Source organism: Gobius niger (assembly GCF_951799975.1).
Source record: "Gobius niger genome assembly, contig: SCAFFOLD_59, whole genome shotgun sequence".
Classification (NCBI taxonomy): domain Eukaryota; kingdom Metazoa; phylum Chordata; class Actinopteri; order Gobiiformes; family Gobiidae; genus Gobius; species Gobius niger.
Genome location: NW_027639207.1, coordinates 3,769 through 75,000, shown reverse-complemented (window position 1 = coordinate 75,000; position 71,232 = coordinate 3,769). Strand labels below are relative to the sequence as shown.

General features: G+C 45.1%; 2 protein-coding genes across 2 annotated transcripts in view; both read right to left on the bottom strand.

Annotated features, from left to right (window-relative positions):
- Positions 1-3,688, bottom strand: part of LOC306982762 (opsin-5-like) — a gene marked incomplete at both ends in the record, with an annotated part of 28,502 nt that extends 24,814 nt beyond the window's left edge. Inside the window, 2 exons of the mRNA XM_079583219.1 lie at positions 366-571; positions 3,601-3,688. Coding sequence (XP_079439345.1) covers positions 366-571; positions 3,601-3,688 — 294 coding nt within the window. The remainder of the gene's footprint in view (positions 1-365; positions 572-3,600) is intronic.
- Positions 3,689-10,555: 6,867 nt separating this feature from the next.
- alg13 (ALG13 UDP-N-acetylglucosaminyltransferase subunit) lies at positions 10,556-40,669 on the bottom strand (the record flags this gene model as incomplete). Its single annotated transcript, XM_079583218.1, has 24 exons — positions 10,556-10,788; positions 11,586-11,684; positions 13,896-14,025; positions 14,088-14,128; positions 14,199-14,318; positions 15,094-15,181; positions 15,277-15,345; positions 16,635-16,684; positions 17,607-17,642; positions 20,842-20,971; positions 21,259-21,352; positions 21,436-21,540; positions 22,321-22,570; positions 22,643-22,722; positions 23,251-23,351; positions 23,593-23,657; positions 25,092-25,255; positions 26,512-26,647; positions 26,797-26,878; positions 27,741-27,813; positions 28,387-28,433; positions 35,357-35,407; positions 40,345-40,428; positions 40,550-40,669. The coding sequence occupies 24 exons, from the start codon at positions 40,667-40,669 to the stop codon at positions 10,556-10,558; spliced, it is 2,448 nt and encodes an 815-aa protein (XP_079439344.1).
- Positions 40,670-71,232: the final 30,563 nt, after the last annotated feature.

The window sequence follows — 71,232 nt, the reverse complement described above, 5'->3', positions numbered from 1 at the left end:
ACCTGGATGTGGAGGGAGTACCTGGATGTGGAGGGAGTACCTGGATGTGGAGGGAGTACCTGGATGTGGAGGGAGTACCTGGATGTGGAGGGAGTACCTGGATGTGGAGGGAGTACCTGGATGTGGAGGGAGTACCTTGGATGTGGAGGGAGTACCTGGATGTGGAGGGAGTACCTTGGATGTGGAGGGAGCACCTGGATGTGGAGGGAGCACCTGGATGTGGAGGGAGTACCTGGATGTGGAGGGAGTACCTGGATGTGGAGGGAGTACCTGGATGTGGAGGGAGCACCTGGATGTGGAGGGAGTACCTGGATGTGGAGGGAGCACCTGGATGTGGAGGGAGCACCTGGATGTGGAGGGAGTACCTGGCAGGTCCAGATGTGGGAGATGAACAGCTGCGTCTGCTGGAACAGGTTGAAGACCTCGAGGATCCCTCTGGAGTACCCGAACACGGCGATGGAGGCGTCGGACACGGCCAGATTCAGGGTCAGGATCTCACTGGGTCCAAGAGTGGTTCTCTGACGCAGCAGCACGAAGAGTACCAGGCTGTTCCCGAACCACGAGAGCCACCCTGAGGACAACAGAGGGAGTAACACGAGAGGCTGTTCCCGAACCACGAGAGCCACCCTGAGGACAACAGAGGGAGTAACACGAGAGGCTGTTCCCGAACCACGAGAGCCACCCTGAGGACAACAGAGGGAGTAACACGAGAGGCTGTTCCAGAACCACGAGAGCCACCCTGAGGACAACAGAGGGAGTAACACGAGAGGCTGTTCCCGAACCACGAGAGCCACCCTGAGGACAACAGAGGGAGTAACACGAGAGGCTGTTCCAGAACCACGAGAGCCACCCTGAGGACAACAGAGGGAGTAACACGAGAGGCTGTTCCAGAACCACGAGAGCCACCCTGAGGACAACAGAGGGAGTAACACGAGAGGCTGTTCCCGAACCACGAGAGCCACCCTGAGGACAACAGAGGGAGTAACACGAGAGGCTGTTCCCGAACCACGAGAGCCACCCTGAGGACAACAGAGGGAGTAACACGAGAGGCTGTTCCCGAACCACGAGAGCCACCCTGAGGACAACAGAGGGAGTAACACGAGAGGCTGTTCCAGAACCACGAGAGCCACCCTGAGGACAACAGAGGGAGTAACACGAGAGGCTGTTCCCGAACCACGAGAGCCACCCTGAGGACAACAGAGGGAGTAACACGAGAGGCTGTTCCCGAACCACGAGAGCCACCCTGAGGACAACAGAGGGAGTAACACGAGAGGCTGTTCCCGAACCACGAGAGCCACCCTGAGGACAACAGAGGGAGTAACACGAGAGGCTGTTCCAGAACCACGAGAGCCACCCTGAGGACAACAGAGGGAGTAACACGAGAGGCTGTTCCAGAACCACGAGAGCCACCCTGAGGACAACAGAGGGAGTAACACGAGAGGCTGTTCCCGAACCACGAGAGCCACCCTGAGGACAACAGAGGGAGTAACACGAGAGGCTGTTCCCGAACCACGAGAGCCACCCTGAGGACAACAGAGGGAGTAACACGAGAGGCTGTTCCAGAACCACGAGAGCCACCCTGAGGACAACAGAGGGAGTAACACGAGAGGCTGTTCCCGAACCACGAGAGCCACCCTGAGGACAACAGAGGGAGTAACACGAGAGCGAACCACAGAGAGGGGAGGAGTTTACAGAGCCTCTCGAAAGTATTCATACACCTTGAACTTTTGCACATTTTGTCATGTTTACAACCCTAAACATAAAGATTTTATTTAGATTTTTTTACTGAACGTTCACACACAAGTAACAGACGACTGTGAAGTGAAAGCAAAATGATACATGATTCTGTTATTTTTCAAAAAATAGAAAAGTGAAAAGTGGGGCGTGCATAAGTATCATACAGCATTTTCTGAGTGCATTAAATCACCTTTAAAACATTCCTAATGACTCCAGAATGTTCACACCTTGGCCTAACGGTTAAATAGAGGCACCTGTGTGTGATCTACTCTCAGTATAATTACAGCTGTTCTTTCAGGCCCTCAGAGCTGTGGTCACTAAACAACATCATGAAGGTCCAGGAGCACCAGAGAGGTCAGGGATAAAGCTGTGGAGAAGTTTAAAGCAGCATTAAGTTATACAAAGATTTCCCAAGATTTAAACATCTCCCGGAGCAACTGTTCAATCCATCATTCAGAAATGGAAAGAGTAAAGCACCACTGAGAACTTACCAAGACACGGCTGTTCACCTAAACTAACAAACTGAACAAGGAGACACTGGTCAGAAATACAACCAAGTGCCCCAAGATAACTCTGGAGGAGCTGTGAAGTCCTGCCGCTGAGCTGGGGGAATCTGTACATGGGACAACTGTAAGTCGTATCTACACAAATCTGGCCTTCATGGACGAGTGGAAGAAGAAAGACATTATTGAAAGGAGAACATAAGAAATCCTGTTTGAAGTTTGTTAGAAGTCATATGGAGGACACAGCTCCATGTGGAAGAAGGAGCTTTGGTCAGATGAGAGAAACGTTATGTATGGAGCAAACCTGACACTGCTCATGGTCCTGAGTGCACCATCTCCAGTGTCAAATATACGGGGGGGAGCATCATGCTGTGGGGCTGCTTTTCCTCAGCGGGGACTGGGGAGACTGTAAGAATAGTTGTAAAGATGGATGGAGCCAAATATAGAGACATTTTGAAGGAAAACCTGCTGGAGTCACAAGAGAACTGAGGTTAGAATGGCCCAGTCAAAGTCCTGACCTAAATCCTATTGAAAATCTGTGGAAAGATCTGAAAACTGCTGTTCACAAACGTTCTCCTTCTAATGTGACAGAGCTTGAGTTGTTTTGTAAAGAGGAATGGGCTAAAATGTCAGTCTCTACATGAGCTAATCTTGTAGAGTCAGAACCCAAAAGACAAAAGGGGGTTCACAAAGTGTTCATTCATCTGTATGAATACTTATGCACGCCCCACTTTTCACTTTTCTATTTTTTGAAAAATAACAGAATCATGTATCATTTTGCTTTCACTTCACAGTCGTCTGTTACTTGTGTGTGAACGTTCAGTTAAAAAATCTAAATAAAATCTTTATGTTTAGGGTTGTAAACATGACAAAATGTGCACTGTATAAGCAGGAGTATATAGTGAGGAGTACATAGGGAGGAGTACATAGTGAGGAGTATATAGTGAGGAGTATATAGGGAGGAGTATATAGTGAGGAGTATATAGGGAGGAGTATATAGTGAGGAGTATATAGGGAGGAGTATATAGTGAGGAGTATATAGGGAGGAGTATATAAGCAGGAGTATATAGTGAGGAGTATATAGGGAGGAGTACATAGTGAGGAGTATATAGTGAGGAGTATATAGGGAGGAGTATATAGTGAGGAGTATATAGGGAGGAGTATATAGTGAGGAGTATATAGGGAGGAGTATATAGTGAGGAGTATATAGGGAGGAGTATATAAGCAGGAGTATATAGTGAGGAGTATATAGGGAGGAGTATATAGTGAGGAGTATATAGGGAGGAGTATATAGTGAGGAGTATATAGTGAGGAGTACATAGGGAGGAGTATATAGTGAGGAGTATATAGTGAGGAGTACCCAGCAGCAGCAGGTAGACCCCGATGATGGTCTCCCCCTGGTCGGACAGAGGGAGGTCACGGCTGAAGCTGTTGTTCCTCCAGGACATGGTGGAGGTCAGAGGTCAGAGGAGGATCATGGGAAGTGTAGTCCCCGCCGTGCTGCGATTGGCCGAGGACCTGCAGAGGGGGCGGAGCGTTAACGGTTTCCACGGCGACGGGAGAGTCATGTTTAATGTGATTATGTCTGTGAATGAAGCGCTAACGTGGTAACCATGGCAGCGGGACCTGAACCAGCTTTGTTTACCGTTTCTTTCTGCAGTTTTCCTCATTTCTCTCCTACGTTTTTAGAATGTATTTGTATATTTATGCACCTCTTCTGTTCTGGATGTTTCCTCATGTTTCCCCTCGATGTTTCGTGTCAGACTCTGATCCACATGAAACAAAAACTGTCCAAAGTCCAGCGTCTCCTCAGGTCACATGACTCACGGCTCAGAAAAGTGGAGACTCGTTTATCGGCTCACCTGGGTCTGAGAAGGACACGGCTCAGTCCATCCCCCTGGTCCTGGTCCTGGTCCTGGTCCTGGTCCTGGTCCTGGTCCTGGTCCTGGTCCTGGTCCTGGTCCTGGTCCTGGTTCTTGTCCTGGTCCTGGTCCTGGTCCTGGTCCTGGTCCTGGTTCTTGTCTGACGGTCTGATGATCTGATGATCTGAGGTGAAACGGCGTCTCCGTTTGCGGCGCCTAATCCTTTAAATCCACTCAGAGCAGATTAACAGCAGAGTTCACCTACAGAGCTCCTCAGAGTCAGGGCTCCACAGAGTCAGAGTCAGAGCTCCTCAGAGTCAGAGCTCCTCAGAGTCAGAGCTCCTCAGAGTCAGAGCTCCTCAGAGTCAGAGCTCCTCAGAGTCAGAGTCAGAGCTCCTCAGAGTCAGAGCTCCTCAGAGTCAGAGTCAGAGCTCCTCAGAGTCAGAGTCAGAGCTCCTCAGAGTCAGAGCTCCTCAGAGTCAGAGCTCCTCAGAGTCAGAGCTCCTCAGAGTCAGAGCTCCTCAGAGTCAGAGCTCCTCAGAGTCAGAGCTCCTCAGAGTCAGAGCTCCTCAGAGTCAGAGCTCCTCAGAGTCAGAGCTCCTCAGAGTCAGAGCTCCTCAGAGTCAGAGCTCCACAGAGTCAGAGCTCCACAGAGTCTGAGTCTGGGCTCCTCAGAGTCAGAGCTCCTCAGAGTGAGGAGCTCGAGGAGTTGGAGACTTGTCCACTAGGGGGCATCACGCGCATAAACATTGTGAACACTATAAAACAGAGAAGAAGAGCGGATGGTACAGGCTTTACCCTGCAGGGGTGCAGAATCATATCCGTCTCTAATGTTTTATATCTCATGTCCTGGTCAGACGAAACTCTGCTGAACCGTGTGTCCCCCTACACCCTTCCACTCAGGCCCCCCTACACCCTTCCACTCAGGCCCCCCTACACCCTTCCACTCAGGCCCCCCTACACCCTTCCACTCAGGCCCCCCTACACCCTTCCACTCAGGCCCCCATACACCCTTCCACTCAGGCCCCCCTACACCTTCCACTCAGGCCCCCCTACACCCTTCCACTCAGGCCCCCCTACACCCTTCCACTCAGGCCCCCTACACCCTTCCACTCAGGCCCCCCTACACCCTTCCACTCAGGCCCCCTACACCCTTCCACTCAGGCCCCCCTACACCCTTCCACTCAGGCCCCCCTACACCCTTCCACTCAGGCCCCCCTACACCCTTCCACTCAGGCCCCCTACACCCTTCCACTCAGGCCCCCCTACACCCTTCCACTCAGGCCCCCTACACCCTTCCACTCAGCCCCCCTACACCCTTCCACTCAGGCCCCCTACACCCTTCCACTCAGGCCTCAGTGAGGGACCTCCTGAGGTTCACTCAGAGAAATCCCTCCCTCGCCCCCCAACCCCCCCCCACAGCCCATAATGTGGCAAAAATCACAAGTTCTACTTATATTTTTAAATAAATAAAAGGTTGTTATGAGTTTACAAAGTTATTCAGATTCAAATATGTCGTATTTACATGATATAATTTAACTTCTTAACTCACAGTGAGAACTTTTCCTCATAATAAACTCATATAAGTCTCACTGACACTTTATTTCATTAATAAACGACTATGACGATAAAGTCGTTCAAATTAACTCTTAGGTCTAAGTGAAGGGAACTGTAGTTGTTTGGTGTGTTGCTCGTGGGACAGCTCTCAGTGTAACACACACCCGGAAGTGTGGTGTCGATGCAGAGGGGTCCCCCCCCCTCACCGAGGGGTCCCCCCCCCCTCACCGAGGGGTCCCCCCCCCCTCACCGAGGGGTCCCGAGCCCCTCACCGAGGGGTCCCGCCCCCCCCCTCACCGAGGGGTCCCGCCCCCCCTCACAGAGGGGTCCCCCCCCCCTCACCGAGGGGTCCCCCCCCCCTCACCGAGGGGTCCCGAGCCCCTCACCGAGGGGTCCCGCCCCCCCCTCACCGAGGGGTCCCGCCCCCCCTCACAGAGGGGTCCCCCCCCCTCACCGAGGGGTCCCGCCCCCCCCTCACAGAGGGGTCCCCCCCCCTCACCGAGGGGTCCCGCCCCCCCTCACAGAGGGGTCCCCCCCCCTCACCGAGGGGTCCCGCCCCCCCCTCACCGAGGGGTCCCGCCCCCCCTCACAGAGGGGTCCATTGCAGACAGAACTGTAGTGGAGTTGAGGACTGGAGTTCTGATAAAGTCAGAACTCCAGTCCAGGCACGAGCAGACTGAGGGAGGGGGTTCGGAAAGGCCCGAGGTCTGGGTCCAGACTCAGGTCTTGGTCCAGACTCTGGTCTTGGTCCAGACTCGGGTCTCGGTCCAGACTCGGGTCTCGGTCCAGACTCGGGTCTCGGTCCAGACTCAGGTCTCGGTCCAGACTCGGGTCTCGGTCCAGGTCTTGGTCCGGGTCCAGGTCAGAGACTTTGTGACGTTGTGATAAAGTCATTAAAGCCTTAGTTGAACCTCCTGCTGCTTCAGGGACTGAGGAGCAAAAGACTCTGCAGGCACTGCTTCACTAAACTACCACTACACTAAACTAAACTACAACTAAACTAACCTAAACTAAACTAACCTAAACTAACCTCTGTATGAAGCAGATGAAACTAAACTAAACTAAACTAAACTAACCTCTGTATGAAGCAGATGAAACTAAACTAAACTAAACTAAACTAAACTAAACTAAACTAACCTCTGTATGAAGCAGATTAAACTAAACTAAACTAAACTAAACTAACCTCTGTATGAAGCAGATGAAACTAAACTAACCTCTGTATGAAGCAGATGAAACTAAACTAACCTCTGTATGAAGCAGATGAAACTAAACTAACCTCTGTATGAAGCAGATGAAACTAAACTAAACTAAACTAACCTCCGTATGAAGCAGATGAAACTAAACTAACCTCTGTATGAAGCAGATGAAACTAAACTAACCTCTGTATGAAGCAGATGAAACTAAACTAAACTAAACTAACCTCCGTATGAAGCAGATGAAACTAAACTAACCTCTGTATGAAGCAGATGAAACTAAACTAAACTAAACTAACCTCCGTATGAAGCAGATGAAACTAAACTAAACTAAACTAAACTAACCTCTGTATGAAGCAGATGAAACTAAACTAAACTAAACTAACCTCTGTATGAAGCAGATGAAACTAAACTAACCTCTGTATGAAGCAGATGAAACTAAACTAACCTCTGTATGAAGCAGATGAAACTAAACTAAACTAAACTAAACTAACCTCCGTATGAAGCAGATGAAACTAAACTAAACTAACCTAAACTAAACTAACCTCTGTATGAAGCAGATGAAACTAAACTAAACTAAACTAACCTAAACTAAACTAACCTCTGTATGAAGCAGATGAAACTAAACTAACCTAAACTAAACTAACCTCTGTATGAAGCAGATGAAACTAAACTAAACTAACCTAAACTAACCTCTGTATGAAGCAGATGAAACTAAACTAACCTAAACTAACCTAAACTAACCTCTGTATGAAGCAGATGAAACTAAACTAACCTAAACTAACCTCTGTATGAAGCAGATGAAACTAAACTAACCTAAACTAACCTAAACTAAACTAACCTCCGTATGAAGCAGATGAAACTAAACTAACCTAAACTAAACTAAACTAACCTCTGTATGAAGCAGATGAAACTAAACTAACCTAAACTAAACTAACCTCTGTATGAAGCAGATGAAACTAAACTAACCTAAACTAAACTAACCTCCGTATGAAGCAGATGAAACTAAACTAAACTAACCTAAACTAAACTAACCTCTGTATGAAGCAGATGAAACTAAACTAACCTAAACTAAACTAAACTAACCTAAACTAAACTAAACTAACCTCTGTATGAAGCAGATGAAACTAAACTAAACTAACCTCTGTATGAAGCAGATGAAACTAAACTAAACTAAACTAACCTCCGTATGAAGCAGATGAAACTAAACTAAACTAACCTCTGTATGAAGCAGATGAAACTAAACTAAACTAAACTAAACTAAACTAAACTAAACTAAACTAAACTAAACTAAACTAAACTAAACTAAACTAAACTAAACTAAACTAAACTAAACTAAACTAAACTAAACTAAACTAAACTAACCTCAGTATGAAGCAGATGAAACTAAACTAAACTAAACTAAACTAAACTAACCTCCGTATGAAGCAGATGAAACTAACCTAAACTAACCTCCGTATGAAGCAGATGAAACTAAACTAACCTAAACTAAACTAACCTCTGTATGAAGCAGATGAAACTAAACTAACCTAAACTAAACTAACCTCCGTATGAAGCAGATGAAACTAAACTAACCTAAACTAAACTAACCTCTGTATGAAGCAGATGAAACTAAACTAACCTAAACTAAACTAACCTCTGTATGAAGCAGATGAAACTAAACTAACCTAAACTAAACTAACCTCCGTATGAAGCAGATGAAACTAAACTAAACTAAACTAAACTAACCTCCGTATGAAGCAGATGAAACTAAACTAAACTAACCTCCGTATGAAGCAGATGAAACTAAACTAAACTAAACTAACCTAAACTAAACTAACCTCTGTATGAAGCAGATGAAACTAAACTAACCTAAACTAAACTAACCTCCGTATGAAGCAGATGAAACTAAACTAAACTAAACTAAACTAACCTCCGTATGAAGCAGATGAAACTAAACTAAACTAACCTCCGTATGAAGCAGATGAAACTAAACTAAACTAACCTCCGTATGAAGCAGATGAAACTAAACTAAACTAAACTAAACTAACCTCCGTATGAAGCAGATGAAACTAAACTAAACTAACCTCCGTATGAAGCAGATGAAACTAAACTAAACTAACCTCCGTATGAAGCAGATGAAACTAAACTAAACTAAACTAAACTAACCTCTGTATGAAGCAGATGAAACTAAACTAAACTAAACTAAACTAACCTCTGTATGAAGCAGATGAAACTAAACTAAACTAAACTAAACTAAACTAACCTCCGTATGAAGCAGATGAAATGAAACTAAACTAAACTAAACTAAACTAAACTAAACTAAACTAAACTAAACTAAACTAAACTAAACTAAACTAAACTAAACTAAACTAAACTAACCTCTGTATGAAGCAGATGAAACTAAACTAAACTAACCTCCGTATGAAGCAGATGAAACTAAACTAAACTAAACTAACCTAACCTCTGTATGAAGCAGATGAAACTAACCTAAACTAACCTAAACTAACCTCTGTATGAAGCAGATGAAACTAACCTAAACTAACCTAAACTAACCTAAACTAACCTAAACTAACCTAAACTAACCTAAACTAACCTAAACTAACCTAAACTAACCTCCGTATGAAGCAGATGAAACCTGAAACGGGACACAGGCTTTATTCTGTTATTCTGAACACAAAGAGTCCACTCTCACACTCAGTGGATTTAACATTTACATCACTGGAAACAAACAAATAAATAATAAAGTCTTTACAAAAACTCAAGCCAGACTTTGACTCACACTCAATAAAATTAAATAAAAAACTGGTTCACAAAGAAACGTGAACAGAAAAATCAGATCCGCTTAATATACACAAAAAAACAACTTAAATTATCTTTATCAAAACACGAACCAAACACCAGAGTCACGTCATTACGGCTTCCAAAAGTGTGAAAGTATAACACCTTTACCTCAATGCTAACGGCTAAAGCTAATGATTGAAATAAGTACATCTTTACCTTAAAGCTAACGGCTAAAGCTAATGATTGAAATAAACATCTTTACCTCAAAGCTAAAGCTAATGGCTAAAGCTAACGACTAATGATTGAAATAAACATTTTTACCACAAAGCGAAAGCTAACGGCTAAAGCTAATGACTAATGACTGAAATAAGTACATCTTTACTTCAATGCTAACGGCTAAAGCTAACGGCTAAAGCTAAGGATTGAAATAAGTACATCTCTACCTCAAAGCAAAACCTAACGGCTAAAGCTAGCAACTAATGATTGAAATAAACATTTTTACCTCAAAGCTAAAGCTAACGGCTAAAGCTAGCAACTAATGCTTGAAATAAGTACATCTTTACCTCAAAGCTAACGGCTAAAGCTAACGGCTAGCGATTACAATAAGTAAAGCTGTTTTTAATTTGAGAAACTAATTTCAATAAATCTGTCCAGGCAGATTTTAAACTTAAGAAAAAAATATCTCCGTTTTAAAAATGTCACTTTTTTGTAACTTTTTTTCTTGAGTTCAGTGAAAAAATCTTTATCTATAATAATAAAGTCAAATGAAATGAAGAACAAAGAATAATTGCACTTTTGGCAGAGCTTTGGTTTGTGTGGGAAACTGTTAGCGTTTAGCGTTAGCGCCTCAGATTCCTCGTGTTTTCTCCGTTACTTAACACTTAACGGTGAAACTGTCCAAAGAAAAAATCACAAAACTCGTCTCAAACTGGTGAAGAGGTCACAGGGCGGGGGGGTAGTGGGGGGCGGGGATGTAGCTGACCAGGTGGGAGGGGCCGGGGGCGGGGCAGTAGACCCTGGCGGGCGGAGCCGGCTGCGGTGGCCAATGGCAGCCGTAGAAGGGGGCGTGGTGCAGGTGAGTGGGCGTGGCCTCGTAGCTCAAGTGCATCATGGGAGGGGCGGGGTCAGGGTAAACCGGGGCAGGGCTGGGCGTGTCCAGGGCGGAGCCAGGGGCTGCGGAGAGAGAAGAGGCGGGGCTTCAACAGAGGGCTTGACCAGACACTAAAAAACCTCCAAGATACACACACAAACACACAAAAACACACAAAATACACACACACACACACACACACACACAAAAACCTCCAAAAAACACACAAAAACACACTAAAAACCTCCAAAATACACACAAACACACAAAAACCTCCAATAAACACACAAAAACCTCGAAGATACACACAAAAACACACTAAAAAACCTACAAAATACACACAAAAACCTACAAAATACACACACAATCACACAAAAACCTCCAATCTACACAAAAACCTCCAAAAAACACACAAACACCTCAAAAATGCACACAATAACACACAAAAACCTCCAACAAACACACAAAAACACACAAAAACCTCCAACAAACACACAAAAACCTCCAAAAAACACACAAACACCTCAAAAATGCACACAATAACACACAAAAACCTCCAACAAACACACAAAAACACACAAAAACCTCCAACAAACACACAAAAACCTCCAAAATACACACAAAAACCTCCAAAAACCACACACATACACAGAGCGTACTCCCGTTCCCACCGCAGCCTCTGAGCAGGGGTTTTGCCAGATCCCGGTGATTGGCATCTTCAGCACCTGCTCTTGGTGAGAGAGGGAGGAGCTGCTGAGGCCGTGGGCAAAGGCAGCAGTGAGAGATGGCCATGTTTCTGTGTCCCTGCAGCGTTCTGAACAAGTGTGGTACCTGTGTGTGGTACCTGTGTGTGTGTGGTACCTGTGTGTGTGTGTGGTACCTGGGGCGTGGTCCTCGGGGCCCTCGGGGCGGGGACAGTCCTGATAGGGTCCTGGAGGGGGATGAGAGGCTCTGGGCTCTGGATACGACTGAGGGACGGCTGTGGGCGGAGTCAAGGTGATTATTAAGCATCACTGCCGTCACTATCGACACTATCGACACGATTGAGACTGACGCTGCCGACGCTGCCGACACTGATGACACGATTGTCTAATGAACACATCAGTGAAAAGGACTGAAGAGCAGATTCCAATATTTCTGTCAAAATGTATTTACTGACAAAGGACTAAAACACGACCTGATTCTGTTGGAAAGACTCTTCCCCTGTAACATATAGACGGCTACCTCCAGGCTAATCTAGCTCGTTTATGTGGCTAACTCCAAGCTAATTTAGCTCGTTTATGCGGCTAACTCCAGGCTAATTTAGCTAGTTTATGTGGCTAACTCCAAGCTAATTTAGCTCGTTTATGCGGCTACCTCCAGTGTAATTTGGCTCGTTTATGCGGCTACCTCCAAGCTAATTTAGCTCGTTTATGCGGCTAACTCCAAGCTAATTGAGCTCGTTTATGCGGCTACCCCCAAGCTAATTGAGCTCGTTTATGCGGCTAACTCCAAGCTAATTTAGCTTGTTTATGTGGCTAACTCCAAGCTAATTTAGCTTGTTTATGCGGCTACCTCCAGTGTAATTTGGCTCGTTTATGCGGCTACCTCCAAGCTAATTTAGCTCGTTTATGCGGCTAACTCCAAGCTAATTGAGCTCGTTTATGCGGCTACCCCCAAGCTAATTGAGCTCGTTTATGCGGCTAACTCCAAGCTAATTTAGCTCGTTTATGTGGCTAACTCCAAGCTAATTTAGCTTGTTTATGTGGCTAACTCCAAGCTAATTTAGCTCGTTTATGCAGCTAACTCCAAGCTAATTTAGCTCGTTTATGCGGCTACCCCCAAGCTAATTTAGCTCGTTTATGTGGCTAACTCCAAGCTAATTTAGCCCGTTTATGTGGCTAACTCCAAGCTAATTTAGCTTGTTTATGTGGCTAACTCCAAGCTAATTTAGCTTGTTTATGTGGCTAACTCCAAGCTAATTTAGCAGGTAGGGCTGGGTGTGACTCACCGTGAGGGGCCTCTGGGGGGGGGCAGGTAGGTCTGGGTGTGACTCACCGTGGGGGGCCTCTGGGGGGGGGCAGGTAGGTCTGGGTGTGACTCACCGTGGGGGGCCTCGGGGGGGGGCAGGTAGGTCTGGGTGTGACTCACCGTGGGGGGCCTCTGGGGGGGGGGCAGGTAGGTGTGGGTGTGACTCACCGTGGGGGGCCTCTGGGGGGGGCAGGTAGGTCTGGGTGTGACTCACCGTGGGGGGCCTCTGGGGGGGGCAGGTAGGTCTGGGTGTGACTCACCGTGGGGGGCCTCTGGGGGGGGGCAGGTAGGTCTGGGTGTGACTCACCGTGGGGGGCCTCGGGGGGGGGCAGGTAGGTCTGGGTGTGACTCACCGTGAGGGGCCTCTTAGGGGGGGCAGGTAGGTCTGGGTGTGACTCACCGTGGGGGGCCTCTGGGGGGGCCAGGTAGGTCTGGGTGTGACTCACCGTGAGGGGCCTCTGGGGGGGGGGCAGGTAGGTGTGGGTGTGACTCACCGTGGGGGGCCTCTGGGGGGGGGGCAGGTAGGTCTGGGTGTGACTCACCGTGAGGGGCCTCTTAGGGGGGGCAGGTAGGTCTGGGTGTGACTCACCGTGAGGGGCCTCTGGGGGGGGGGCAGGTAGGTCTGGGTGTGACTCACCGTGAGGGGCCTCTGGGGGGGCCAGGTAGGTCTGGGTGTGACTCACCGTGAGGGGCCTCTGGGGGGGGGGCAGGTAGGTCTGGGTGTGACTCACCGTGAGGGGCCTCTTAGGGGGGGCAGGTAGGTCTGGGTGTGACTCACCGTGAGGGGCCTCTGGGGGGGGCAGGTAGGTCTGGGTGTGACTCACCGTGAGGGGCCTCTGGGGGGGGCAGGTAGGTCTGGGTGTGACTCACCGTGAGGGGCCTCTGGGGGGGGCAGGTAGGTCTGGGTGTGACTCACCGTGAGGGGCCTCTGGGGGGGGCAGGTAGGTCTGGGTGTGACTCACCGTGGGGGGCAGGTAGGTCTGGGTGTGACTCACCGTGGGGGGCCTCTGGGGGGGGCAGGTAGGTCTGGGTGTGACTCACCGTGGGGGGCCTCTGGGGGGGGCAGGTAGGTCTGGGTGTGACTCACCGTGGGGGGCCTCTGGGGGGGGCAGGTAGGTCTGGGTGTGACTCACCGTGGGGGGCCTCGGGGGGGGGGCAGGTAGGTCTGGGTGTGACTCACCGTGGGGGGCCTCTGGGGGGGGCAGGTAGGTCTGGGTGTGGGGGCTGTAGTGTTGGTAGTAGCTCTGGTCGGGGGCCGAGTACGACGGCTGTTGCTGCTGTTGCTGCTGCCAGTAACTCTGATGGTACCACTGAGGACACAGTACAAGTACATGAAGTATATGAAGTACACAGTATAAAGACGTGGAGTTACCTGTACTCCGAGGTTGTAGTAGTACTGCAGTACTCTGTAATCTGAACAGAGGACACGTGAGAACACACAGGGCCGCAGTATTTGTGAGTATTTGTGAGTACTGGGACGTACCTCGCGGCAGGTCGGAGCCGTTGGGGTCGTAGGAGTAAGGGGGCGGAGCCACCACAGTACACACCGCTTCACCGAGTTCATTCATCAGCCAGGGGGCGCCAGAGGGCACTGCCACAGACGCTACAGACACAAGGAACGCTCACAGGAACGCTTCAACAATTACAGGAACGCTTACAGGAACACTTACAGGAACGCTCACAGGAACACTTACAGGAACACTTAAACAATTACAGGAACACTTACAGGAACACTTACAGGAACACTTACAGGAACACTTACAGGAACACTTACAGGAACACTTACAGGAACACTTACAGGAACACTTACAGGAACACTTACACACTTACAAGAACACTTAAAGACTTACAGGAACACTTACAGGACCACTTACACACTTACAGGAACACTTACACACTTACAGGAACACTTACAGGAACACTTACAGGAACACTTACAGGAACACTTACAGGAACACTTACAGGAACACTTACACACTTACAGGAACACTTACACACTTACAGGAACGCTCACAGGAACGCTTACACACTTACAGGAACGCTTAAAGACTTACAGGAACACTTACAGGAACACTTACAGGAACACTTACACACTTACAGGAACACTTACACACTTACAGGAACGCTCACAGGAACGCTTACACACTTACAGGAACGCTTAAAGACTTACAGGAACACTTACAGGAACACTTACACACTTACAGGAACACTTACAGGAACACTTACAGGAACACTTACAGGAATAAGCTCTTGGTCAAATGCTGTTTTATGTCTAAATTCGATAAATACTCTTATTGCCACAAAACCTTTAACACACACCTGGGGGCATGAGTGGGTGGGGCATGAGGGGGCGGGGCATGAGTGGGCGGAGCTCTTACCTGGCCTGGGCGGGACATGAGCAGCTGCAGGGGAGGAGCAAGACGAGGAGGATGAGGACGAAGGCGATGAGCCCAACATCGGTTTCACCTGCAACAAAACCGGGTCAGAACCAGGACTAAACCAGGACTAAACCGAGACTAAACCGGGTCAGAACCGGGACTAAACCGGGACTAAGGATGGACCTGCTGGGTGAAGCTGTAGTTTCCCTCTGGTCTTTGTGGAGACTCGGTGGGACCCGCCTCCGGCTCATCCTGAGAAACATTAAACTCATTAAACTGATTTGATGTTCTGAGATAATAATATAAGGATCCTCATGGAGGCTTTATATTATTACTACAGTATTACATTATTATTATATTATTATTACATTATTTATCATTACATTATCATATTATTATTAAATTATTGTATTACATTATTATATTACTACACCATTATATTATTATTATATTATTGTTACATTATTGTATTATTATATTACTACACTATTATATTATTATTATATTATTAAATTATTGTATTATTACATTATTATATTACTACACTATTCTATTATTATCATATTATTATTACATTATTGTATTATTACATTATTATATTATTATTATTATATTATTCAATTATTGTATTATTACATTATTATATTACTACACTATTATATTATTATATTATTATTACATTACTGTATTATTACATTATTATATTATTATTATTATATCTGGAAAGTTTACCAAATAATTTACAAAGCAGATTCAAAAAGAGAAAAAGCAGATATGAAATAAAAGGTACTGAGGTTTTTACAAAACCCAGGTTTCAATCGGCAGCAAAGGAAAGGAGTCTCTCTGTGGAACAGTCTCGATTGTAAAGTTAAAACTTCTAAGTCCATTGATGTGTTCAAGAAGTATGTAAAATGATCAATGTTACAAAAATATGACACTGCGGAGGAGCAGATCAACTTTATTTATATATTTTGTATTTTGTGTTTTGATGTCTTGGACAAGAAAAAAAAAAAGAAAGACGGCTGCATTAGACAGTTTAACATTTAATTGAACTGGAACTGTAAATGATTTTGTGTTGATTAGGGGCAGACATAAGTTTTTACTTCTTTCTGCTCCTTTTTATACATGCTAAATGCTGTTGTTGCATTTTTAAATGAATGAAATAAAAAAATAAAAAATGAAATATTATTAAATTATTGTATTATTATATTACTACATTATATTATTATATAATTATTACATTACATTATTATTACATTATTTTATTACATTATTATTATTATTATTATTATTATTACTACATTATTATTTTATTATATATTATTAGATTTTTATATTATATAATTATTACATTGCATTGTTATTACATTATTTTATTATCTAATTATTACATTGTTATGTTATATTATTACTACATTATTATATTATTATATCACTATTACATTACATTATTATTACATTATCATTACATTATATTATTATTATTATTATTATATTATTACATTATGACATTATGATATGATATAGTTTTGGATCAGGACCTGGTGAGCGCTGGGCTCGGTGTAAACCGCAGGAGTCTGGAAACCTTGGTCTGAAACAAAAGGTGAAGTCATTACTACATCAGGAACATCCCTGAGATCTGACTGTAGAGCCAGAGATCATCCGAATCCGAACATCTGGGACATCAGGAATAACATCAGGAACATCCCTGAGATCTGACTGTAGAGCCAGAGATCATCCGAATCTATCGTCAACATCTGGGACATCAGGAATAACATCAGGAACATCCCTGAGATCTGACTGTAGAGCCAGAGATCATCCCAATCCGAACATCTGGGACTTTCTCTATAACAATGATGACACCATTATATATTATATCAAACATCAGGAATATGTGTGATATAATATATATATATAATGTTATATCAAACATAGAACATTTTGATAAAGTTAAAATATTAAAATGTTATTTTAACATTTTAACTTTCAATCTGCTGAAGTGCTACTGCAAACATCTACATTCACATCACTATTCCTCTTTTTATTTTTTTAAATGTCCTCAGTTCCTGGCCCTCAGTTCCTGGTCCTCAGTTCCAGGTCCTCGGTTCCAGGCCCTCAGTTCCAGGTCCTCGGCTCCTGGTCCTCGGTTCCAGGTCCTCAGTTCCTGGTCCTCAGTTCCTGGTCCTCAGTTCCTGGTCCTCAGTTCCAGGTCCTCAGTTCCAGGTCCTCGGCTCCTGGTCCTCGGTTCCAGGTCCTCGGTTCCTGGCCCTCAGTTCCAGGTCCTCAGTTCCTGGCCCTCAGTTCCAGGTCCTCAGTTCCAGGTCCTCAGTTCCAGGTCCTCAGTTCCAGGTCCTCAGTTCCAGGTCCTCAGTTCCAGGTCCTCAGTTCCAGGTCCTCAGTTCCAGGTCCTCAGTTCCAGGTCCTCGGTTCCAGGTCCTCGGTTCCAGGTCCTCAGTTCCTGGCCCTCAGTTCTCTGAAAGTTTGAAAAGTCTGAAAGTGTTTGCATTTCTTACCTTGAGAGGCATAAATGAAGTCGTCCGTGAACTCTCCTGAAAACAAACACAGCGTTAATAATACGATAATAAAGCATTAATAACACGATATTAAAACATTAAAAACACAATAATAAAGCATTAATAACACAATAATAAAGCATTAAAAACACAATAATAAAGCATTAATAACACAATAATAAAGCATTAATAACACAATAATAAAGCGTTAATAACGCATTAATAACACAATAATAAAGCATTAAAAACACAATAATAAAGCATTAATAACACAATAATAAAGCGTTAATAACACAATAATAAAGCGTTAATAACACGTTAACACGATATTAAAGCATTAAAAACACGATAATAAAGCATTAATAACGCATTAATAACACAATAATAAAGCATTAATAACGCGTTAATAACACGATAATAAAGCATTAAAAACACAATAATAAAGCATTAATAACACAATAATAAAGCATTAATAATGCGTTAATAACACGATAATCAAGCGTTAATAACGCGTTAATAACACGTTAATAACACGTTAATAACGCGTTAAAAACACAATAATCAAGCGTTAATAACGCATTAATAACACAATAATAAAGCATTAAAAACACAATAATAAAGCATTAATAACACAATAATAAAGCGTTAATAACGCATTAATAACACAATAATAAAGCGTTAATAACACGATAATAAAGCGTTAATAACACAATAATCAAGCGTTAATAACGCGTTAACACAATAAAGCATTAATAACACGTTACTAACACAATAATAAAGCATTAATAACGCGTTAACACGATAAAGCATTAATAACGCGTTAATAACACGATAAAGCATTAATAACGTGTTAATAACACGATAATAAAGCGTTAATAACACAATAATCAAGCGTTAATAACGTGTTAATAACACAATAATAAAGCATTAATAACGCGTTAACACAATAAAGCATTAATAACGCGTTAACACAATAAAGCATTAATAACGCGTTAATAACACGATAAAGCATTAATAACGTGTTAATAACACGATAATAAAGCGTTAATAACGTGTTAATAACACAATAATCAAGCGTTAATAACGCGTTAATAACACAATAATAAAGCATTAATAACGCGTTAAAAACAATAATACAGCATTAATAACACAATAATAAAGCGTTAATAACACAATAATCAAGCGTTAATAACACGTTAATAACACAATAATCAAGCGTTAATAACGCGTTAATAACACAATAATAAAGCATTAATAACGCGTTAAAAACAATAATACAGCATTAATAACACAATAATAAAGCGTTAATAACACAATAATCAAGCGTTAATAACACGTTAATAACACGTTAATAACGCGTTAACACAATAATCAAGCGTTAATAACGCGTTAATAACACGTTAATAACGCGTTAATAACACGTTAATAACGCGTTAATAAAACGTTAATAACACGTTAATAACACGTTAATAACACGTTAATAACACGTTAATAAAACGTTAATAACACGTTAATAACACGTTAATAACACAATAATCAAGCGTTAATAACACGTTAATAACGCGTTAATAACACGTTAATAACGCGTTAATAACACGTTAATAACGCGTTAATAAAACGTTAATAACACGTTAATAACGCGTTAATAACACGTTAATAACGCGTTAATAAAACGTTAATAACACGTTAATAACACGTTAATAACACAATAATCAAGCGTTAATAACACGTTAATAACACGTTAATAACGCGTTAACACAATAATCAAGCGTTAATAACGCGTTAATAACACGTTAATAACGCGTTAATAACACGTTAATAACGCGTTAATAACACGTTAATAACGCGTTAACGTTTTATTAATAACAAGATAATCAAGCGTTAATAAGGCGTTAATAACACGTTAATAACACAATAATCAAGCATTAAAAACACAATAATAAAGCATTAATAACACAATAATAAAGCATTAATAACGCGTTAATAACACGATAATAAAGCATTGATAACACAATAATAAAGCATTAATAACACAATAATAAAGCGTTAATAAAGCGTTAATAACACGATATTAAAGCATTAAAAACACAATAATAAAGCATTAATAACACAATAATAAAGCATTAATAACGCGTTAATAACACGATAATAAAGCATTAACACAATAATAAAGCATTAAAAACACAATAATAAAGCATTAATAACACAATAATAAAGCGTTAATAACGCGTTAATAACACGATAATAAAGCGTTAATAACACGATATTAAAGCATTAAAAACACAATAATAAAGCATTAATAACACAATAATAAAGCGTTAATAACGCGTTAATAACACAATATTAAAGCATTAAAAACACAATAATAAAGCATTAATAACACAATAATAAAGCGTTAATAACACGATAATAAAGCGTTAATAACACAATATTAAAGCATTAAAAATACAATAATAAAGCATTAATAACACAATAATAAAGCGTTAATAACGCGTTAATAACACGATATTAAAGCATTAATAACAATAATAAAGCGTTGATAACGCATTAATAACACAATAATAAAGCATTAATAACGCGTTAATAACACGATAATAAAGCGTTAATAACACGATAATAAAGCGTTAATAACACAATAATAAAGCGTTAATAACACAATAATAAAGCGTTAATAACACATTAATAACACAATAATAAAGCATTAATAACGCGTTAATAACACGATAATAAAGCGTTAATAACACAATAATCAAGCGTTAATAACACGATAATAACGCGTTAATAACACAATAATCAAGCGTTAATAACAAGATAATAAAGCGTTAATAACACGATAATAAAGATTAACACGATAAAGCGCTAATAACACGATAACGAAGCGTTAATAACACGATAATAAAGCCTTAATAACACGATAATAAAGATTAACACGATAATGCGTTAATAACATGATAACGAAGCGTTAATAACACAATAATCAAGCGTTAATAACACGATAATAACGCGTTAATAACACAATAATCAAGCGTTAATAACAAGATAATAAAGCGTTAATAACACGATAATAAAGATTAACACGATAAAGCGCTAATAACACGATAACGAAGCGTTAATAACAAGATAATAAAGCGTTAATAACACGATAATAAAGATTAACACAATAATGCGTTAATAACATGATAACGAAGCGTTAATAACACGATAATAAAGCGTTAATAAAGGACTAAAGTCTGACCGTCTGCGGCGTTGGCGTCTCCGTCCTCCTCTGATGAAACTGGGCTGGCGTGTGGGGGCGGAGCCTGGGAGAGGGGTGGGGCCTGCGATGGTCTGTAGGAGGGGCCAGCGGGAGGGGGCGGAGCCTGTGGCTGAAAGGGGAGGGGAAACAAGAAAACCCTTTGTAAACACTTTTTGACTGTTTAAAAGGACATCATCTGTGGCCAATGTAAGGACACGCCCACTTCCTGTCCACATTTTTACGTCAATTACACATATAATAACAGGTCACTTCAGTCCAGCGTCTTCTCTCCCAGCTCATATTACACACTAAATATTACCACGTTTTTTCCGAAGTTTGTCAAATTTATCCCAAATCTTTTCCACATGTTTAAAGCCATTGACCCGCTGCCGTTGGTGTTTGTGTGGAGGTTCTGACCGGGATCTGGTCCAGAGGGAAGTACAGCTCCGAGTCGTCCACGGCGTCCGAGAATCCGAACGAGCCGTCCCGGGAAAACTGCCGGCGACTGCGACTGGTCACATGACACACAGAACAAAAGCCTGAATCAGAAACACAGAACCGTGCGGGCGCGGCGCGAGGCGGAGACTCCGGTACCGGGAGCGGAAGGCGTAGTTATCGTAGTCGTGGTAGTAGCGCCGTCCTGGGTGGTAATACGTCAGCTGTGGGCCAATCAGGTGCCGGTTCAGGAAACGGGCGGAGCTTCATGCAAACAGAGGGGGAAAAGGAGTCACATGGTCAGAGCTGGGCGGGGCTTACCTCTGTTCTCAGGTGATGTTGTGTACAGGTGTATTTGGTAATAGTTTGAATATGTACCTGTGCGGGGTGTGTGTACAGGTGTATTTACTCACCTGGGCGGGGCCTACCTCTGTTCTCAGGTGATGTGTACAGGTGTATTTGGAGTATTTGGTGGTAGTTTTGAGTACGTACCTGAGCGGGGTGTGTTCAGGTGTGTTACATACCTGGGTGGGGCGTACCTCTGTTCTCAGGTGATGTGTACAGGTGTATTTGGAGTATTTGGTGGTAGTTTTGAGTGCGTACCTGGGCGGGGCTTACCTCTGTTCTCAGGTGATGTGTGCAGGTGTATTTGGAGTATTTGGTGGTAGTTTTTGAGTACCTACCTGGGCGGGGCTTACCTGGGTGGGGCGTACCTCTATTCTCAGGTGATGTGTACAAATGTATTTGGTAATAGTTTGAATATGTACCTGTGTGTGTACAGGTGTATTTACTTACCTGGGCGGGGCTTACCTGGGCGGGGCTTGCCTCTGGTCTCAGGTGATGTGTGCAGGTGTATTTGGAGTATTTGGTGGTAGTTTTGAGTGCATACCTGGGCGGGGCTTACCTCTGTTCTCAGGTGACATGTGCAGGTGTTTTTGGAGTATTTGGTGGTAGTTTTGAGTACGTACCTGGGCGGGTGTGTTCAGGTGTATTACATACCTGGGCGGGGCTTACCTGGGCGGGGCTAACCTGGGCAGGGCTTACCTGGGCGGGGCGTACCTCTGGCCTCTCGGGTGGTGGTGGTGATGTGGCGGCGGAGGGGGTGGGGCATAGGGGTCGTAGGTCATGCCGGTCGCTGTGGGCGACGGTGGTGGGCGGGACGTGGGCTGGAAGCGCGGGGGCACCACCTGACCCGCAAACGTCGGGGGCGGGGCCAGCATCAGATCCGCCCCTTTCCCGCCGCGCACTTTCCGAAAGAAGCGCTGCCGGTGTCTCTGTCCGCGAGAGTCCGAGTCTGGAACCACAGACCCCGGTAAGAAAAGACCAGGAAACAACAGAAACAAAGGCCCCGCCCCTCAGGTCTTACCCAGGTCTTTCCGCATCGGCGCCACGTTCCAGGCCGGGACGGGGTTGACGGGCTTCAGGTCGGTCAGAGGGACCAGGTGCCTGTCCGGCAGAGACGGGACAGTTAGTTTCACAGTCGAGTCCAGTGACTGTGCTCGACTTTTATAATGGGAAGGCTCATTACTGGGACGGTGCATTTTATAGATACGATACTTGATTTCCGATACCGATACGATACTTTTTTCGATACCTGAACTAAAATCAGGAACAGATGTTAATTTATTCCTTTTCCTTCCATTTCATTTCTTCTACACTTGTATCATTTGTTTGAGGAGAAACGACCAAAAGAACTTCCTCAAACTACAAAAGTGCAGAAAAAACACTTAAGTTTTTCTTATCTTATTATTATTCTTATTATTATTTTTCCCAAAACGTCCCCAATTTTTGAATCCCCCCCATTTTACAACGTGTTTTCCAATTATATAAAAAAAAAAACATTTCCCCCCAATTCTTAAAAGATATTTTTCCATATTCCATATTTTTCCCAGCTTATGATCACGTTTTAGCAGTAGTATCAGTAGTAGTATCAGTAGTAGTATCAGTAGTAATAGTAGTAGTAATAGTACGCACTTCTCTCCCAGCTCCTCGATGAACACCGTGACTGCAGAGCTGTGGGTGCCGACCTCCTGGATGAAGGCGTTGTAGTATTTCCCTTTGGGCTCCAGTCGAACCTGAGACAGAAGCATATGTGCTGAGGCTAACCACTCTGCCACTGACATACAGCTGAGTGTTTTACCTGACACTTGTCTCTGTGGTTATCCTCAGAAGCATATGTGCTCCTGAGGCTAACCACTCTGCCACTGACGTACAGCTGAGTGTTGTACCTGACACTTGTCTCTGAGGTTATCCTCAGAAGCATATGTGCTCCTGAGGCTAACCACTCTGCCACTGACGTACACCTGCGGGTTGTACCTGACACTTGTCTCCGAGGAAGTACTGGCGGCCGGCGAACACCATGTAGTCCGTCTTCTGCAGCTCTGAGGAAACACAGGGTTCACTTTGTGATGAACGTTAGCATGTAGCACATGTAGCATGAAGCTAACGTCACTTCCTGGTTAGATACTTCGGCACTCGGATGCCTCGGCACTCGGATACTTCGGCACTCGGATACCTCAGTACTCGGATACTTCGGCACTCGGATACTTCGGCACTCGGATACTTCGGCACTCGGATGCCTCGGCACTCGGATGCCTCGGCACTCGGATGCCTCGGTACTCGGATACTTCGGTACTCGGATACCTCGGTACTCGGATACCTCGGCACTCGGATGCCTCGGCACTCGGATGCCTCGGCACTCGGATGCCTCGGCACTCGGATGCCTCGGCACTCGGATACCTCGGTACTCGGATACTTCGGTACCCGGATACTTCGGTACCCGGATACTTCGGTACTCGGATACTTCGGTACTCGGATACCTCAGTACTCGGATACTTCGGTACTCGGATACCTCGCTACTCGGATACCTCGGCACTCGGATGCCTCGGCACTCGGATGCCTCGGTACTCGGATACTTCGGTACCCGGATACTTCGGTACCCGGATACTTCGGTACTCGGATACCTCGGTACTCGGATACCTCGGCACTCGGATACCTCGGCACTCGGATACTTCGGTACTCGGATACCTCGGCACTCGGATACCTCGGTACTCGGATACCTCGGCACTCGGATACTTCGGTACCCGGATACTTCGGTACTCGGATACCTCGGCACTCGGATACCTCGGTACTCGGATACTTCGGTACTCGGATACTTCGGTACTCGGATACTTCGGTACTCGGATACCTCGGTACTCGGATACTTCGGTACTCGGATACTTCGGTACTCGGATACTTCGGTACTCGGATACTTCGGTACTCGGATACTTCGGTACTCGGATACCTCGCTACTCGGATACTTCGGTACTCGGATACTTCGGTACTCGGATACCTCGCTACTCGGATACTTCGGTACCCGGATACTTCGGTACTCGGATACTTCGGTACTCGGATACCTCAGTACTCGGATAATTCGGTACTCGGATAATTCGGTACTCGGATACCTCGGCACTCGGATACCTCGGTACTCGGATACTTCGGTACTCGGATACTTCGGTACTCGGATACCTCGGCACTCGGATACCTCGGTACTCGGATACTTCGGTACTCGGATACCTCGGCACTCGGATACCTCGGTACTCGGATACCTCGGTACTCGGATACCTCGGTACTCGGATACTTCGGTACTCGGATACCTCGGTACTCGGATACTTCGGTACTCGGATACCTCGGCACTCGGATGCCTCGGCACTCGGATGCCTCGGCACTCGGATACCTCGGTACTCGGATACTTCGGTACTCGGATACCTCGGCACTCGGATACCTCGGTACTCGGATACTTCGGTACTCGGATACCTCGGTACTCTGATACGTACCTTTGCAGGTTTCCTGCCACACGTCAAACTCCAGGTTCCTGTAAACGTCTCCGTCTAACGACTTCAACACCTTATATGGTAACGACAAGCGGCTGGGGGGCGGGGCCTCGTCCGACACTGGGCGGGGCTTATCCTCTGAGGTCACGCCCGGCTCCCCCTCCTCCCTGAAATACAGGAGTATTTGCAGTACCTTTACTCTAAGTCACTGCATTAGTAGTGGTAGTAGTATTTGCAGTAGTAGTAGGAGTATTTGCAGTAGTAGTAGTAATAGTAGTAGTAGTATTTGCAGTAGTAGTAGTAGTAGTAGTATTTGCAGTAGTAGTAGTAATAGTAGTAGTATTTGTAGTAGTAGTAGTAGTAGTATTTGCAGTAGTAGTAGTAATAGTAGTATTTGCAGTAGTAGTATTTGCAGTAGTAGTAGTAATAGTAGTATTTGCAGTAGTAGTATTTGCAGTAGTAGTATTTGCAGTAGTAGTAATATAGTAGTAGTAGTATTTGCAGTAGTATTTGCAGTAGTAGTAGTAGTAGTATTAGTAGTAGTAGTAGTATAGTAGTAGTAGTATTTGCAGTAGTAGCAGTAGCAGCAGCAGCAGCAGTAGTAGCAGTAGTATTTGTAGTAGTAGTAGTATAGTAGTAGTAGTAGTATTTGCAGTAGTAGTAGTAGTAATAGTAGTAGTAGTATTTGTAGTAGTAGTAGTATAGTAGTAGTAGTATTTGCAGTAGTAGTAGTAGTAATAGTAGTAGTAGTATTTGTAGTAGTAGTAGTATAGTAGTAGTAGTAGTATTTGCAGTAGTAGTAGTAGTAATAGTAGTAGTAGTATTTGTAGTAGTAGTAGTAATAGTAGTAGTAGTATTTGTAGTAGTAGTAGTATAGTAGTAGTAGTATTTGCAGTAGTATTTGCAGTAGTAGTAGTAGTAGTAGTAGTATTAGTAGTAGTAGTAGTAGTAGTATAGTAGTAGTAGTATTTGCAGTAGTAGTAGTAGTAGTAGCAGTAGTAGCAGTAGTAGTAGCAGTAGTATTTGTAGTAGTAGTAGTATAGTAGTAGTAGTATTTGCAGTAGTAGTAGTAGTAGTAGCAGTAGTAGTAGTAGCAGTAGTAGTAGCAGTAGCAGTAGTATTTGTAGTAGTAGTAGTATAGTAGTAGTAGTAGTATTTGCAGTAGTAGTAGTAGTAATAGTAGTAGTAGTATTTGTAGTAGTAGTAGTATAGTAGTAGTAGTATTTGCAGTAGTATTTGCAGTAGTAGTAGTAGTAGTAGTAGTATTAGTAGTAGTAGTAGTAGTAGTATAGTAGTAGTAGTATTTGCAGTAGTAGTAGTAGTAGTAGCAGTAGTAGCAGTAGTAGTAGCAGTAGTATTTGTAGTAGTAGTAGTATAGTAGTAGTAGTATTTGCAGTAGTAGTAGTAGTAATAGTAGTAGTACCTGTCCTCTAAGTCGCTGCAGACTGACAGGCTGTTCCTGAATCTTCTGCCTCCGACTCGAAACTGATCCAGGACCTGAACCAACTCCTGCTCCTCCAAACCAAACACTCCCACGTAGAGAACCTCGTACACCAGCGCTGAAGCAGAGAACCGGGTCAGAACCAGAGAACCGGGTCAGAACCAGAGAGCCGGGTCAGAACCAGAGAACCGGGTCAGAGTCGGGTCAGAGTCGGGTCAGAGACACGGGTCAGAGCCGGGTCAGAGAAGAATAAGATGAGGGACTCACACTGGCAGAGGGCGGCCGACACCGGGTAACTCCGCGGGTAAACGATGTCGTAGTGACCGTTTATGGAGCAGCAGAGAATCACCTGAACAAACACAAACAACTGTCAGACATCAAGGACTCTGGAGGACACAGACTCTGGAGGACACAGACTCTGGAGGACACAGACTCCGGATGACAGACCCTGGAGGACACAGACCCTGGAGGACACAGACCCTGGAGGACACAGACCCTGGAGGACACAGACTCTGGAGGACACAGACCCTGGAGGACACAGACTCTGGAGGACACAGACTTTGGAGGACAGACCCTGGAGGACACAGACTCTGGAGGACACAGACTCTGGAGGACACACACTCTGGAGGACACAGACTCTGGAGGACACAGACTCCGGAGGACACAGACTCTGGAGGACACAGACTCCGGAGGACACAGACTCTGGAGGACACAGACTCTGGAGGACACAGACTCTGGAGGACACACACTCTGGAGGACACACACTCTGGAGGACACACACTCTGGAGGACACACACTCTGGAGGACACACACTCTGGAGGACACAGACCCTGGAGGACACAGACCCTGGAGGACACACACTCTGGAGGACACACACTCTGGAGGACACACACTCTGGAGGACACAGACTCCGGAGGACACAGACTCTGGAGGAGGAGGACACAGACCCTGGAGGACAGACTCTGGAGGACACAGACCCTGGAGGAGGAGGACACAGACCCTGGAGGACAGACTCTGGAGGACACAGACTCTGGAGGACACAGACTCTGGAGGACACAGACCCTGGAGGACACAGACTCTGGAGGACACAGACTCTGGAGGACACAGACTCTGGAGGACACAGACTCTGGAGGACACAGACTCTGGAGGACACAGACTCTGGAGGACACAGACTCTGGAGGACACAGTCGTGTGGATACTCTGGCACTGACCTTCTCGGTGTAGTCCTCGTCAGCGATGACGGTGGCCGGTTTCCCGGGGTAACGGTAGATCAGGAAACAGCGTCTGTTCAGGGACAGGACTTTAGGACCAGGACGAGGCACATTTACAAGTATGAGCCGCGGTTAACCCTGATGCCCTTCCTATACCCTCAGCGTTTGTGCTGATGGACTTCCTCTGTTTAAACCTTGTTCTAACGTCAGACCTGGTGAAGTATTTACTACACTTTAGATCACTACAGGAGTACTACAGGAGTACTACAGGAGTACTACAGGAGAACTACAGGAGAACTACAGGAGTACTACAGGAGTACTACAGGAGTACTACAGGAGTACTACAGGAGAACTACAGGAGTACTACAGGAGAACTACAGGAGAACTACAGGAGTACTACAGGAGAACTACAGGAGAACTACAGGAGAACTACAGGAGAACTACAGGAGAACTACAGGAGAACTACAGGAGTACTACAGGAGAACTACAGGAGTACTACAGGAGAACTACAGGAGAACTACAGGAGTACTACAGGAGAACTACAGGAGTACTACAGGAGTACTACAGGAGAACTACATCCTTGTTAGAACCCATAATCCCATAATGAAGCTCTCGATCGTCCAGGGAAGTGAGTGATGTGTCTGACCTGTAGAGCTGAGACAGAGCCTTGATCTCCACCTGCCCCACGGTCTCCTGGAACACAACACCACCGTTATAGAGTACAACAGAGTACTACAGAGAACTACAGAGTACTACAGAGTACTACAGAGTTCTACAGAGTACTACAGAGTACTACAGAGTACTACAGAGTACTACAGAGTTCTACCGGAGTACTACAGAGTACTACCGGAGTACTACAGAGTTCTATTTCATCCCTCCTGACCATTCAGCCACACCCCCCTCACTCAGTGCTGTAAGCACTGAATGACTAGAACCAGCTACGCCACGAGGAATCCTGAGCACCCACCTCACTCAGGAGAGAGCGCCTGGAGAACCACAGGCAGATCCCAGGCAGGCGACCATGGGACCGTTGGTGGGCGCAACCTGTGAGTCCCACGCAGAAAACGAGCTCCACACAGTACAACCATCAATCTCAGCATGATGAGCAGAGATCGCTGCCACATAGACCTTAAGTGTGGAAGGAGAGCGACCCTCATCAAAGAGCGACTGCAGAAACTCCAGAATAGAGGCCACTGAACACAGAGCCGGGTCCTCATCACGACCAGAACACCACCGGGAAAACAGCCCCATCTGTTATCAGACTGCCGACGAGTAGAGGAGGCCCTGGCACTCAAAATGGACAGACGCCGGCAACCCAGTCAACTGTGACAAGGGCCCTGTAACGAACAGACCCACAGCCGAAGACGAGGAGGGTCGGGATGCCAAATCTGCCCTCCCGACTGAGACAGCAGATCCCTCCTGTTCGGGAGACACCACGGGTTGCCGCGAATCAGACTTCGCAGCAGGGGGAACCACGGCCGTGCTGGCCAGAACGGGGCCACCAGCAACAACCTGTGACCCTCCCTCAGAACCCGCTGAAGAGTGGGCCAAATCAGTGGAAGGGGCGGAAAAGCGAACAGCAGGACCTGAGGCCACGGATGAGCCAACGCATCCTGACCCAGTGCACCCGATGCCCCCGTAAGAGAAAACCACAGCGGGCACTGAGTCGACTCCTTCGAGGCGAACAGGTCTACCTCCGCTCGACCAAAGAGGTCCCAAATCATGTGCACCACTTCGCTGTGAAGGGTCCACTCCCCCGGAGCAGATGACTGACGAGAGAGAGCGTCCGCTACCCGGTTGTGTTCCCCAGGCAGATACACCGCCCGCAGAGTGGCCAATCGAGGGGCCGCCCACACCAAAAGAGCTCTGGACGCCTCCAGAAGCGGTGCAGATCTGGTGCCCCCTGATGGTTGATGTGGTAGACAGCTGCGGTGTTGTCTGTTCGGACGAGAACATGCCTGCCTACCAGGTGGGGCAGGAAACGCCGGAGAGCCAAGTGTACGCCGCTCCCTCGGACTCCAGCGCCCCTGGACGGCCCGGTGCTGCCACACAGCGCCCCAGGCGTCTGTGGTCACCACCTCCCTGCGACACACAACTACCCCCAAAGGGACACCCCTGGAGAGTTGGACCTGTCCCCCTACGGAGTCAGGGCACGGAGACATGTCCCTGTCACTGTGAGTCTGCAATGCCTGTGACGCCTGGGGTCCAGGCGAAACCCGTTGAGCCACCACTGTAGAGGACGCAGCGACAGCAGGCCCAAAGGTACAATGCGAGTGACAGATGTCAGCTTCCCTAACAACTGCAGGAAGGTGACGTAGGGGAACCGCCTGCCCAGCGCGAACTGACCGACCAACTGGAGGATGTCGTCTACTCTGCGAACCGATGGACGAGCCGCCATGGAAGTCGAGTCCAAAACCATCCCAAGAAAAGTTGTCGTCTGAGACGGGGACAGACAACTCTTCTCCAAGTTGACCTTGAGGCCCAACTGGGACACATGAGCCAGAAAGCACCTCGACCGCAATGGGCACATGGAAGTACGCATCGGAGAGGTCTATCGACGTGAACCAGTCGATATAGTCTCGCAATAGCCTGCAGAACCTCTGCCGTGGTCAGCATGTGAAAAGGCAGGACCTTCAGAAACCGATTGAGCCCCCTCAGATCCAAAATGGGACGGAACCCGCCTGTTTTCTTTGACACGAGGAAGTATGTTGAATAGTATCCCCTGGGTTGCAGCAGAGGATCCACTGCCTCGATTGCCCCCTTGGCCAGGAGGGCGGAAAGCTCCTGGTCCAGGAGCCTTCACCGGCTCGCGGCATCAGAACTGTAGTCTGTAGCCATGGGTCAAAGTGGCAAGGGGGGTCTACAGCATGAGCAGCCCAGTAACTGAGCTGCTGATGGGAAAAGTGTCCGACGGCCGGCCCGTTGGCTTCACTGTCTAGCCCCACGGCCCCTTTAGGCCCCGGGGGGGGGCGGCGGCCAGAACCCGACACTCGGGCCTGCCCTCCTGAGCGGCGGACCGTGCCACGAAAGTCCCCACTGGTCCTCCGTGAAACATCACGAGGAGAAGAACCACCAGCCCGGGACCGAGGCTGCGAGCGGTCAGCGGGTTCAGTAACGGCCGCCGAGGAGGGGGGGGGCTGCATAACCCTGAGACCTGAAAGCTGCTGTCTTGAACGGTTCGTTCCAATGCCTCCAGGGCAGCCGAACCAAACATCTCTCCCGGTTCCACAGGAACACTGTGCAGGGTCCTACGGCATGTCTCAGTCAGCGTAGACTGAGCCAAACCTGCCGACGAGCCTGAACGAGGAAAGACATTACACGGCCCAGCTCCCTGGTCATCAGAGCAAACGCCTGCAGTGCCGCATCACTAAACCCGGTAGCAACCGCCACACCCCCCTCAGAGAGGGCAAACATGAGGTGTGCCAGCGAGTTACCAAGACGACCAGCCCGTGCCCCAGCACTGTAGGCTCTACAGAGGAGGTCATCAGTAGCGCGACATTGTACCCGTGGGCAACGAACATCACGACGCAGAGCCTCATCCGGTGACACGATGAGTGAAGCTATGGCAGGTTCAACCGCTGGCATGCGCTCCAAGCCTGCCTTTGCCGCCTCATGCATAGCAGCCAACACCCGACCATCCGCGGAGAGGTGCGAAAAGGCTCCTGGGTCGCGCCAGCATGCATTTAACTCCCTCAGATATTCCGACGATTGTGGGACAATAAAAGGGGCAGGAGCCTGTACGCGCCTGAAGAAGGCGCTCCCAGGAGCAGATTCTCCCGGCTGCGGAATATCCACCCGCAGCCGCCTCAAAGCCATGCACAAGACCTCCTGCATGGAGCTGTCTGCCGCCTCACTAGCTGTACTCTGAGTCGAAGAGCGCGATCCGGCCACAGACAATGGAGCCTCTCCTTCATCCCTACAGCGAGAGGCTGAGGCCGCCAGAGACAAAACATCCTCCACCTCCTCAACAACCTCTAACTCCCTATTCAAAGCAGGCATGGGCGGGGAAGAGAACCCAGCCCCAGCCAAGGGAGGATCCAAGCGATGTGACTGAAACAGGGACTTCATCATCGCTAACTCTGCAGACAACTGCTCAAACCTCATGGACAGGCCTTCATAAGACCTCAACTGCTTCGACTCAGGCGCAGGCCCAATGGCTGTGGACTCACTCCGGCGTTTCGAACGTGCAGGGAGAACCACCTGCCCAGAAGGAGGAAGGTCAGCACCATCTTGAGTGCGCAACTGCGCCAACCTAGCCAGCCTCACGGCCCGGGACATGTAACCGCAGTTCATGCAAGGATGATCCGACAGCGCCTCCCGAAGGTGGTCAGGCCCAAGGCAGGCAGGGCACAGGTCATGACCGTCATCTGCCTGGAGCGCCGTCCCACAAGCCACACAGCAATGTGAACCATCCATCCTCACAACCGTCCCACAAGCCCCACAGCAACGTGAGCCATCCATCCTCACAACCGTCCCACAAGCCCCACAGCAACGTGAGCCATCCATCCTCACAACCGTCCCACAAGCCACACAGCAACGTGAGCCATCCATCCTCACAACCGTCCCACAAGCCACACAGCAACGTGAGCCATCCATCCTCACAACCGTCCCACAAGCCCCACAGCAACGTGAACCATCCATCCTCACAACCGTCCCACAAGCCACACAGCAACGTGAACCATCCATCCTCACAACCGTCCCACAAGCCACACAGCAATGTGAGCCATCAATCCTCACAACCGTCCCACAAGCCACACAGCAACGTGAGCCATCCATCCTCACAACCGTCCCACAAGCCACACAGCAACGTGAGCCATCAATCCTCACAACCGTCCCACAAGCCACACAGCAATGTGAGCCATCAATCCTCACAACCGTCCCACAAGCCCCACAGCAATGTGAGCCATCAATCCTCACAACCGTCCCACAAGCCACACAGCAATGTGAGCCATCCATCCTCACAACTGTCCCACAAGCCACACAGCAACGTGAGCCATCCATCCTCACAACCGTCCCACAAGCCACACAGCAATGTGAGCAATGTGAGCCATCCATCCTCACAACTGTCCCACAAGCCACACAGCAACGTGAACCATCCATCCTCACAACCGTCCCACAAGCCACACAGCAACGTGAACCATCCATCCTCACAACTGTCCCACAAGCCACACAGCAACGTGAGCCATCCATCCTCACAACTGTCCCACAAGCCACACAGCAACGTGAGCCATCCATCCTCACAACTGTCCCACAAGCCACACAGCAACGTGAGCCATCCATCCTCACAACCGTCCCACAAGCCACACAGCAACGTGAACCATCCATCCTCACAACTGTCCCACAAGCCACACAGCAACGTGAGCCATCCATCCTCACAACCGTCCCACAAGCCACACAGCAACGTGAACCATCCATCCTCACAACTGTCCCACAAGCCACACAGCAACGTGAACCATCCATCCTCACAACTGTCCCACAAGCCACACAGCAACGTGAACCATCCATCCTCACAACCGTCCCACAAGCCACACAGCAACGTGAACCATCCATCCTCGCAACCGTCCCACAAGCCACACAGCAACGTGAGCCATCAATCCTCACAACCGTCCCACAAGCCACACAGCAACGTGAGCCATCCATCCTCACAACTGTCCCACAAGCCACACAGCAACGTGAACCATCCATCCTCACAACTGTCCCACAAGCCACACAGCAACGTGAACCATCCATCCTCACAACTGTCCCACAAGCCACACAGCAACGTGAGCCATCCATCCTCACAACTGTCCCACAAGCCACACAGCAACGTGAGCCATCCATCCTCACAACTGTCCCACAAGCCACACAGCAACGTGAGCCATCCATCCTCACAACCGTCCCACAAGCCACACAGCAACGTGAGCCATCCATCCTCACAACCGTCCCACAAGCCACACAGCAACGTGAACCATCCATCCTCACAACCGTCCCACAAGCCACACAGCAACGTGAACCATCCATCCTCACAACCGTCTGCACCACACACGAGAGTGGGACGAGACGCCAAGCTCCAACTGGGAGAGGGGGCGCGAACGCTACCGCCACCAATTATAGCGAAACAACAAACCAACCCCACACTCCGGGAGCACAAAAGAACAACGACGGTGTGCACCAACACCAAACGCCGTGAGTTGGGAGAGGAGGCGCGAACGCCACCGTCACCAACAACACTCAAATATACCGACAGAAAACAGCGAAGATCCAACTGTCGCAGCCCAAGGAGGACGGTCCACCGCTACTCCAGCCAAAGTCGACAACAGGGCCTCCAGCGACAGGGCCTCCAGCGACAGGGCCTCCAGCGACAGGGCCTCCAACGACAGGGCCTCCAGCGACAGGGCCTCCAACGACAGGGCCTCCAGCGACAGAGCCTCCAACGACAGGGCCTCCAGCGACAGAGCCTCCAACGACAGGGCCTCCAGCGACAGGGCCTCCAGCGACAGGGCCTCCAACGACAGGGCCTCCAGCGACAGAGCCTCCAACGACAGGGCCTCCAGCGACAGAGCCTCCAACGACAGGGCCTCCAGCGACAGGGCCTCCAGCGACAGAGCCTCCAACGACAGGGCCTCCAGCGACAGGGCATCCAACGACAGGGCCTCCAGCGACAGGGCCTCCAGCGACAGGGCATCCAACGACAGGGCCTCCAGCGACAGGGCCTCCAGCGACAGGGCCTCCAGCGACAGGGCCTCCAACGACAGGGCCTCCAGCGACAGGGCCTCCAGCGACAGGGCCTCCAGCGACAGGGCCTCCAGCGACAGGGCCTCCAGCGACAGGGCCTCCAACGACAGGGCCTCCAGCGACAGGGCCTCCAACGACAGGGCCTCCAGCGACAGGGCCTCCAGCGACAGGGCATCCAGTGACAGGGCCTCCAGCGACAGGGCCTCCAACGACAGGGCCTCCAACGACAGAGCCTCCAGCGACAGGGCCTCCAGCGACAGGGCCTCCAGCGACAGGGCCTCCAGCGACAGGGCCTCCAGCGACAGGGCCTCCAACGACAGGGCCTCCAGCGACAGGGCCTCCAGCGACAGGGCCTCCAGCGACAGGGCCTCCGGCGACAGGGCCTCCAGCGACAGGGCCTCCAGCGACAGGGCCTCCAGCGACAGGGCCTCCAGCGACAGGGCCTCCAGCGACAGGGCCTCCAGCGACAGGGCCTCCAGCGACAGGGCCTCCAGCGACAGGGCCTCCGGCGACAGGGCCTCCAGCGACAGGGCCTCCAGCGACAGGGCCTCCAGCGACAGGGCCTCCAACGACAGGGCCTCCAGCGACAGGGCCTCCAGCGACAGGGCCTCCAGCGACAGGGCCTCCAGCGACAGGGCCTCCAGCGACAGGGCCTCCAGCGACAGCGGAAAACTCCAAAAACAAACGGCTAAAGTCACGTTGTTGGAACCACACGCGAGAAGAAAAAGGAGCAGAGGCTCGGATGACGGGGATTTATTTCCTCCGGGGCGTCGTCCAGGGTCACAGGTGTGACTCATTTGGTATTAACTACTCGAACTACGCATGCGCGAAGGAACATTCAGGAGGGAGGAAATAGAACTACGGTAGTACAACAGTAGTACTGCAGTAGTACTCGTACTGACCTTTGGATCCTCCAGGCGTTGCAGATACTTCTCAAACAAACCCTCCACGAACTGAAACAGAGACAGAACCAGGTCTGAGCTACTTAAAGACACAGTACAGCCTGACCTAAAGCTACTTAAAGAGACAGTACGGACTGACCTAAAGCTACTTAAAGAGACAGTACAGCCTGAGCTAAAGCTACTTAAAGACACAGTACAGCCTGACCTAAAGCTACTTAAAGAGACAGTACGGACTGACCTAAAGCTACTTAAAGAGACAGTACGGCCTGACCTAAAGCTAATTAAAGACACAGTACAGTCTGACCTAAAGCTAATTAAAGACACAGTACGGTCTGACCTAAAGCTAATTAAAGACACAGTACGGACTGACCTAAAGCTACTTAAAGAGACAGTACGGTCTGACCTAAAGCTAATTAAAGACACAGTACGGTCTGACCTAAAGCTAATTAAAGACACAGTACGGACTGACCTAAAGCTACTTAAAGAGACAGTACGGACTGACCTAAAGCTACTTAAAGAGACAGTACGGCCTGACCTAAAGCTAATTAAAGACACAGTACGGACTGACCTAAAGCTACTTAAAGAGACAGTACAGCCTGAGCTAAAGCTACTTAAAGAGACAGTACGGACTGACCTAAAGCTACTTAAAGAGACAGTACAGCCTGAGCTAAAGCTACTTAAAGAGACGGTACGGACTGAGCTAAAGCTACTTAAAGACACAGTACGGACTGAGCTAAAGCTACTTAAAGACACAGTACGGTCTGACCTAAAGCTAATTAAAGACACAGTACGGACTGACCTAAAGCTACTTAAAGAGACAGTACGGACTGACCTAAAGCTACTTAAAGAGACAGTACGGACTGACCTAAAGCTACTTAAAGACACAGTACGGACTGACCTAAAGCTACTTAAAGAGACAGTACGGACTGACCTAAAGCTACTTAAAGAGACAGTACAGACTGACCTAAAGCTACTTAAAGAGACAGTACGGACTGAGCTAAAGCTACTTAAAGAGACAGTACGGACTGAGCTAAAGCTACTTAAAGAGACAGTACGGACTGAGCTAAAGCTACTTAAAGAGACAGTACGGACTGACCTAAAGCTACTTAAAGACACAGTACGGACTGACCTAAAGCTACTTAAAGACACAGTACGGACTGAGCTAAAGCTACTTAAAGACACAGTACGGACTGACCTAAAGCTACTTAAAGACAGAGTACGGACTGACCTAAAGCTACTTAAAGAGACAGTACGGACTGACCTAAAGCTACTTAAAGACACAGTACGGACTGACCTAAAGCTACTTAAAGACACAGTACGGACTGACCTAAAGCTACTTAAAGACACAGTACGGACTGACCTAAAGCTACTTAAAGACACAGTACGGACTGACCTAAAGCTACTTAAAGACACAGTACGGACTGACCTAAAGCTACTTAAAGAGACAGTACAGCCTGACCTAAAGCTACTTAAAGAGACAGTACAGACTGACCTAAAGCTACTTAAAGAGACAGTACGGACTGAGCTAAAGCTACTTAAAGAGACAGTACGGACTGAGCTAAAGCTACTTAAAGACACAGTACGGACTGACCTAAAGCTACTTAAAGACACAGTACGGACTGACCTAAAGCTACTTAAAGACACAGTACGGACTGAGCTAAAGCTACTTAAAGAGACAGTACGGACTGACCTAAAGCTACTTAAAGACACAGTACAGCCTGAGCTAAAGCTACTTAAAGAGACAGTACGGACTGACCTAAAGCTACTTAAAGAGACAGTACGGACTGAGCTAAAGCTACTTAAAGAGACAGTACGGACTGACCTAAAGCTACTTAAAGAGACAGTACGGACTGACCTAAAGCTACTTAAAGAGACAGTACGGACTGACCTAAAGCTACTTAAAGAGACAGTACGGACTGAGCTAAAGCTACTTAAAGACACAGTACGGACTGACCTAAAGCTACTTAAAGAGACAGTACGGACTGACCTAAAGCTACTTAAAGACAGTACGGACTGACCTAAAGCTACTTAAAGAGACAGTACGGACTGAGCTAAAGCTACTTAAAGAGACAGTACGGACTGACCTAAAGCTACTTAAAGAGACAGTACGGACTGACCTAAAGCTACTTAAAGACACAGTACGGTCTGACCTAAAGCTACTTAAAGAGACAGTACAGTCTGACCTAAAGCTACTTAAAGAGACAGTACGGACTGACCTAAAGCTACTTAAAGACACAGTACGGACTGACCTAAAGCTACTTAAAGAGACAGTACGGACTGAGCTAAAGCTACTTAAAGACACAGTACGGACTGACCTAAAGCTACTTAAAGAGACAGTACGGACTGACCTAAAGCTACTTAAAGAGACAGTACAGCCTGAGCTAAAGCTACTTAAAGACACAGTACGGACTGAGCTAAAGCTACTTAAAGACACAGTACGGACTGACCTAAAGCTACTTAAAGAGACAGTACGGACTGACTTAAAGCTACTTAAAGAGACAGTACGGACTGACCTAAAGCTACTTAAAGAGACAGTACGGACTGAGCTAAAGCTACTTAAAGAGACAGTACGGACTGAGCTAAAGCTACTTAAAGACACAGTACAGCCTGAGCTAAAGCTACTTAAAGAGACAGTACGGACTGACCTAAAGCTACTTAAAGAGACAGTACGGACTGACCTAAAGCTACTTAAAGAGACAGTACGGACTGACCTAAAGCTACTTAAAGAGACAGTACGGACTGACCTAAAGCTACATAAAGAGACAGTACGGACTGACCTAAAGCTACTTAAAGAGACAGTACGGACTGACCTAAAGCTACTTAAAGAGACAGTACGGACTGAGCTAAAGCTACTTAAAGACACAGTACGGACTGACCTAAAGCTACTTAAAGAGACAGTACGGACTGAGCTAAAGCTACTTAAAGACACAGTACGGACTGACCTAAAGCTACTTAAAGAGACAGTACGGACTGACCTAAAGCTACTTAAAGAGACAGTACGGACTGACCTAAAGCTACTTAAAGACACAGTACGGACTGAGCTAAAGCTACTTAAAGAGACGGTACGGACTGACCTAAAGCTACTTAAAGACACAGTACGGACTGACCTAAAGCTACTTAAAGACACAGTACGGACTGAGCTAAAGCTACTTAAAGAGACAGTACAGCCTGAGCTAAAGCTACTTAAAGAGACAGTACAGCCTGAGCTAAAGCTACTTAAAGACACAGTACGGACTGACCTAAAGCTACTTAAAGACACAGTACGGACTGACCTAAAGCTACTTAAAGAGACAGTACGGACTGAGCTAAAGCTACTTAAAGAGACGGTACGGACTGACCTAAAGCTACTTAAAGAGACAGTACGGACTGAGCTAAAGCTACTTAAAGACACAGTACGGACTGACCTAAAGCTACTTAAAGAGACAGTACGGACTGACCTAAAGCTACTTAAAGACACAGTACGGACTGACCTAAAGCTACTTAAAGAGACAGTACGGACTGAGCTAAAGCTACTTAAAGACACAGTACGGACTGACCTAAAGCTACTTAAAGAGACAGTACGGACTGACCTAAAGCTACTTAAAGACACAGTACGGACTGACCTAAAGCTACTTAAAGACACAGTACGGTCTGAGCTAAAGCTACTTAAAGAGACAGTACGGACTGAGCTAAAGGTACTTAAAGACACAGTACAGCCTGAGCTAAAGCTACTTAAAGAGACGGTACGGACTGACCTAAAGCTACTTAAAGAGACAGTACGGACTGAGCTAAAGCTACTTAAAGACACAGTACGGACTGACCTAAAGCTACTTAAAGAGACAGTACGGACTGAGCTAAAGCTACTTAAAGAGACGGTACGGACTGACCTAAAGCTACTTAAAGAGACAGTACGGACTGAGCTAAAGCTACTTAAAGACACAGTACGGACTGACCTAAAGCTACTTAAAGAGACAGTACGGACTGACCTAAAGCTACTTAAAGACACAGTACGGACTGACCTAAAGCTACTTAAAGAGACAGTACGGACTGAGCTAAAGCTACTTAAAGACACAGTACGGACTGACCTAAAGCTACTTAAAGAGACAGTACGGACTGAGCTAAAGCTACTTAAAGAGACAGTACGGACTGACCTAAAGCTACTTAAAGAGACAGTACGGACTGAGCTAAAGCTACTTAAAGACACAGTACGGACTGACCTAAAGCTACTTAAAGACACAGTACGGACTGACCTAAAGCTACTTAAAGAGACAGTACAGTCTGACCTAAAGCTACTTAAAGAGACAGTACGGACTGACCTAAAGCTACTTAAAGACACAGTACGGACTGACCTAAAGCTACTTAAAGAGACAGTACGGACTGAGCTAAAGCTACTTAAAGAGACAGTACGGACTGACCTAAAGCTACTTAAAGAGACAGTACAGCCTGAGCTAAAGCTACTTAAAGAGACAGTACGGACTGACCTAAAGCTACTTAAAGAGACAGTACGGACTGACCTAAAGCTACTTAAAGAGACAGTACAGCCTGAGCTAAAGCTACTTAAAGAGACAGTACGGACTGACCTAAAGCTACTTAAAGAGACAGTACGGACTGACCTAAAGCTACTTAAAGACACAGTACGGACTGAGCTAAAGCTACTTAAAGAGACAGTACGGACTGACCTAAAGCTACTTAAAGAGACAGTACGGACTGACCTAAAGCTACTTAAAGGGACAGTACAGTCTGACCTAAAGCTACTTAAAGAGACAGTACGGACTGACCTAAAGCTACTTAAAGAGACAGTACGGACTGACCTAAAGCTACTTAAAGGGACAGTACAGTCTGACCTAAAGCTACTTAAAGAGACAGTACGGACTGACCTAAAGCTACTTAAAGAGACAGTACGGACTGACCTAAAGCTACTTAAAGAGACAGTACGGACTGACCTAAAGCTACTTAAAGAGACAGTACAGCCTGAGCTAAAGCTACTTAAAGACACAGTACGGACTGACCGGCTCGAAGCTGCTGCGGTGGCTCCTCATGTGGTTGGCACAGTCCTGGCGGATCTTCTGGTGGTAGTTCTGAGAGTAATACAGCTGCAGAGGACACACAGATAAAACAGATGTTTACACAGATGTACAAACACTTGGGGCTGGATCAGGGTTTAGGCCCTGGGGGGTCACAGGTGAATACGGGGGACGGTTTGAAGGTTCTGACCTGCTCGGACACGGCGCGGAACAGGCTGGACGCGTCTCGTGCCACCATCTTCCTGTAGAGGCCCAGGCTGCACAGATACTCGTCCATGTTCACAAAGTACTTCTTCAGACCCTTCTGCATCGTCCGCCCTCACGGTCTCTCTGAGAACACACGGGACAAGAGGTCAACTTCAGGAACATCTGCACTTCAGGAACATCTGCACTTCAGGAACATCTGCACTTCAGGAACATCTACACTTCAGGAACAACATCTACACTTCAGGAACATCTACACTTCAGGAACATCTGCACTTCAGGAACATCTGCACTTCAGGAACATCTGCACTTCAGGAACATCTGCACTTCAGGAACATCTACACTTCAGGAACATCTACACTTCAGGAACATCTGCACTTCAGGAACAACATCTGCACTTCAGGAACATCTGCACTTCAGGAACATCTGCACTTCAGGAACAACATCTGCACTTCAGGAACAACATCTACACTTCAGGAACATCTACACTTCAGGAACAACATCTACACTTCAGGAACATCTACACTTCAGGAACATCTGCACTTCAGGAACAACATCTGCACTTCAGGAACAACATCTACACTTCAGGAACATCTACACTTCAGGAACAACATCTACACTTCAGGAACAACATCTACACTTCAGGAGCAACATCTGCACTTCAGGAACATCTGCACTTCAGGAACATCTACACTTCAGGAACAACATCTGCACTTCAGGAACATCTGCACTTCAGGAACAACATCTACACTTCAGGAACATCTGCACTTCAGGAACAACATCTACACTTCAGGAACAACATCTGCACTTCAGGAACATCATCTACACTTCAGGAACATCTGCACTTCAGGAACAACATCTACACTTCAGGAACATCTACACTTCAGGAACAACATCTGCACTTCAGGAACATCTACACTTCAGGAACATCTACACTTCAGGAGCAACATCTGCACTTCAGGAACATCTGCACTTCAGGAACAACATCTGCACTTCAGGAACATCTGCACTTCAGGAACAACATCTACACTTCAGGAACAACATCTGCACTTCAGGAACAACATCTACACTTCAGGAACAACATCTGCACTTCAGGAACAACATCTACACTTCAGGAACATCTACACTTCAGGAACATCATCTACACTTCAGGAACAACATCTGCACTTCAGGAACAACATCTGCACTTCAGGAACAACATCTACACTTCAGGAACAACATCTGCACTTCAGGAACATCTACACTTCAGGAACAACATCTACACTTCAGGAACAACATCTGCACTTCAGGAACAACATCTACACTTCAGGAACATCTACACTTCAGGAACAACATCTGCACTTCAGGAACAACATCTGCACTTCAGGAACAACATCTGCACTTCAGGAACATCTGCACTTCAGGAACAACATCTACACTTCAGGAACAACATCTACACTTCAGGAACAACATCTGCACTTCAGGAACAACATCTACACTTCAGGAACAACATCTGCACTTCAGGAACAACATCTACACTTCAGGAACAACATCTGCACTTCAGGAACATCTGCACTTCAGGAACATCTGCACTTCAGGAACATCTGCACTTCAGGAACAACATCTACACTTCAGGAACAACATCTACACTTCAGGAACAACATCTACACTTCAGGAACAACATCTGCACTTCAGGAACAACATCTACACTTCAGGAACAACATCTACACTTCAGGAACAACATCTACACTTCAGGAACAACATCTGCACTTCAGGAACATCTACACTTCAGGAACAACATCTGCACTTCAGGAACAACATCTGCACTTCAGGAACAACATCTGCACTTCAGGAACAACATCTACACTTCAGGAACAACATCTACACTTCAGGAACAACATCTACACTTCAGGAACATCTACACTTCAGGAACAACATCTGCACTTCAGGAACAACATCTGCACTTCAGGAACAACATCTACACTTCAGGAACAACATCTGCACTTCAGGAACAACATCTGCACTTCAGGAACATCATCTGCACTTCAGGAACAACATCTGCACTTCAGGAACAACATCTGCACTTCAGGAACAACATCTGCACTTCAGGAACAACATCTGCACTTCAGGAACAACATCTACACTTCAGGAACAACATCTGCACTTCAGGAACAACATCTGCACTTCAGGAACAACATCTGCACTTCAGGAACAACATCTACACTTCAGGAACAACATCTGCACTTCAGGAACATCATCTACACTTCAGGAACATCTACACTTCAGGAACATCTACACTTCAGGAACAACATCTACACTTCAGGAACATCATCTACACTTCAGGAACATCTACACTTCAGGAACAACATCTGCACTTCAGGAACAACATCTGCACTTCAGGAACAACATCTGCACTTCAGGAACAACATCTACACTTCAGGAACAACATCTACACTTCAGGAACAACATCTGCACTTCAGGAACAACATCTGCACTTCAGGAACATCTACACTTCAGGAACAACATCTACACTTCAGGAACAACATCTACACTTCAGGAACAACATCTGCACTTCAGGAACAACATCTGCACTTCAGGAACAACATCTGCACTTCAGGAACAACATCTGCACTTCAGGAACAACATCTACACTTCAGGAGCAACATCTACACTTCAGGAGCAACATCTGCACTTCAGGAACAACATCTGCACTTCAGGAACAACATCTGCACTTCAGGAACAACATCTGCACTTCAGGAACAACATCTGCACTTCAGGAACATCTGCACTTCAGGAACAACATCTGCACTTCAGGAACAACATCTACACTTCAGGAACAACATCTGCACTTCAGGAACAACATCTGCACTTCAGGAACAACATCTGCACTTCAGGAACAACATCTGCACTTCAGGAACAACATCTACACTTCAGGAACAACATCTACACTTCAGGAACAACATCTACACTTCAGGAACAACATCTACACTTCAGGAGCAACATCTACACTTCAGGAACAACATCTGCACTTCAGGAACAACATCTACACTTCAGGAACAACATCTACACTTCAGGAGCAACATCTGCACTTCAGGAACAACATCTGCACTTCAGGAACAACATCTACACTTCAGGAGCAACATCTACACTTCAGGAACAACATCTGCACTTCAGGAACAACATCTACACTTCAGGAACAACATCTACACTTCAGGAGCAACATCTGCACTTCAGGAACAACATCTACACTTCAGGAACAACATCTGCACTTCAGGAACAACATCTACACTTCAGGAACAACATCTGCACTTCAGGAACAACATCTACACTTCAGGAACAACATCTACACTTCAGGAGCAACATCTGCACTTCAGGAACAACATCTGCACTTCAGGAACAACATCTGCACTTCAGGAACAACATCTGCACTTCAGGAACAACATCTGCACTTCAGGAACAACATCTACACTTCAGGAACAACATCTACACTTCAGGAACAACATCTACACTTCAGGAACAACATCTACACTTCAGGAACAACATCTGCACTTCAGGAACAACATCTACACTTCAGGAACAACATCTGCACTTCAGGAACAACATCTACACTTCAGGAACAACATCTGCACTTCAGGAACATCTGCACTTCAGGAACAACATCTGCACTTCAGGAACAACATCTACACTTCAGGAACAACATCTGCACTTCAGGAACATCTGCACTTCAGGAACAACATCTACACTTCAGGAACAACATCTACACTTCAGGAACAACATCTGCACTTCAGGAACAACATCTGCACTTCAGGAACAACATCTGCACTTCAGGAACAACATCTGCACTTCAGGAACAACATCTACACTTCAGGAGCAACATCTACACTTCAGGAGCAACATCTGCACTTCAGGAACAACATCTGCACTTCAGGAACAACATCTGCACTTCAGGAACAACATCTGCACTTCAGGAACAACATCTGCACTTCAGGAACATCTGCACTTCAGGAACAACATCTGCACTTCAGGAACAACATCTACACTTCAGGAACAACATCTACACTTCAGGAACAACATCTGCACTTCAGGAACAACATCTGCACTTCAGGAACAACATCTACACTTCAGGAACATCTGCACTTCAGGAACAACATCTACACTTCAGGAACAACATCTACACTTCAGGAACAACATCTGCACTTCAGGAACAACATCTGCACTTCAGGAACAACATCTGCACTTCAGGAACAACATCTACACTTCAGGAACAACATCTGCACTTCAGGAACAACATCTGCACTTCAGGAGCAACATCTACACTTCAGGAACAACATCTACACTTCAGGAACAACATCTACACTTCAGGAACAACATCTACACTTCAGGAACAACATCTACACTTCAGGAACAACATCTGCACTTCAGGAACATCATCTACACTTCAGGAACATCATCTACACTTCAGGAACAACATCTGCACTTCAGGAACAACATCTACACTTCAGGAACAACATCTGCACTTCAGGAGCAACATCTACACTTCAGGAACATCTACACTTCAGGAACAACATCTACACTTCAGGAACAACATCTACACTTCAGGAACAACATCTACACTTCAGGAACAACATCTGCACTTCAGGAACATCATCTACACTTCAGGAACATCATCTGCACTTCAGGAACAACATCTGCACTTCAGGAACAACATCTGCACTTCAGGAACAACATCTACACTTCAGGAACAACATCTACACTTCAGGAACAACATCTGCACTTCAGGAACAACATCTGCACTTCAGGAACAACATCTGCACTTCAGGAACAACATCTGCACTTCAGGAACAACATCTACACTTCAGGAACATCTGCACTTCAGGAACCACATCTACACTTCAGGAACATCTGCACTTCAGGAACATCTGCACTTCAGGAACATCTGCACTTCAGGAACAACATCTGCACTTCAGGAACAACATCTGCACTTCAGGAACAACATCTGCACTTCAGGAACATCTACACTTCAGGAACATCTACACTTCAGGAACAACATCTGCACTTCAGGAACAACATCTACACTTCAGGAACAACATCTGCACTTCAGGAACAACATCTGCACTTCAGGAACAACATCTGCACTTCAGGAACAACATCTACACTTCAGGAACAACATCTACACTTCAGGAACAACATCTACACTTCAGGAACAACATCTACACTTCAGGAACAACATCTGCACTTCAGGAACAACATCTGCACTTCAGGAACAACATCTGCACTTCAGGAACAACATCTAAACTTCAGGAACAACATCTACACTTCAGGAACAACATCTGCACTTCAGGAACAACATCTAAACTTCAGGAACAACATCTACACTTCAGGAACAACATCTGCACTTCAGGAACATCTACACTTCAGGAACATCATCTGCACTTCAGGAACATCATCTGCACTTCAGGAACAACATCTGCACTTCAGGAACATCTACACTTCAGGAACATCTACACTTCAGGAACAACATCTACACTTCAGGAACAACATCTACACTTCAGGAACAACATCTACACTTCAGGAACAACATCTACACTTCAGGAACATCTGCACTTCAGGAACAACATCTACACTTCAGGAACAACATCTACACTTCAGGAACAACATCTGCACTTCAGGAACAACATCTACACTTCAGGAACAACATCTACACTTCAGGAACAACATCTACACTTCAGGAACAACATCTGCACTTCAGGAACAACATCTGCACTTCAGGAACAACATCTGCACTTCAGGAACATCTACACTTCAGGAACAACATCTGCACTTCAGGAACAACATCTGCACTTCAGGAACAACATCTGCACTTCAGGAACAACATCTAAACTTCAGGAACAACATCTGCACTTCAGGAACAACATCTAAACTTCAGGAACAACATCTGCACTTCAGGAACAACATCTACACTTCAGGAACAACATCTACACTTCAGGAACAACATCTACACTTCAGGAACAACATCTGCACTTCAGGAACAACATCTACACTTCAGGAACAACATCTACACTTCAGGAACAACATCTACACTTCAGGAACATCTGCACTTCAGGAACAACATCTGCACTTCAGGAACAACATCTACACTTCAGGAACATCATCTACACTTCAGGAACAACATCTACACTTCAGGAGCAACATCTACACTTCAGGAACAACATCTACACTTCAGGAGCAACATCTACACTTCAGGAACAACATCTGCACTTCAGGAACAACATCTGCACTTCAGGAGCAACATCTGCACTTCAGGAACAACATCTACACTTCAGGAACAACATCTGCACTTCAGGAGCAACATCTGCACTTCAGGAACAACATCTACACTTCAGGAACAACATCTACACTTCAGGAACAACATCTACACTTCAGGAACAACATCTGCACTTCAGGAACATCTGCACTTCAGGAACAACATCTACACTTCAGGAACAACATCTACACTTCAGGAACAACATCTGCACTTCAGGAACAACATCTACACTTCAGGAACAACATCTACACTTCAGGAACAACATCTGCACTTCAGGAACAACATCTACACTTCAGGAACAACATCTACACTTCAGGAACATCTACACTTCAGGAACAACATCTACACTTCAGGAACAACATCTACACTTCAGGAACAACATCTACACTTCAGGAACAACATCTACACTTCAGGAACAACATCTACACTTCAGGAACATCTACACTTCAGGAACAACATCTACACTTCAGGAACAACATCTGCACTTCAGGAACAACATCTACACTTCAGGAACAACATCTACACTTCAGGAACAACATCTACACTTCAGGAACAACATCTGCACTTCAGGAACAACATCTACACTTCAGGAACAACATCTACACTTCAGGAACATCTACACTTCAGGAACAACATCTACACTTCAGGAACAACATCTGCACTTCAGGAACAACATCTGCACTTCAGGAACATCTACACTTCAGGAACAACATCTGCACTTCAGGAACAACATCTACACTTCAGGAACAACATCTGCACTTCAGGAACAACATCTACACTTCAGGAACAACATCTACACTTCAGGAACAACATCTACACTTCAGGAACATCTGCACTTCAGGAACAACATCTGCACTTCAGGAACAACATCTGCACTTCAGGAACAACATCTACACTTCAGGAACAACATCTGCACTTCAGGAACAACATCTACACTTCAGGAACAACATCTGCACTTCAGGAACAACATCTGCACTTCAGGAACAACATCTACACTTCAGGAACAACATCTGCACTTCAGGAACAACATCTGCACTTCAGGAACAACATCTACACTTCAGGAGCAACATCTGCACTTCAGGAACAACATCTACACTTCAGGAACAACATCTGCACTTCAGGAACAACATCTACACTTCAGGAACAACATCTACACTTCAGGAACAACATCTACACTTCAGGAACATCTGCACTTCAGGAACAACATCTGCACTTCAGGAACAACATCTGCACTTCAGGAACAACATCTACACTTCAGGAACAACATCTGCACTTCAGGAACAACATCTACACTTCAGGAACAACATCTACACTTCAGGAACAACATCTGCACTTCAGGAACAACATCTACACTTCAGGAACAACATCTGCACTTCAGGAACAACATCTGCACTTCAGGAACAACATCTACACTTCAGGAACATCTACACTTCAGGAAAAACATCTGCACTTCAGGAACAACATCTACACTTCAGGAACAACATCTACACTTCAGGAACAACATCTACACTTCAGGAACAACATCTACACTTCAGGAACAACATCTGCACTTCAGGAACATCTGCACTTCAGGAACAACATCTACACTTCAGGAACAACATCTGCACTTCAGGAACAACATCTGCACTTCAGGAACAACATCTGCACTTCAGGAACAACATCTACACTTCAGGAACATCTGCACTTCAGGAACAACATCTACACTTCAGGAACAACATCTACACTTCAGGAACATCTACACTTCAGGAACAACATCTACACTTCAGGAACAACATCTGCACTTCAGAAACAACATCTACACTTCAGGAACAACATCTGCACTTCAGGAACAACATCTGCACTTCAGGAACATCATCTGCACTTCAGGAACATCTGCACTTCAGGAACAACATCTACACTTCAGGAACATCTACACTTCAGGAACAACATCTACACTTCAGGAACATCTACACTTCAGGAACATCATCTACACTTCAGGAACAACATCTACACTTCAGGAACAACATCTACACTTCAGGAACAACATCTACACTTCAGGAACATCATCTACACTTCAGGAACATCATCTACACTTCAGGAACATCTACACTTCAGGAACAACATCTGCACTTCAGGAACAACATCTACACTTCAGGAACAACATCTGCACTTCAGGAACAACATCTGCACTTCAGGAACAACATCTGCACTTCAGGAACAACATCTGCACTTCAGGAACAACATCTACACTTCAGGAACAACATCTGCACTTCAGGAACAACATCTACACTTCAGGAACAACATCTGCACTTCAGGAACAACATCTGCACTTCAGGAACAACATCTGCACTTCAGGAACAACATCTGCACTTCAGGAACATCATCTGCACTTCAGGAACATCTGCACTTCAGGAACAACATCTGCACTTCAGGAACAACATCTACACTTCAGGAACAACATCTGCACTTCAGGAACAACATCTGCACTTCAGGAACAACATCTACACTTCAGGAACAACATCTGCACTTCAGGAACAACATCTACACTTCAGGAACAACATCTACACTTCAGGAACAACATCTGCACTTCAGGAACAACATCTACACTTCAGGAACAACATCTACACTTCAGGAGCAACATCTACACTTCAGGAACAACATCTACACTTCAGGAACAACATCTACACTTCAGGAACATCTGCACTTCAGGAACAACATCTACACTTCAGGAACATCTACACTTCAGGAACAACATCTGCACTTCAGGAACAACATCTACACTTCAGGAACAACATCTACACTTCAGGAACAACATCTACACTTCAGGAACAACATCTACACTTCAGGAACATCTGCACTTCAGGAACATCTACACTTCAGGAACATCTGCACTTCAGGAACATCTACACTTCAGGAACAACATCTACACTTCAGGAACAACATCTACACTTCAGGAACAACATCTACACTTCAGGAACAACATCTACACTTCAGGAACATCTACACTTCAGGAACATCTACACTTCAGGAACATCTGCACTTCAGGAACATCTACACTTCAGGAGCAACATCTACACTTCAGGAGCAACATCTACACTTCAGGAACAACATCTACACTTCAGGAACAACATCTACACTTCAGGAACAACATCTGCACTTCAGGAACATCTACACTTCAGGAACATCTACACTTCAGGAGCAACATCTACACTTCAGGAGCAACATCTACACTTCAGGAACAACATCTACACTTCAGGAACAACATCTGCACTTCAGGAACAACATCTGCACTTCAGGAACAACATCTGCACTTCAGGAACAACATCTGCACTTCAGGAACAACATCTACACTTCAGGAACAACATCTGCACTTCAGGAACAACATCTACACTTCAGGAACAACATCTACACTTCAGGAACAACATCTGCACTTCAGGAACAACATCTGCACTTCAGGAACAACATCTGCACTTCAGGAACAACATCTGCACTTCAGGAACAACATCTACACTTCAGGAACAACATCTGCACTTCAGGAACAACATCTGCACTTCAGGAACAACATCTACACTTCAGGAACAACATCTACACTTCAGGAACAACATCTACACTTCAGGAACATCTGCACTTCAGGAACAACATCTGCACTTCAGGAACATCTGCACTTCAGGAACATCTACACTTCAGGAACAACATCTGCACTTCAGGAACATCATCTGCACTTCAGGAACAACATCTACACTTCAGGAACAACATCTACACTTCAGGAACAACATCTGCACTTCAGGAACAACATCTGCACTTCAGGAACATCATCTGCACTTCAGGAACAACATCTACACTTCAGGAACATCATCTGCACTTCAGGAACAACATCTGCACTTCAGGAACAACATCTACACTTCAGGAACAACATCTGCACTTCAGGAACAACATCTACACTTCAGGAACATCATCTACACTTCAGGAACAACATCTACACTTCAGGAACAACATCTACACTTCAGGAACAACATCTGCACTTCAGGAACATCTACACTTCAGGAACAACATCTGCACTTCAGGAACAACATCTACACTTCAGGAACAACATCTGCACTTCAGGAACATCTACACTTCAGGAACAACATCTACACTTCAGGAACATCATCTACACTTCAGGAACATCTACACTTCAGGAACAACATCTACACTTCAGGAACAACATCTGCACTTCAGGAACAACATCTACACTTCAGGAACAACATCTGCACTTCAGGAACAACATCTACACTTCAGGAACATCTACACTTCAGGAACAACATCTACACTTCAGGAACAACATCTACACTTCAGGAACAACATCTGCACTTCAGGAACAACATCTACACTTCAGGAACATCTACACTTCAGGAACAACATCTACACTTCAGGAACAACATCTGCACTTCAGGAACAACATCTACACTTCAGGAACATCATCTACACTTCAGGAACAACATCTACACTTCAGGAACAACATCTGCACTTCAGGAACAACATCTACACTTCAGGAACAACATCTACACTTCAGGAACAACATCTACACTTCAGGAACAACATCTGCACTTCAGGAACAACATCTGCACTTCAGGAACAACATCTGCACTTCAGGAACAACATCTACACTTCAGGAACAACATCTGCACTTCAGGAACAACATCTACACTTCAGGAACAACATCTGCACTTCAGGAACATCTACACTTCAGGAACAACATCTACACTTCAGGAACATCTACACTTCAGGAACATCTGCACTTCAGGAACAACATCTGCACTTCAGGAACATCTGCACTTCAGGAACAACATCTGCACTTCAGGAACATCTGCACTTCAGGAACAACATCTACACTTCAGGAACAACATCTACACTTCAGGAACAACATCTGCACTTCAGGAACAACATCTACACTTCAGGAACAACATCTGCACTTCAGGAACAACATCTGCACTTCAGGAACATCATCTGCACTTCAGGAACATCTGCACTTCAGGAACAACATCTACACTTCAGGAACAACATCTACACTTCAGGAACAACATCTACACTTCAGGAACAACATCTACACTTCAGGAACAACATCTGCACTTCAGGAACAACATCTGCACTTCAGGAACAACATCTGCACTTCAGGAACAACATCTACACTTCAGGAACAACATCTACACTTCAGGAACATCTGCACTTCAGGAACAACATCTGCACTTCAGGAACAACATCTACACTTCAGGAACAACATCTACACTTCAGGAACAACATCTACACTTCAGGAACAACATCTGCACTTCAGGAACAACATCTACACTTCAGGAACAACATCTGCACTTCAGGAACAACATCTACACTTCAGGAACATCTGCACTTCAGGAACAACATCTACACTTCAGGAACAACATCTACACTTCAGGAACAACATCTACACTTCAGGAACAACATCTACACTTCAGGAACATCTACACTTCAGGAACAACATCTGCACTTCAGGAACAACATCTGCACTTCAGGAACAACATCTACACTTCAGGAACAACATCTACACTTCAGGAACAACATCTACACTTCAGGAACATCTACACTTCAGGAACAACATCTGCACTTCAGGAACAACATCTGCACTTCAGGAACAACATCTACACTTCAGGAACAACATCTACACTTCAGGAACAACATCTACACTTCAGGAACATCTGCACTTCAGGAACAACATCTACACTTCAGGAACAACATCTACACTTCAGGAACAACATCTACACTTCAGGAACATCTACACTTCAGGAACAACATCTACACTTCAGGAACAACATCTACACTTCAGGAACAACATCTACACTTCAGGAACAACATCTACACTTCAGGAACAACATCTACACTTCAGGAACATCATCTACACTTCAGGAACATCTACACTTCAGGAACATCATCTACACTTCAGGAACAACATCTGCACTTCAGGAACAACATCTACACTTCAGGAACAACATCTGCACTTCAGGAACAACATCTGCACTTCAGGAACAACATCTACACTTCAGGAACAACATCTACACTTCAGGAACAACATCTACACTTCAGGAACAACATCTACACTTCAGGAACAACATCTGCACTTCAGGAACAACATCTACACTTCAGGAACAACATCTGCACTTCAGGAACAACATCTGCACTTCAGGAACAACATCTACACTTCAGGAACAACATCTGCACTTCAGGAACATCTACACTTCAGGAACAACATCTGCACTTCAGGAACATCTACACTTCAGGAACAACATCTACACTTCAGGAACAACATCTGCACTTCAGGAACATCTACACTTCAGGAACAACATCTACACTTCAGGAACAACATCTGCACTTCAGGAACAACATCTACACTTCAGGAACAACATCTGCACTTCAGGAACAACATCTACACTTCAGGAACATCTGCACTTCAGGAACAACATCTACACTTCAGGAACAACATCTACACTTCAGGAACAACATCTACACTTCAGGAACAACATCTACACTTCAGGAACATCTACACTTCAGGAACAACATCTGCACTTCAGGAACAACATCTGCACTTCAGGAACAACATCTACACTTCAGGAACAACATCTACACTTCAGGAACAACATCTACACTTCAGGAACATCTACACTTCAGGAACAACATCTACACTTCAGGAACAACATCTGCACTTCAGGAACAACATCTACACTTCAGGAACAACATCTGCACTTCAGGAACAACATCTGCACTTCAGGAACAACATCTACACTTCAGGAACAACATCTGCACTTCAGGAACAACATCTACACTTCAGGAACATCTACACTTCAGGAACATCTACACTTCAGGAACAACATCTACACTTCAGGAACAACATCTGCACTTCAGGAACAACATCTGCACTTCAGGAACAACATCTGCACTTCAGGAACAACATCTGCACTTCAGGAACAACATCTGCACTTCAGGAACAACATCTACACTTCAGGAACATCTACACTTCAGGAACAACATCTGCACTTCAGGAACAACATCTGCACTTCAGGAACAACATCTACACTTCAGGAACAACATCTACACTTCAGGAACAACATCTACACTTCAGGAACAACATCTGCACTTCAGGAACAACATCTACACTTCAGGAACAACATCTACACTTCAGGAACAACATCTACACTTCAGGAACAACATCTGCACTTCAGGAACATCATCTACACTTCAGGAACAACATCTGCACTTCAGGAACATCATCTACACTTCAGGAACAACATCTACACTTCAGGAACAACATCTACACTTCAGGAACAACATCTACACTTCAGGAACAACATCTACACTTCAGGAACAACATCTGCACTTCAGGAACATCATCTACACTTCAGGAACATCATCTGCACTTCAGGAACAACATCTGCACTTCAGGAACAACATCTGCACTTCAGGAACAACATCTACACTTCAGGAACAACATCTACACTTCAGGAACAACATCTGCACTTCAGGAACAACATCTGCACTTCAGGAACAACATCTGCACTTCAGGAACAACATCTGCACTTCAGGAACAACATCTGCACTTCAGGAACCACATCTACACTTCAGGAACATCTGCACTTCAGGAACATCTGCACTTCAGGAACATCTGCACTTCAGGAACATCTGCACTTCAGGAACAACATCTGCACTTCAGGAACAACATCTGCACTTCAGGAACAACATCTGCACTTCAGGAACATCTACACTTCAGGAACATCTACACTTCAGGAACAACATCTGCACTTCAGGAACAACATCTACACTTCAGGAACAACATCTGCACTTCAGGAACAACATCTGCACTTCAGGAACAACATCTGCACTTCAGGAACAACATCTACACTTCAGGAACAACATCTACACTTCAGGAACAACATCTACACTTCAGGAACAACATCTACACTTCAGGAACAACATCTGCACTTCAGGAACAACATCTGCACTTCAGGAACAACATCTGCACTTCAGGAACAACATCTAAACTTCAGGAACAACATCTACACTTCAGGAACAACATCTGCACTTCAGGAACAACATCTAAACTTCAGGAACAACATCTACACTTCAGGAACATCATCTGCACTTCAGGAACATCATCTGCACTTCAGGAACATCATCTGCACTTCAGGAACAACATCTGCACTTCAGGAACATCTACACTTCAGGAACATCTGCACTTCAGGAACAACATCTACACTTCAGGAACAACATCTACACTTCAGGAACAACATCTACACTTCAGGAACATCTGCACTTCAGGAACAACATCTACACTTCAGGAACAACATCTGCACTTCAGGAACATCTACACTTCAGGAACAACATCTGCACTTCAGGAACAACATCTGCACTTCAGGAACAACATCTGCACTTCAGGAACAACATCTAAACTTCAGGAACAACATCTGCACTTCAGGAACAACATCTAAACTTCAGGAACAACATCTGCACTTCAGGAACAACATCTACACTTCAGGAACAACATCTACACTTCAGGAACAACATCTGCACTTCAGGAACAACATCTACACTTCAGGAACAACATCTACACTTCAGGAACAACATCTACACTTCAGGAACATCTGCACTTCAGGAACAACATCTGCACTTCAGGAACAACATCTACACTTCAGGAACATCATCTACACTTCAGGAACATCTACACTTCAGGAGCAACATCTACACTTCAGGAACAACATCTACACTTCAGGAGCAACATCTACACTTCAGGAACAACATCTGCACTTCAGGAACAACATCTGCACTTCAGGAGCAACATCTGCACTTCAGGAACAACATCTACACTTCAGGAACAACATCTGCACTTCAGGAGCAACATCTGCACTTCAGGAACAACATCTACACTTCAGGAACAACATCTACACTTCAGGAACAACATCTACACTTCAGGAACAACATCTACACTTCAGGAACAACATCTACACTTCAGGAACAACATCTGCACTTCAGGAACATCTGCACTTCAGGAACAACATCTACACTTCAGGAACAACATCTACACTTCAGGAACAACATCTGCACTTCAGGAACAACATCTACACTTCAGGAACAACATCTACACTTCAGGAACAACATCTGCACTTCAGGAACAACATCTACACTTCAGGAACATCTACACTTCAGGAACAACATCTACACTTCAGGAACAACATCTGCACTTCAGGAACAACATCTACACTTCAGGAACAACATCTACACTTCAGGAACAACATCTACACTTCAGGAACAACATCTACACTTCAGGAACAACATCTGCACTTCAGGAACAACATCTGCACTTCAGGAACAACATCTACACTTCAGGAACAACATCTGCACTTCAGGAACAACATCTACACTTCAGGAACATCTACACTTCAGGAACATCTACACTTCAGGAACAACATCTACACTTCAGGAACAACATCTGCACTTCAGGAACATCTACACTTCAGGAACAACATCTACACTTCAGGAACAACATCTGCACTTCAGGAACAACATCTACACTTCAGGAACAACATCTACACTTCAGGAACAACATCTGCACTTCAGGAACAACATCTACACTTCAGGAACATCTACACTTCAGGAACATCTACACTTCAGGAACAACATCTACACTTCAGGAACATCTACACTTCAGGAACAACATCTACACTTCAGGAACAACATCTACACTTCAGGAACAACATCTACACTTCAGGAACAACATCTACACTTCAGGAACAACATCTACACTTCAGGAACAACATCTGCACTTCAGGAACAACATCTGCACTTCAGGAACAACATCTACACTTCAGGAACAACATCTGCACTTCAGGAACAACATCTGCACTTCAGGAACAACATCTGCACTTCAGGAACAACATCTGCACTTCAGGAACAACATCTACACTTCAGGAACAACATCTGCACTTCAGGAACAACATCTACACTTCAGGAACAACATCTGCACTTCAGGAACAACATCTGCACTTCAGGAACAACATCTACACTTCAGGAACATCTGCACTTCAGGAACAACATCTACACTTCAGGAACAACATCTGCACTTCAGGAACAACATCTGCACTTCAGGAACAACATCTGCACTTCAGGAACATCTGCACTTCAGGAACAACATCTGCACTTCAGGAACATCTGCACTTCAGGAACAACATCTGCACTTCAGGAACAACATCTGCACTTCAGGAACAACATCTGCACTTCAGGAACAACATCTGCACTTCAGGAACAACATCTACACTTCAGGAACAACATCTGCACTTCAGGAACATCTGCACTTCAGGAACAACATCTGCACTTCAGGAACAACATCTACACTTCAGGAACAACATCTGCACTTCAGGAACATCTGCACTTCAGGAACAACATCTGCACTTCAGGAACATCTGCACTTCAGGAACAACATCTGCACTTCAGGAACATCTGCACTTCAGGAACAACATCTGCACTTCAGGAACAACATCTGCACTTCAGGAACAACATCTACACTTCAGGAACAACATCTGCACTTCAGGAACAACATCTACACTTCAGGAACAACATCTACACTTCAGGAACAACATCTACACTTCAGGAACAACATCTACACTTCAGGAACAACATCTGCACTTCAGGAACATCTGCACTTCAGGAACAACATCTACACTTCAGGAACAACATCTGCACTTCAGGAACAACATCTGCACTTCAGGAACAACATCTACACTTCAGGAACAACATCTACACTTCAGGAACAACATCTGCACTTCAGGAACAACATCTGCACTTCAGGAACAACATCTACACTTCAGGAACAACATCTACACTTCAGGAACAACATCTACACTTCAGGAACAACATCTGCACTTCAGGAACAACATCTACACTTCAGGAACAACATCTACACTTCAGGAACAACATCTACACTTCAGGAACATCTACACTTCAGGAACATCTACACTTCAGGAACATCATCTACACTTCAGGAACAACATCTGCACTTCAGGAACAACATCTGCACTTCAGGAACAACATCTACACTTCAGGAACAACATCTACACTTCAGGAACATCTGCACTTCAGGAACAACATCTACACTTCAGGAACAACATCTGCACTTCAGGAACAACATCTGCACTTCAGGAACAACATCTACACTTCAGGAACAACATCTACACTTCAGGAACAACATCTACACTTCAGGAACAACATCTACACTTCAGGAACAACATCTGCACTTCAGGAACAACATCTACACTTCAGGAACAACATCTGCACTTCAGGAACAACATCTACACTTCAGGAACAACATCTGCACTTCAGGAACAACATCTACACTTCAGGAACAACATCTGCACTTCAGGAACAACATCTACACTTCAGGAACAACATCTGCACTTCAGGAACATCTACACTTCAGGAACAACATCTACACTTCAGGAACAACATCTGCACTTCAGGAACAACATCTACACTTCAGGAACAACATCTGCACTTCAGGAACATCTACACTTCAGGAACAACATCTACACTTCAGGAACAACATCTACACTTCAGGAACAACATCTGCACTTCAGGAACAACATCTACACTTCAGGAACAACATCTACACTTCAGGAACATCTACACTTCAGGAACAACATCTGCACTTCAGGAACAACATCTACACTTCAGGAACAACATCTACACTTCAGGAACATCTACACTTCAGGAACAACATCTGCACTTCAGGAACAACATCTACACTTCAGGAACAACATCTACACTTCAGGAACATCTACACTTCAGGAACAACATCTACACTTCAGGAACATCTACACTTCAGGAACAACATCTACACTTCAGGAACAACATCTACACTTCAGGAACATCTACACTTCAGGAACAACATCTACACTTCAGGAACAACATCTGCACTTCAGGAACATCTACACTTCAGGAACAACATCTACACTTCAGGAACATCTACACTTCAGGAACAACATCTGCACTTCAGGAACATCATCTACACTTCAGGAACATCTACACTTCAGGAACAACATCTGCACTTCAGGAACAACATCTGCACTTCAGGAACAACATCTGCACTTCAGGAACATCTGCACTTCAGGAACAACATCTGCACTTCAGGAACAACATCTGCACTTCAGGAGCAACATCTACACTTCAGGAACAACATCTGCACTTCAGGAACATCATCTACACTTCAGGAACAACATCTACACTTCAGGAACATCTACACTTCAGGAACAACATCTACACTTCAGGAACAACATCTGCACTTCAGGAACAACATCTGCACTTCAGGAGCAACATCTACACTTCAGGAACAACATCTGCACTTCAGGAACATCATCTACACTTCAGGAACAACATCTACACTTCAGGAACAACATCTGCACTTCAGGAACATCATCTACACTTCAGGAACAACATCTGCACTTCAGGAACATCATCTACACTTCAGGAACAACATCTACACTTCAGGAACATCTACACTTCAGGAACATCTACACTTCAGGAACATCTACACTTCAGGAACATCTACACTTCAGGAACATCTACACTTCAGGAACAACATCTACACTTCAGGAACATCTACACTTCAGGAACAACATCTGCACTTCAGGAACATCTACACTTCAGGAACATCTACACTTCAGGAACAACATCTACACTTCAGGAACAACATCTACACTTCAGGAACAACATCTACACTTCAGGAACATCTGCACTTCAGGAGGAACATCTACACTTCAGGAACAACATCTACACTTCAGGAACATCTACACTTCAGGAACATCTACACTTCAGGAACATCTACACTTCAGGAACATCTACACTTCAGGAACAACATCTACACTTCAGGAACAACATCTACACTTCAGGAACATCTACACTTCAGGAACAACATCTGCACTTCAGGAACATCTACACTTCAGGAACAACATCTACACTTCAGGAACAACATCTACACTTCAGGAACATCTGCACTTCAGGAACAACATCTACACTTCAGGAACAACATCTGCACTTCAGGAACAACATCTGCACTTCAGGAACAACATCTGCACTTCAGGAACAACATCTGCACTTCAGGAACAACATCTGCACTTCAGGAGCAACATCTACACTTCAGGAACAACATCTGCACTTCAGGAACAACATCTACACTTCAGGAACAACATCTACACTTCAGGAACAACATCTACACTTCAGGAACAACATCTACACTTCAGGAACAACATCTACACTTCAGTAACAACATCTACACTTCAGGAACAACATCTACACTTCAGGAACAACATCTACACTTCAGGAACATCTACACTTCAGGAACAACATCTACACTTCAGGAACAACATCTACACTTCAGGAGCAACATCTGCACTTCAGGAACAACATCTACACTTCAGTAACAACATCTACACTTCAGGAACAACATCTGCACTTCAGGAACAACATCTGCACTTCAGGAGCAACATCTGCACTTCAGGAACAACATCTGCACTTCAGGAACAACATCTGCACTTCAGGAACAACATCTGCACTTCAGGAGCAACATCTGCACTTCAGGAGCAACATCTGCACTTCAGGAACAACATCTGCACTTCAGGAACAACATCTACACTTCAGGAACAACATCTGCACTTCAGGAGCAACATCTGCACTTCAGGAACAACATCTGCACTTCAGGAACAACATCTACACTTCAGGAGCAACATCTACACTTCAGGAACAACATCTACACTTCAGGAACAACATCTACACTTCAGGAACATCTGCACTTCAGGAACAACATCTGCACTTCAGGAACAACATCTACACTTCAGGAACAACATCTGCACTTCAGGAACAACATCTGCACTTCAGGAACAACATCTGCACTTCAGGAACAACATCTACACTTCAGGAACAACATCTGCACTTCAGGAACAACATCTGCACTTCAGGAACAACATCTGCACTTCAGGAACAACATCTAGACTTCAGGAACAACATCTACACTTCAGGAACAACATCTACACTTCAGGAACAACATCTACACTTCAGGAACAACATCTACACTTCAGGAACAACATCTACACTTCAGGAACAACATCTGCACTTCAGGAACATCTGCACTTCAGGAACAACATCTGCACTTCAGGAACATCTACACTTCAGGAACATCTACACTTCAGGAACAACATCTGCACTTCAGGAACAACATCTGCACTTCAGGAACAACATCTACACTTCAGGAACAACATCTGCACTTCAGGAACATCATCTACACTTCAGGAGCAACATCTGCACTTCAGGAACAACATCTGCACTTCAGGAACAACATCTACACTTCAGGAACAACATCTACACTTCAGGAACATCTACACTTCAGGAACAACATCTACACTTCAGGAACAACATCTGCACTTCAGGAACAACATCTACACTTCAGGAACAACATCTGCACTTCAGGAACATCATCTACACTTCAGGAACAACATCTACACTTCAGGAACAACATCTGCACTTCAGGAACAACATCTACACTTCAGGAACAACATCTACACTTCAGGAACAACATCTACACTTCAGGAACAACATCTACACTTCAGGAACAACATCTACACTTCAGGAGCAACATCTACACTTCAGGAACAACATCTACACTTCAGGAACAACATCTACACTTCAGGAACAACATCTACACTTCAGGAGCAACATCTACACTTCAGGAGCAACATCTACACTTCAGGAACAACATCTACACTTCAGGAACAACATCTACACTTCAGGAACAACATCTACACTTCAGGAGCAACATCTACACTTCAGGAACAACATCTACACTTCAGGAACAACATCTGCACTTCAGGAACAACATCTACACTTCAGGAACATCTGCACTTCAGGAACAACATCTGCACTTCAGGAACATCTACACTTCAGGAACATCTACACTTCAGGAACAACATCTGCACTTCAGGAACAACATCTACACTTCAGGAACAACATCTGCACTTCAGGAACATCATCTACACTTCAGGAACATCTACACTTCAGGAACAACATCTACACTTCAGGAACAACATCTACACTTCAGGAACATCTACACTTCAGGAACAACATCTACACTTCAGGAACATCTACACTTCAGGAACAACATCTGCACTTCAGGAACATCTACACTTCAGGAACAACATCTACACTTCAGGAACATCTACACTTCAGGAACAACATCTGCACTTCAGGAACAACATCTACACTTCAGGAACATCTACACTTCAGGAACAACATCTACACTTCAGGAACATCTGCACTTCAGGAACAACATCTGCACTTCAGGAACAACATCTACACTTCAGGAACAACATCTACACTTCAGGAACATCTACACTTCAGGAACAACATCTGCACTTCAGGAACAACATCTACACTTCAGGAACATCTACACTTCAGGAACAACATCTACACTTCAGGAACATCTACACTTCAGGAACAACATCTACACTTCAGGAACAACATCTGCACTTCAGGAACATCATCTACACTTCAGGAACATCTACACTTCAGGAACAACATCTACACTTCAGGAACAACATCTACACTTCAGGAACATCTACACTTCAGGAACAACATCTACACTTCAGGAACATCTACACTTCAGGAACAACATCTACACTTCAGGAACAACATCTACACTTCAGGAACAACATCTACACTTCAGGAACAACATCTACACTTCAGGAACAACATCTGCACTTCAGGAACAACATCTACACTTCAGGAACAACATCTACACTTCAGGAACAACATCTACACTTCAGGAACAACATCTACACTTCAGGAACAACATCTGCACTTCAGGAACATCTGCACTTCAGGAACAACATCTACACTTCAGGAACAACATCTGCACTTCAGGAACATCTACACTTCAGGAACAACATCTACACTTCAGGAACAACATCTGCACTTCAGGAACAACATCTACACTTCAGGAACAACATCTGCACTTCAGGAACAACATCTACACTTCAGGAACAACATCTACACTTCAGGAGCAACATCTACACTTCAGGAACAACATCTACACTTCAGGAACATCTACACTTCAGGAACAACATCTACACTTCAGGAACAACATCTGCACTTCAGGAACAACATCTACACTTCAGGAACAACATCTACACTTCAGGAGCAACATCTACACTTCAGGAACAACATCTGCACTTCAGGAACATCTACACTTCAGGAACAACATCTACACTTCAGGAACAACATCTGCACTTCAGGAACAACATCTACACTTCAGGAACAACATCTACACTTCAGGAACAACATATGCACTTCAGGAACAACATCTGCACTTCAGGAACAACATCTGCACTTCAGGAACAACATCTGCACTTCAGGAACAACATCTACACTTCAGGAACAACATCTGCACTTCAGGAACAACATCTACACTTCAGGAACAACATCTGCACTTCAGGAACAACATCTACACTTCAGGAACAACATCTACACTTCAGGAACAACATCTACACTTCAGGAGCAACATCTGCACTTCAGGAACATCTACACTTCAGGAACAACATCTGCACTTCAGGAACAACATCTGCACTTCAGGAACATCTACACTTCAGGAACAACATCTACACTTCAGGAACAACATCTACACTTCAGGAACAACATCTGCACTTCAGGAACAACATCTGCACTTCAGGAACAACATCTACACTTCAGGAACATCTACACTTCAGGAACAACATCTGCACTTCAGGAACAACATCTGCACTTCAGGAACAACATCTGCACTTCAGGAACAACATCTACACTTCAGGAACAACATCTACACTTCAGGAACAACATCTGCACTTCAGGAACAACATCTACACTTCAGGAACAACATCTGCACTTCAGGAACAACATCTACACTTCAGGAACAACATCTGCACTTCAGGAACATCTGCACTTCAGGAACAACATCTGCACTTCAGGAACAACATCTGCACTTCAGGAACATCTGCACTTCAGGAACAACATCTACACTTCAGGAACATCTGCACTTCAGGAACAACATCTGCACTTCAGGAACATCTACACTTCAGGAACAACATCTACACTTCAGGAACAACATCTACACTTCAGGAACAACATCTGCACTTCAGGAACAACATCTACACTTCAGGAACAACATCTGCACTTCAGGAACAACATCTACACTTCAGGAACAACATCTGCACTTCAGGAACAACATCTGCACTTCAGGAACAACATCTGCACTTCAGGAACATCTGCACTTCAGGAACAACATCTACACTTCAGGAACAACATCTGCACTTCAGGAACATCTGCACTTCACTTCACTACACTGGAAAACTGGAACTTTTTCGTCTCTTGTTTTTCGGGTTTTTTTCATGTTATTGTTGTTTTTTCGTCGCTTTGTCGTCACGTTTTCGTCACATTTTGTTGTGTTTTTGTCACTTTATTGTTGCTTTTCCAGCACATTTTTGTTTTTGGACGCTTTTCTTTTAACCCCTTAACTCCCGCCTGAACCGAGCACTTTTTCTCCAGTTTGGCTTTACCCCAATCCAAAAGCTTCTGGAGAAAACTGAGACGAAAACAATGATGGAAATGTGACCAAAAAATGACGAAAAATGGATGAAAAAGCGGCAAAAATGTCACAAGAAATTGACAAAAATTTGACAAAAATGTGTCAAAAAAATTACAATTTTTTTTTTTTAAAAAAGACGAAAAAATGACCAAAAAATGACAAAAATGTGACAAAAATGTGACAAAAAAATGTGACAAAAAAATGACAAAAATGTGACAAAAATGTGACAAAAAAATGACAAAAATGTGACAAAAAAATGACAAACAAATGACAAAAAAATGACAAAAAAATGACAAAAAATGACAAAAAAATGACAAAAAAGTGACAAAAATGTGACAAAAAAATGACAAAAAATGACAAAAAAGTGACAAAAATGTGACAAAAATGTGACAAAAAAATGACAAAAAATTACAAAAATGGGACAAAAATTTGATAAAAAATTTGACCAAAAATGACAAATAAAGTTACAAAAATGAGTTGAAAACCCAACAAAAAAATGATGGAAAAGGCTTTTAGATTTGGGTAAAGCTCGGTTTCTCCCGGGGTAAGGGTAAAGTGAGGGGCCAGACCGGTGGCCCCAGAGCCAGTGGCCCCTCTGTGCTCTTCCAGAATGGCCAGTCCGCCCCTGGTAACTCTCAGAACATACATGAAGCTAAAACCCTCTCGCTCTCCCTGATGAAGCCCCAGACCCTCCTCACAGCCTGAAGCATCAGAGTGATGAAGCCCCAGACCCTCCTCACAGCCTGAAGCATCAGAGTGATGAAGCCCCAGACCCTCCTCACAGCCTGAAGCATCAGAGTGATGAAGCCCCAGACCCTCCTCACAGCCGGAAGCATCAGAGTGATGAAGCCCCAGACCCTCCTCACAGCCTGAAGCATCAGAGTGATGAAGCCCCAGACCCTCCTCACAGCCTGAAGCATCAGAGTGATGAAGCCCCAGACCCTCCTCACAGCCGGAAGCATCAGAGTGATGAAGCCCCAGACCCTCCTCACAGCCTGAAGCATCAGAGTGATGAAGCCCCAGACCCTCCTCACAGCCTGAAGCATCAGAGTGATGAAGCCCCAGACCCTCCTCACAGCCGGAAGCATCAGAGTGATGAAGCCCCAGACCCTCCTCACAGCCTGAAGCATCAGAGTGATGAAGCCCCAGACCCTCCTCACAGCCTGAAGCATCAGAGTCAGTCTTACCTGCAGAGACGAAGCTCCTCCCGCAGAAACTCCAACAACAAACTCGGACCCACCGGAGCGTGCACGCGCGCTGACCCGTGTGTGTGCACGTGCAGGAGTGACCGGAGTGTGCACGCGCTGTGTGCACGCGCAGAGTGACCTGGAGCCGAAGCGGGACAGGCTCAGGCAGGCTCAGGGGGGGTCAGAGGGGTCGGTGCGGGTCAGGTCAGGAGACACGAGGGGCGGGGCGGCGGTGGCGGGAACAGGTGTGCGTGATCAGGCTGATGAGGAGCGCGTGCGGAGAGCTGCCTGCCGCACGTGGACAGGGGGACACGTGAGGAGGGGAGGGGCTGTCAGGGGCGGTTTATGTTTCAGCAGCTTTTTATTTTATATGATTCACTGTAGCATAAAATGATCAAAGCAACTTTATTTTCATTTTGTTTTTATTTATTTATTATTTTTATTTTTATTTTTATTTTTATTTTTATTTTTATTTTTATTTTTATTTTTATTTTTATTTTTATTTTTTTATTTTTTTATTTTTATTTTTATTTTTATTTTTATTTTTATTTTATTTTATTTTTATTTTATTTTTTTTTATGCAACATATCTGTTTAAAATATCTAATGTACTGAATTTATTTGCACCATTGAAATGTTTTTAATTTTCATTTATTTTTATTTGGTTCATTATTATTATTATTATTATTATTATTATTATTATTATTATTATTATTATTATTATTATTATTATTTATTCATTATATATTTCTATTTTGTATTAATAGTATTTATGATGTTTTCACTCCTGCTCACAGTGAGCTCCGCCGCAGAGGGCGCTCTCCGCCGCTCCTCCACAGACGAGGAAGAGACGAACTCCTTCACTTCCGGTTTACTTCCTGTTTTCCTCCTGACCTCAGAATCATGAGGTTTTACACAGATCTGTATTTGTGACGGTATTTGCTCCTTCCTGAGGATGTTTCCGCTCGGACCGGGACCCCGGCCTCTCCTCTGACCTCTGACCTCCCCGCTCCTCTGACCTCTGACCTCTCCTCTTCCCGCCAGTAAGTTTGTCTTTCCAGAACGTCACGTCGTTTGACGTTCATGAAGCAGCGGGACATGTATTCAAACTCAGATTGAATAAGATCAGCTGCAGAGAGAGTCATTTACGGTTTCAGATTAAAGAACACGTGACTGTAGAAGGTTTGCTCACAGTGTTTCAGCAGAAAAGCACTTTTAAGGCTTTCAGTGAATAACATACAGCATGTTTAAAGCTGCAGGAGTCAGACCTGCTCCGGGTCCTCCTCTATTATCAGCTCTTCCACATCTGGAATGACAGTAGTTTATATTTTGATGGAGTTGTAACCACCTTTCCTGTTTGTGAGCACGTTTAAAGAGCTGTAGCTCAGACTTAGGAACATATTAGAGCTAAACTCTGGTCAGTGTCATGTCCAGGAACAAACATCTACATGTGCTGGAGCTGGACTGTAACGTTTGGATTTAAGCCGCTGAAAATGACAAGTTATGAATTTCTGAACTTTTCCCTAAGATGTCTCTGCAGAAGAAGTGTATGGAGTATCATCTTCATTCTCTAGAGTTTAGTCCATCAGGATGAAGCCTCAGCAGCAGAAGCAGGAGGTCCATCTGATAAAGGGTCTTTGAGTTATATCTTCACAGAGACGGTCCTGCTCAGAGAATCACAAATGTCCCTCTGGTCTGTGCAGGATGTGACCACGTGGTCAGGGCTGAGACTCAGTCATATCCATAGATATAATACAGATGAGCGGGTCATTCATTCATTGTAAAGGTCCTGTGTGAACCTTCATGGCTGCTCCGTCTCCTCCTCCGCAGCCTGTGCCTTTAACGGGCAAAAAGGCGGGAAGTCCTGCACTCAGGGGCGGAGCCTCCACAGAGCTCCAGAGCTTGATTGACAGGCTGAAAATGCTTCCAAATAAACGAAACCAGCGTGGTCACATGGGTCACATGGGTCACATGGGTCACATGGGTTACATGGGTCACATGGGTCACACGGGTCACATGGGTTACACGGGTCACAGAGATTTTTAGAAAAAGAAACGAAGCATCAATCAATGCTCCCAAGTGTCTCTTGGAGCTGGCCACCAGGGGGCGGTGTTACAGCAGTGTCAGCTCCCGCCATGAGGACCACACAGAGCTGATCCTCTCCCAGTGGTCAGAAGAAGAAGATGTTTATTCACAGACCTGGTCACACTTCACTCTCGTGATGTTTAACACGTTTGTAGCTTCAGTTTGGGGGAGACACGTCTGACCTCTGACCTCTATACACTCACTCATTCATCCTGGTCTATTGTACATGTTTTTAGTGGTAGGAGAAACCGGAGTACCCGGAGGAAACCTACACAGGGAGAACATGCAAACTCCACAGAAAGGCCCCGCCCAGGTGGGACTCGAACCCGGGACCTGTGAAGCGAGCGCACTAACCACTGAGCCACCGCGCTGCCCTACAGCCTGTACAGAACATGTTTATCACAAAGGACTTCATGGTCAAACAGCTAATGCTAATGCTAAATGCTAATGTTTAATGCTAATGTTTAATGCTAAATGCTAATGTTAAATGCTAATGTTTTATGCTAGATGCTAATGTTAAATGCTAATGTTTTATGCTAGATGCTAAATGCTAATGTTTAATGCTAGATGCTAAATGCTAATGTTTGCTGCATTTATTACATAACTGTCCAAATACGACCCGGTTTCTAGCCACGTCAGATGCGTGTTTGTGTCCACACGTATGAACAGCTCAGATCTGCACGTGTGTAGAAACATGTTCCACAGAGGCAGGTATGTTGTGGAACATCTGTAATAGCTGTAGAACAGGGGGGGGCCTAAACATCTGCCCTGAGGTGCAGTGCGTGTCTCTCCAAGCACATTAAAGCCGCACTCTGTAACTTTAATAAGAGAATAACATCTGCGTCTCTGGCCAGATGTTTCCTGCAGATGTGACTGGAGAACGTGAGATTTAAAGACTTCTCTGCTGGTTTCCCTGTAGATCATGCGGCTGCTTCTGTCCCCGCTGACCTCGGCCTCGCGGCGCCGTCGGGCCTCCCTGTGGACCTCGCTGTGGCCTCGCTCCTGCAGCACAACCCCCCGGACCAGACCCCCCCGGACCAGACCCCCCCGGACCAGACCCCCCCGGACCAGACCAGAGGGGGACCCCCCAGACCCGCCCAGCTCCAGGCGCTCTACGACGAGCCGCAGGCCGAGTCCGGCCCCGTCAGGTCGGCCGCCCGGATCCGCCGGGACTTCCTGGAGTTCTTCTGGGGGAGGGGCCATGACCTGGTCCGGTCCAGTCCGGTCCGGCCCCGCGGAGACCCCAGGTCTGCTGTTCGTCAACGCCGGCATGAACCAGGTCAGAGTCACGTGACCTCCACAGGACGTGTTCTTAAAGGGACAGGACGGGGTTTCATTTAGTTTAGACGAGTTGATCCGTATCCGTCTGGTCTTTGTGCGTGCGCTCAGTCAGGCAAAACCACCAACCATTACCATTTAGCTTCTTAACCTCTTAACTCCCACCTCAACCGAGAGGATCTTTTTCCTCACGTCAGATATTTTTTCCATCATTTTTTTGTTGGGGATTAAACTCATTTCTGCAACTTTTTTGTAATTTTTGTCAATTTTTGTCATTTTTTTGTCAATTTTTGTCTTTTTTTATCAAATTTTTTGTCAAATTTTTTGTCAAATTTTTTGTCAAATTTTAGTCTTTATTTTTATCATTTTTTTGTCATTTTTTTTTCAATTTTTTTCCATTTTTTTTTCATTTTTTTTCAAATGTTTGTCAATTTTTTGTCATTTTTTTGTCAATTTTTTGTCAATTTTTTGTCATTTTTTTGTCCATTTTGTGTCATTTTTTTGTCAATTTTTGTCAATTTTTTGTCAAATTTTAATCTTTTTTTTTTTTGAACATTTTTTTTATTGAACATTTTCAAGTTTTAACAGTCCAGTACAGTACAGATATACATTGTATATAAAAGATGACTTCCATGCAGATCCAAGTAAATCAATACAAAAATAAACAATAAAATGTGCATACAGCAGTGAGTTTCCAAATTGTTGTATTTCAGACAATGCGACTAAGTTTTAATGTATTCTACCATTTTGCCAAACTTTTCTACAAAAACTGCATATTGACCTTTAATACAGAATCTCAGCCTTTCCAAAATAACAATATCCAATACCATGGCTCTCCACATTTGTATTGAGGTGGCTCATCCCCAACCCATTAGTCATAATAGCCTTCCGCCCTATCATGAGTAGAAACTGTATTGTATCCTTATGCACTGTGAGTGGTCCCGAAATAAGACCAAGTAAACATAATAGTGGACTGGGCTGTATAAGCCGTTGAGTTACTGCGCTAATCTCACCGCATACTGCTTTCCAAAACTCATGTATTTTTCCACACTCCCAAAGACAGTGGAATCTAGTTCCAAGAATGGTCTTACATTTTGGGCAGTTAGGAGAAGCCCCCGGTGTATATTTACTGTACATTTGCGGTGATATATACACATTTAGTAAAATATTGTACTGAAGTTCTCTAAATCTGTTACAGATTGATATTTTTGAGGGTAGGAGCAAGATTTTTTCCCAGGATTCAATATCTATAGTTGTTTTCAGGAGATTTGTCATGCCGTTCTTAAAAAATGATAATCTGTCAGTATTCAGGTGTGAAGCTTTGAGTAAAATTTTGAAATAAAATGACTTTGTTTTGCACAGCTTAATACAACCTTTTCTAACAAATTAAAGTCCTCTGGCAAGTTAAGAGTATTCATTTTGGTGAATATATAATGTCTAATCTGAAGATATTTGAAAAAATCTCCTGTTGGTAATTTGTATTCTGTTTTTAAGGATTCAAATGTTTTAAATTGCCCGTCCTTCAAGATTTAAAATGTTGTGGATTCCTGCTTCATGCCATTTGCGAAAAGTTAGAGCCAGTACCTTCTCCAGCCAAGTCCGGGTTATTAATCAGTGTTGTTAAACAACACAATTTATGCTTGGCGCCAAATAATTTCTTTAACCCATTCCAGGCTCTAATCACGTTAGTAATTAAAAAATTATCTTTGGTCTTATGTGGTAGTTCTCCTCTGCATTTGTCAAGTATGTTGATAGGAGAAAACGGTTCACAATATTCTTTTTCTATCTCAAAACCACGGTGGCTTTGGATGATCAGTCGTCCATATTGAGATATTCTAGCTTGCATTGATAATACATAATTTGCAATGTTAGGGAGGCCCCATCCACCCTGTTCTTTGGGTAATTGTAAAATATCTAACTTTATTTTAGGCTTCCTGCCGGCCCATACAAAGTCAGATAATGCCTTGTTTATATCTTTTATATGATTATTCTTCCAAAATATAAAGAGCATTGACAAAGGGTAAGTCACCTTGGGGAGAATAGTCATCTTAATAAGATTGATTCTGCCAAGAAAGGATAGAGGAAGCTTCTTCCAGCTTATCATTTTTTCTTTCACATGTTTTATTATGGAGGGAATATTTTCAGCATAAAGTTGATCTATCTTTGGAGTTATCTTCACTCCCAAATATGTAAATCCCCCTG